Source organism: Phocoena sinus, chromosome 10, assembly GCF_008692025.1.
Source record: "Phocoena sinus isolate mPhoSin1 chromosome 10, mPhoSin1.pri, whole genome shotgun sequence".
In the NCBI taxonomy this organism is placed as follows: domain Eukaryota; kingdom Metazoa; phylum Chordata; class Mammalia; order Artiodactyla; family Phocoenidae; genus Phocoena; species Phocoena sinus.
Window position 1 is genome coordinate 94,619,659 of NC_045772.1, and position 60,948 is coordinate 94,680,606.

Consider the following 60,948-nt stretch of genomic DNA (forward strand, 5'->3'; position numbering starts at 1 on the left):
GCTTCACTGGTGGCACAGTGGTTGAGAGTCCATCTGCCGATGCAGGGGACACAGGTTCATGCCCCAGTCTGGGAAGATCCGGCGTGCTGCGGAGCGGCTGGGCCCGTGAGCCACGGCCGCTGGGCCTGCGTGTCCAGAGGCTGTGCTCCGCAACGGGAGAGGCCACAACAGTGAGAGGCCCGCGTACCGAAAAAAAAAAAAAAAATGTCACTACAGGAGGTCACAGTGACAGACTTTAAGGTAGGGCTAAAAGGTCTGAGGCTCCTGCTGGGGATGAAGACATACATCTTCCAGAGCAGAACACTTGAATGAAGGTCAAGGTGTCTAGAATTCCCTATTACAAATAATGGTACCCTGCTTAAAAAGTATTGTAGAAGAAAGACTCCATTTATTTGTCATGCTAGGAACATGGGGTTCAAAAAAAGAAAAGAAAATTTAGATGTTTCTCATAAACTAATGGGAAGAATTCCTTAAGTAAACTTCAGACAATGTTTATAACACTTTAGACAGAGAGTTTCACATTCCACCCTCTGACAGAATACATACATAAGGCATAAAATCACTATTAACTTCTTAAAGGAGATATTTCTTCTAGTTGAGTTTTTAGCTCACAATTTTGTGGACTATAGACATCTGGTAGAAGTTCACTGATAGTCTAAGTTGAAAACAATTTTCTCCTTGTTTTTGTTTTTCTTTTTCCATTTCCCTACCTCGGTGGCTTGCAATAGTAATGCAGGCACATTGCTTTTGCTCTTTAAATGTTATTGCTCCAGGCAAATTTTCTAAACTTATGTGTAGAGATATTTTTGTAATATTCTTTTACATGCAATTATCCTTTTCGTTCTTTGGAAAATGGGACATATAAGACACTGGTTGGAAAGCATGGGGATATTTTTTGACTTTGGAGAGTCAAGGACCTATAATTACTCAAGTGAAAAATGGCTTAAGCTCAGTTACAGCTAAAGGCAGATAGAATCTAACGAGGTATCTGAATGGCTTAAGTAAGGGGAACAGAAGATGAAATTGGAGGGCAGAGTATTTTGGAATTTAGTTTTTTTAGGATTTTAATTTGTAAAGGATAGGAATATTTCTTTAAAAAATTAATAATAGGAGGCATTTCCTTTGGTGGTGTTTTTCATTGTAACTTTTGGGTTCATTTTGTAACTATAGGACTGGATTTGCAATGGAGGACTTATGGGGAGAGAGGCATCTTTACCCTTCTCCATACACTTTCGACCTCCTTCCCATGTTTCCAATAAAAATTAATTTAAAAAAACAAAACAAAAAGGAAGTCTTCTTAGAAGGCAGAGTGAGATTTGGTGGCTTTGGATGTCCTTCAACAGTTATCCTTCAACAGTCCTTTCCCTCATCCTTTCTCCTTTCTTCCCACCTTCCTTTCTGCTTCCTCTCAAGAGAGGAGAATTTGCTAATCTGCTTGTTCAGAACCAAGGATATGAGGATATTAACTGTGCTCTATTTTAGGGCAGGTTTGTTTTGTCAGAATCCAGGAGAGGATGCTCTTGTCCATCCACCTCCTGGAGTAAACCCTAGCCGGGCTCACTCTCTTGAGGCAGCTGACTGCCCCTTCTCTCCCCACCATTTGGCTAGGCCACTAAGTCACTTGGTTAAGTCAGTAAGTAGGTAAGGGTCCCCTCTGTGCTCAGCCTTCTTGAGAGAGAAACAGAGTCAGAGGCCCCACTTTTGTACTTCCAATCCAGTTTATACCAAATAGTGCTACATAACCCTGTGCCTACCCAGATAATTTCAAATATTACAATGAAAACTTTCCATCCATTTAACTTACTGAAATATTGTGTATACATTGATCATCACTTATACTAAGTTTGGTTAAGCTGAAAAGAGTTGACGTGTGTAAGCAAACCTGAGGAAATAATACACAACGGATTCAAAGGATTTTTGAGATAGAAAGAAAGAGGAAAAGAAATGCACAGGGACTTCCCTGGTAGCACAGTAGTTAAGGATCCACCAGCCAATGCAGGGGACATGGGTTCGAGCCCTGGTCTGGGAAGATCCCACGTGCCACGGTACATGAGCCACAACTACTGAGCCTGTGTGCCACAACTACTGAAGCCCATGCGCCTAGAGCCCTTGCTCCATAACAAGAGAAGCCACTGCAATGAGAAGCCCACCCACTGCAGTGAAGAGTAGCCCCTGCTTGCTGCAACTAGAGAAAGCCTGTGCACAGCAATGAAGACCCAATGCAGTCAAAAATAAATAAATTAATTAATTTTTTAAAAATGCACAGTTCATGTGGCCAGACATGTGAATAGTGATGGATGTGTCAACAATTTTGAGGGAGAGATGGAAGAATTAACTAAGGGCACAAAAAAGCATAGACTAACAAAGGGTTATAGGATCTGATATCTAGTTGTAAAAACAAAAACAGGGGCCAAGCACTTTAACTTGGGCTGATTAGAGGATTTCCATGGGTAATTCTGGCAATACATGGTTTTTCACCTTGTGTTCCGACCTTGGTTCTTAACTTGGTGTCAGATGCCGCTCCACTGCAGTGTGCTTTTCTTTTTTCCACTGTTCCTTTCATGTAAACTCCTTAGTCAGGAACCCTGAGGCAAAAATCTGAGTGGCAGGGCTTCCCTGGTGGCGCAGTGGTTGAGAGTCCGCCTGCCGATGCAGGGGACACGGGTTCGTGCCCCGATCCGGGAGGATCCCACGTGCCGTGGAGCGGCTGGGCCGGTGAGCCATGGCCGCTGAGCCTGCACGTCCGGAGCCTGTGCTCCGCAATGGGAGAGGCCGCGATAGTGAGAGGCCCGCGTACCGCAAAAAAAAAAAAAAAAAATCTGAGTGGCAGGATCCAGGATAACTGTTGAAGGACATCCAAAGCCACCAAATCTCACTCTGCCTTCTAAGAAGACTTCTTTTTGTTTTGTTTTTTTTAAATTAATTTTTATTGGAGTATAGTTGATTTACAATGTTGTGTTAGTTTCTACTGCACAGCAAAATGAATCAGTTATACATGTACATATATCCACTCTTTCTTACATTCTTTTCCTATATAGATTATTACAGAGTATTGAGTAGAGTTCCTTGTGCTGTACACTAGGTTCTTATTAGTTATCTATTTTATATATAGTAGTGTGTATATGTCAATCCCAATCTTCCAATTTATCTTCCCCCTTCCCTCCTTGGTAACCATGTTTGTTTTCTATATCTGACTCTATTTCTGTTTTGTAAATAAGTTCATTTGTACCTTGTTTTAGATTCCACGTATAAAAAATATATGATATTTGTCTTTCTCTGTCTGACTTACTTCACTGAGTATGACAATCTCTAGGTCCATCCATGTTGCTGCAAATGGCATTATTTAAGAAGACTTCCTTAACAATCTTTCCCTTTTCAATCTATTGTACTGGCTTCGACTCCCATTACTCTACAGCATTACTCTGGATCCATCCTCTCCGCATGCCATGAATATTCTGCCTGGAAATAAAGATGGCCTGTGATGCTTGGGATGGATACTGACTGCCTGAACAAAACACCTAGCTGCAAATGAGCCCACAGGTGTAGTTGCTTGTGAGGGGTAAACTGTGAAGAGACCTGGGGTCAGCATGAAGACAAGCAAGAGCAGCATCTCAGCTGTCTCTTTCCTTGACTGGAGCTCAGTTATAGTTTGCCCTCGGTTCTGTTGTCAGAAGAAGGGTCCTGTCCTCCTTGTCTCCTCCCACAAAGACAGGGTAGGTGGATACTTTCTATTGAATTATTTAAAGGACCCCAAGGTCAGAGATCTCTACCTGTTTTGCGCACTAATATACCCCAAATGCCTGGAAATGTTCCTGGGACACGGTGAGCAGTCAGTATGTATCTGATAGTTTTATGTAGTGTTAATCATTAGAACCTGAAGGCTATTTCTTACTGGTTCGACTGGGAATAAAACATAGATTAACGGCAAAAGTAATGAAAGAATTTTTGTATTCAGTGATCTCTGATCAGTACAGAGGCAGTTTTTACTTTGGATTATTTATTTTGTCTTAGTTTGTTCAGGCTGCTCTAACAAAAAATCACAGACTGGGTAATTACAGGCAACAGAAATTTTTCACAGTTCCGGAGGGTGGTGCCAGCGTGGTTGGGTGAAGGCCCTCTTCCAGATTGCAGACTGCCAGTATCTCACTGTGTGCTCATGGGATGGAAGGGTCGAGGGATCTCTGACGGGTCTCTTTTATAACATTAATCCCATTCCTTAAGGCTCTACCCTCATGGCCCAAGCACCTCCCAAAGGACCCACCTCCTAATACCATCCTCTTTGGGATTAGAATTTTAACATATGAAATTTGGGGGGACACAAACATTCAGACCGTAGCAATGTCCTAACATACTACTTACAATTCAATGAACCCATTGATGCTTTTTTTTTCTGTTTTAGCCACCTCCCCAGAGAACCTTGTAACAACAGAAGATCTGTCCTTCTCTTCATAATAGAGTACATGTCTCCAAAGAACTGAATTATTCTGCCTGTCAGATTCTTTGTTTCCTGCACTTGAATAGTAAAAGATGAAAATGATTAAAGTTTTGTTTTAATTCTTTTAATAAAAGTCATGGATATTCTGCCACGACATTTTTTCAACAATTTAAAAAGCAGTTATTTTTCATTCATGTCTTCAGGGAGATAAAATTCCAGTCATTGTAGTTGAACTTGAGTATTTCTAAGTCTTTTGAGCTATAGGTTGCCAAGTGATTTCTTGCTTTAAAGCCCTTAGTACCGTTGAAATGACTTTGTTTTAGTATAATCACTTCTTTAACATCTGTCTCCTCTTCTGGTTTGTAAGCTCCATGAGAGAGGATTGTATCTGTTTTGTTCAACACTATTTCCTGACACATTTTGTATTCTCTAGAAAGCATCATGTGGAGTTGCCACTGCAAATGGTTAGACAATACTTATATATATGTATGAGCGTGTGTGTGTGTGTGTGCGCGCGTGCGTGCGTGTGTGTGTGTGTGTGCATTTTTGGAGACTTCTCTTCTTTTCTTTTTTTCTGAACTTATCCCTAAATTCAGTAGGACTTTTTAAAAATTGGTCTTACATATAATGATATACTATAGTGAAAGATGCTGGACACGAGTTCAAAATAGTAGCAATAATAACAATTACTATTTATTGAGTGCATATTATGTGACTGGAACAGTTCTAAGCTCTTTAAATGTAATCCTCACTATAATATTTTGAGAGCAGTACTGTAATTGATAACACTTGCAGATGAGAAACTAAAAGATGGGAAAAGTAAAAATTTTTCAAACGTGACACAACTAGTTGGTAATTGAGGTGAAATTTGCACCCAGTGTAGATTTTGTACCTTTAACAGCTATCCCTCCCTGGGCATTGAATCTTTCTCTGCTTCACGCTAATGGTGTGAATCTCAGTTAATCCTTGGACATAGTTTTCTCAACTTGAAATTATAATGATTATCTCAGACTTGTGGAGAGAATTTGGTGATATAATTTATAAACTTTTTGGAAAATGCAAAACGATGTCAGTTTATACAGGGTAGCCTATGATAATTATTCATGTTTACTCAGTTCAGTGCTTCACTGATCTATTGATCAGAAGTTGCTGAATACAAATATTCTTCCATTACTGGTATTGTTAATACATGTTTTACTAGCAGTCGAGCCAATAAGAAATAGCTTGAAATACGGAAAACAATTAATTAGTGGGCATAACTAACAGAATGGGCAAATGCAACAAACCTGACCTCCCAACAAATTTTTGAAAATGAGTTTAAAAATAAGGAATAAATCCTTAGCCATACTGGAGAAAAAGAATGTCATTAGGAAAACAGAAATGTTTAGATACGTCTAAAAGATAGAAATCTGACAGGATTGAATTGAGGAAGGAAAATTGGCTGAAAGGTAGACACTAGATATAATGGCTGATATGGTGAGATTAGTTCTGAAGGCTCTTCTAACTCATAATCAATGAAAATAACAAGGAATATGGAGCCAAGGATTAGGGTGACTGCTTAGAAATGGAATATAGAACAGTCAAGCAGGTTGGTCCTGCTTCCATCCCTCCCTACACAAACACAAACATTCACACACCCACATACCCACACACACACACAGCCAAGCAGTAAACGGTTTGGCATCTGCTTTCAGACTGAAGAAGCCAGTATGAATAACTGGGTCACAGAGGCAATACAGCCTTCCAGGTGGCTGGCAACACCCAAAATGAATGGAAAAATCCTAATAGAGACAGCTGGAAGGTTCTGTGCTAGCAGATTCCACCCCTCTCCACTGCAACAGTGGAGGCACTCAGGAATAAATTTAAAAAGTGTCCACAGACAGGGAAAGAGGAATTCGCAAATGCAAAGATAAGCCTGCAATCAAGACTAACAAAACACGCAGGGAAAGAACAATTTTGTTACAGAGAGGGTCCAAATAGGACAGCGATAAGAAAAAGCAAATAAAAAGCACAGATACTGAAAAGAAAGCAAGGAAAGGATCAATAACTATAGGTGATATGATTGCTTTTATTGAAAATTCAAGAGCAGTTAAGTGACAGACCAGTCGAGTTAATGAACAAGTTCACCAGATAAAAGATTACTCAAGGAGTTAAAATAACGCCCTGCACATGGTAAGTACTATGTAAATCTTACCTTTTTATACAGCAGTGACCAATAGAAAATGCAAGTTTAAAAAACTGTTTACAAAACCTCAGTGTAAGATCTTTAAAAGAAAAACATAAATGTTACTGAAGGACATAATGAAGATATAATAAATGGACTGATAAACCATGTTTAAAAATGAGAAGAATAAATATTGTAAAGATACTGTCTTCCTGAATTCTTCTATAAATTCGGTGAAATCTCAATCCAAAATCATACCAGAATTTTTCCTTGAAATTTACAAATTAATCCCAAAATGTATCTAAGAGATTAAGTGAGTGGCCATGGGGCCCATCAAGAACAGCCATCGCAGTTCAAAGAACTAAGAATTCTAGACAGGACAGGAAAAAATCTTTTTCAGTGCATTGCTGAGCTAGCAAAAAATCAAAGGATATGCTCAGAGGTTTAACCAAATAAAGTGAAAGCAGTACTCCATGGAGAGAAGTAAAGCCTGAAATTGGTGTCTGCCCTAAGGGGATCTGTCCAACCAGGAGAAACTTGAGCTTCCATTTTATAGCCCATGAGAGAAAAGGACTGACACAAAAGCAAGTACTCACTTAAGTTCACTAGTGAAAAATCAGGAGTCAAGTTGGAGATGAGTTAATGGAAACCAACCCCTCCACACATACATGCATCTGAAATACAAGAAGGCTACACTCTCATTATGAGGGTGAACTGCAAAAAACAAACAAAAAACAAGCAAACAAAACAAAAAAACTCCCCTCCTCAGAAAAAGGAATGATTTATTATAGGTTTCAACCTTGGAAATGAGGGGAGAGAGGGAAAATAATCTCCACTGAGAATTCATAACCATAAACCAGCTTTCAAACACATTTGCTACATTTAGTCCTCAAAACCTCAAACCAAGAATATGTTTTAAAGCGATAACATCAGTTGCCTCTAATAAACAAAAAAGAGAACCTCTGTGGAAGAAAGTAACTTGAACACAGATGCCAGAGAATACCCATAGATGAATTGCTCGGCACTGGAAGTTATGGGAGAAATCACGTACACACACACACACACACACACACACACACACACACACACCATGAACGTACAAATGAGGAACCTGGTTGCCACAAGTAAAACCCAGTGGAAACAAAAGGCAATAATCTGCTACTATGTAGTTTTTTTTGTTGTCGTTTTCCTGTGTTTGGAAATATGGAAACATGATAGAAAAGGGAAATGGAAGCAGGGACCCCTAGGATGGATCAAGAAATATGTATTACGTATCCGTTGGGAATTCAGGTGCACTGAGTAATACAATGAAGACATCTTTGCTTTCAAAGAGATCATAGTCGAGCTAAAGAAATAATAATGCACATGTTAAAATAACATATAAGTCAGAGATATGAGCCCCGAAAGATGTAGCATGGACCACTGTGGCCTGCAAGACTCAGAAGAAGCAGGTGGGACTTGAGTTGTGCCCGGACGAAATAGGATTTCCATAGTATCAGAGAAGTGGAGGGATTTTTCAAGAAGTAGGAGGAAACACAAAGATGGAAATTCTACAGCGAATACAGATAGGCTCTTAAACTATCACCAGATACTTCCACAGAAAAGAATGACAAGAAAATGCTTCTAAAGGAGGAAAATCGGCAGCACGCAGGAAATAGACTAGAAGAGAGGAAGAACACATGTATATACAGTGCTATAAAGCAAACTAATTAATTGATCAAGTAAAGCCTGCCTATAAAATAAGTAAATAATGAAAAAAAGACCAACAGCTAATTGTAAAAACAAGGCTCTGTTATCCAACTGTGTAAGTGGGAAGAACGGTCAGTTGGAAGTGAAGACCCAAAATTCTCTTCCTAGCTTTACCACTGCCCAGCCTTGAAATTCAAATTATTTGGGATTCAGCTTTAATATTTGAAAATTGGGGGAGGGGTGTGTGTCCATGGAGGAGGGCAGGTTAATGCACGATCTCATTCATGCTGCAGCACTACCTTCAACTGCAAACCTACAAACTCCACAACTCTACAAATGGAATGATGAGTGTGGTATTTCCTTCAATGCCCAGAAGAGGGCACTCACACTGGCAACAGAAATTTACTAAAGTAACTGTAATCTCCCCCTTTCACTGGCTCAGACTGAGCTTCATTACCCAAGAAATCCACGGGGTGGCAATAACACTGAGTGAAAAGTAAATTCACAGTTGAATTCTAACAGGCTTCTTCAGTGGCAAATGTTGACACTTTTCTCTTTCCCCGCCTTTATGATGTCACCAAGGCCAGAGAAGCTGGGAGAACAAAGCCTGTCCCAGTCCTGCGAAGGAGACTTTACCATCCTCATCCTCATTTTATATAAGAAACTAGAAAGAGAGAAATATTATCTAAGGTAGCAGAGATAGTAAGTGATCCAGACGGAATTCACAATTTTGTGTCTCTGGTCAAAGTCCATGGTCCCTTCGCCACACTTGCTGGGGGAGCTGAAGAAAACCGATTTGATTGACAAAGGGACCTTCCTTCCTAACCACGCTTCACTGATATAGAAATGAGATGTTTGCTCTTTTCTTTATAACTAAGGGGCACTTAAAAGATTTGATTCCGTACGAGCACAGGACAATACATATAACTTTCCCAGACACTATTAAATAGTGTAGTGATTGCTATAGCAATTTTCAACTTTAGGGTTTATTTGAATCACTTATGCTTCTTTCCTGTCACTTAGATGGAGCAGGAACAGTTTTTTTCATTGGCCATAAATTTCATCAAGGCACTTTGAGTTACAAATGACAGAATTTCATTCAAACTTGGCTAAAGGGGAAAAAAAGGATAATTTTTCAGTGGAATAAAGGTGCATTTCAAAGAATCCAAAGACGAGGAGTTTCTTTAGGTGACACAGAAGGTTTAGAGTCAAGAACCAGAAAACCATTAGGAATTATGGCAATTGCCCTCATACTCATTCTCTCTTTCTCTCCCGGTTCTCTAGCCCGTGGATTTCTTGGCATGTCTGGGCTATTGCCTCTTTGTAATGACTGGCTTTGTCTTCTTCTCTAGACGGCACAGCTCCTGGATTCACACACCCTCAGCTCCAGTGGCTAGCAGAGACTGGCCCACATCTTTCAATCCAGATTCCTAACCTCTGAGAGAAAGAATCCAACTTGGTTGGGCTATGACTATGGCATAAGTAATTAAGCACAAACAAGGGTGATGAATATCTAAGAGGGATGTTCTGAGCCAAGCAACCACCCTAAAAAATGTATGTTACCAGTGGCTAAGTAACTTTCTGGGGAATTTGAAAGAATATCAGGATGAAATTCTAAACCATTTGGCATTTCCACACTTCCCCCTATGCTAATGGTGATAACTATCAAACCATTATTTGGGATACAGATTTTGATAATTTTTCAGGATATTTAAAGTTAGATCAAAATTTGAAAATTTTCACTTACAATATCTATACCTCAGCCTGCCCATTTAAAAATGGATTGGAAAAATTGAGATGTACTTTGATGATAGATCAAGTAGCGATACACTTAAAATGACAAAAGAGTAATTTAAATTTGACATACAGAAAGACTTCTGACTAAGGGTGGAGTCACTGAAATAGGTTGTCATTTACAGCAAACACATCTTTTCTGGAGAATGATCCTCAAATAATAAAGTGGATCTAGCAAGGGTATTTAATATCCTGATTAGAACCAAGTCAGTGAAAACAAATTTTTAAGTGACAACCTTAAGTTTTAACAACGAACGTTTAGTGTATTTAGCAAAAGAGAATGTAAAAATTATCAATACGTTACAAAGGTGTGCTATTATCAAAAACTAATTTAAATGCTGTTTATACTCTACATCAGTGATTTTCAAACTGTAGTGCACTTCAGAATTGCCTGGAGGTCTTGTTAAAACAAGAATTGCTGCCTGTCCCTCCTCCTCCAGTTCCCTATTCTCTAGGTCTGTCTAGGGTCTGATCATTTATAATTTGCATTTCTAAAAGTTCCCAGATGGCATTTATGCTGCTGGTTTAGGGATTGCGCTTTGAAACCTCCTGCTCTAAACTCAGGACAGAAGAACCATTTCTTCTTCCTTCCTTCCTCCCTTCTTTTCTTTCTGTTTCTTTCTTTCTTTCCTTCTTTCTTTCTCCTTTCCTTCCTTCCTCCCTTTTCTTTGTTTCTTTCTTTCCTTCTTTTCTTTCTTTCTCCTTTCCTTCCTTCCTCCCTCCCTCCCTCCCTTCTTCCCTCCCTGCCTCCTTCCTCCTTCCTTGCTTCCTTCCTCCCTCCCTCCCTCCCTCCCTCCCTCCCTCCCTTCCTTCCTTTCTTTCTCACATAGTTTTTGGTGTATGTGAGAACATGTAAGTTTTCCTCCCTTAGCAAATTTCAACCATCCGACATAGGTGTTGTCACTATAGTCACCAAGTTATACATTAGGCCCTCAGACCCTATTCAGTTATAGCTGAAAGCTTGCACCCTTTTACCAACCTCTCCCTATTCCCCCCATGCCCAGCCCCTGTCAACCACTTTTCTACTCTGTTTTCTCTTCCGTAGGTTGCCTTTTCATTTTGATGGTTTCCTTTGCTGTGCAGAAGCTTTTTAGTTTGGTGTAATCCCACTGATTTATTTTTGCCTTTGCTTTTGGTGTCAAGTCCAAAAATTTATTGCCAAGACTGATGGCAAGAAGCTTTGAGAACTTTAAGAACTCTTGTTCTAAGCTCAGAACAGAAGACCCATCTCTAACTAATATTCTTCTGGGTTCATGCAGAGTTATACCAAACACAACCAAAGGCACCAAAAACTGTAAGCAAACAAAAAAAACCGCAAAATATTTTACTGGCTTACTTCTCAGGGTCCTGGTTTATCCCAATTGCAGATGTAGATAACGGTGGTTGGGAGAGTTAAATCTATAGACACGTTCACAAATGACACCTCATAAACTCTCAAAGATGAATGAAAGCTCAAAAGCTGTAGTCAAGGCTAGTACTAGACAAAATGAAAGACAAAGAAATATGTGTTCAGATTGTCACATGTTTGTGAAGGATCATGGTATAATGGAATCATTACAGATTTTGTTGTGAGGCTCTCCAGAGTTTAAGACCTAGATCTGCTATTTACCAAGTATGCAATCTGGTATACTGGTTTTCATAATACCTATTAAAAGTGATGTTGAGAACACTATCAGGTAACATATATTAAAATGTCTAGCACATAGTAGGCATTCAAAAATAATAGCCACCATATATTAGAGTCCTATTATGTGCAAGGCACTCAACTAGGTGCATTAGCTTGTCTAATCCTCATAAGAGGCCCTTGAGTTGTCATCATCATCATCACCATCACCATCATCATTCCCCACTTCGCAAACAAGAAAACAGAATCCCAAGTCACTTAGGCAAAAAGTCAAAGCAAACCCCCAACAGTCTGAGACCAAATGCTTCCCTTTTTTTTTTAATATCTCCACCTTTATTTCCCAGAGATGTCTTAAACTTTTTAAATTTTATTTTATTTTTTGGCTACGCGACATGTGAGATCTTCCCTGACCAGGGATCGAACCTGGGTCCCGTGCAGTGGAAGCGTGGAGTCTAAACCATTGGACCACCAGGGAAGTCCCAAATGCTTGCCTTTCTACAAAGATGAGTTGTCTAATCCCCCTTATCATTCTTTTCCCAAGTTCCCTGGCTGCAGTTATGAACCAGATGTTCTTATGTGAGAACAATTTCCTCATTTAGTTGATTTCACATACCTTGCCCTTAACTTTCCTCTCTCTAAGTCATGTTCACTACTTTTATATCTTAATTCATCAAGACCTTGTTGGCAGACCTAATTAGGGAAAACTAAGATGTGAGGAAATTTTATTTTTCATAATCTAGTCTCCAGCTTTTTCTGACATTGCTTGAGTAACTCTTTAGTCTATCTGCTATTAGAGTCTGCTCCCAGTGGGGAAAAATCTGACCCTGTACTTCTACAGCATAGCAGCTCTTCATCCTCTCTGACTATGCAGTGCAAAGGAGTCTGTTTTACGGCATAAACTAGTCTGTATGCTATTGTCAATGATATAAATGATAACAACCTTACTGGGCTATTTGATCACCTGCCTTTGAATAGCTGTTTTGATTTTTTTTGCATTATTCCTTTGATTCTGCTTAGATACATTGTACAGTTGCTCCAGCAATTATGTCCCTAAATAATAACAGTGACTTACATCTTTACTGTCACAATGTTCACGTACAATATTGCATAAAGCTCTTTATTGTCTCTGGTAGGTGGGTCTTCAGAACACCCCTTTACTCCACACTTGACATTCAGAGGCTGCCGTGTGGAGCAGAGACACCCTGTCATTATTAACTTAGTTTTATGAGGTACTCCTAAGTTATTGAAGTCTTTTACACTCGTTTACAAGCTGCTCTCGGAGCAATACTGAGAAATGGGTCAGCATTGTCATGGATTTTACAGATTGGAAGAAGAGGTCTCAGTTTACAGGTTATTTTCTGAAGGGCTGACAATGCAAAGTCTTTCTTTTTTTTTTTTTTGCTGTACGCGGGCCTCTCACTGTTGTGGCCTCTCCCGTGGCGGAGCACAGGCTCCGGACGTGCAGGCTCAGCGGCCATGGCTCACGGGCCCAGCCGCTCCGCGGCATGTGGGATCCTCCCGGACCAGGGCACAAACCTGCGTCCCCTGCATCAGCAGGCGGACTCTCAACCACTGCGCCACCAGGGAAGCCCGCAAAGTCTTTCTTATAAACAGAATCTAGAATCTCTTTTGCCTTTTGGTCATGAACATTGTAATCAGCCAGCAGGCATTAATAAAATAATGCTATTTTCTTAGTGATCTTGGAATTGCTTAAATCTCCACAATATGTGAGTTGTTACACAGATTACAACTCTGACACATAGTAAGATGGATAAGTGACACAATATGTCAAATGTATAATGGCCCATATATATTGTCTATAGTGTGTTGTAGATTTTAATTTGGGTGCTTAGGTGTGGTAAGATATTCATATCAGGCTCTTCTCTTCATCAATGTCACTTTGATCCCTTCCCCACCCTGCCCCATGACCGTAATAATCATAATCAATTTTAAAGGTGCCACAGGGTCTGCTTCTAGGCCTTCTCCTTCTGCTCCAAGCCCTCTTCAGTTGTGCCTATCTCTGTGATTTTCTTCCATAGCAGTTGATAGTTGAATAAGTTTTAAAATCTATATTTGATTTGTAATGACAGAAAAGTGTATTTGAGTGTATGGTATACATATACAAACATTGTAAATGTATATAAAAAGCCAGAAAGGATAAAAAGCATGTCTTAAAAATTATTTTAACTTTTTTTAAGTAGACAATTTCAAACATTCAGAAAAGCTGCAACTATAAGAATAATGCAAAAAGAATCCACATACCTTTACTCAGGTTTGCTTAATAACGTTTTACCCCATTTGCTTTGTCACTGTCTCTCTTTTTGCCTGAACCGTTAGAGGGTAAGTTACACCAATCATGGCCTTTTACCCCTAAACTTTTCAGTGTGTCTTTCCTAAGAATCACGACAGTCTCTTACATAACGACAGCCCAGTTTTCAACTTCAGGACATCTAACACTGACACAGTACTTATCTAACCTACTGTCCGAATTCCAATGTCGTGAATTAAACCAACAGTGTGTTTTACAGCATTTTTTGCCCCCTCTAGCACACATAACCAATCTGGTGCTGTATTTCATTGTCATGTCTCTTTAGCCTCCTTTTTTTTTTTTTAATTAGTTTATTTATTTATTTATTTTTGGCTGTCTTGGGTCTTCGTTGCTGTGCGTGGGCTTTCTATAGTAGCGGCAAGCAGGGGCTACTCTTTGTTGTGGTGCATGGGCTTCTTCTCATTGCGGTGGCTTCTCTTGTTGCGGAACACAGGCTCTAGGAGCCTGGGCTTCAGTACTTGTGGCACGCAGGCTCAGTAGCTGTGGCTCGTGGGCTCTAGAGCACAGGCTCAGTAGTTGTGGCGCATGGGCTTAGTTGCTCCACAGCATGTGGGATCTTCCCGGACCAGGGCTCGAACCCATGTCCCCTGCATTGGCGGTGGATTCTTAACCACTGCGCCACCAGGGAAGTCCCCAAAAGATTTCTAAACTGGCTATGGTTCAAGGTCTGATAAGAGTTCATTTGATAAGGAAATTCAGTTATTTTTGTGGCATACAACAATTTAAGATAATAATTGGATAATGAGGGTATTGATAAATTTCTCTGAACTTCAATTTCTGGAATACCTATATCAGTAAACTTATATCAATATATATATAACCTAAGAAGGTTTATTATCACTTCTTATTTGACAATGTTTCCCATGTAATTTAACATGCCAAATAAACCTAATTAGTTTAACATCTCCTTTATAAGGCGAGAGACAAATCTTTTGGGAATTTCCAGGGGCCCTCTGGGAAATCTCAAAGTTAGTTTGAGGTCAAAAAGACTCCATTTAGATTTGATCTGGGAAGTTGTAAAAAATGTCAAAAGGTTTGAACATTTGACTAAATAGGATCACAAGTCATTATGAAATAATGCTTATTTAGCAGGAGTGACAATAGAAGATATTAAAGGCAAATACGGAAGGTTACATTGTTGTGAACAAAATTTAGCTCTTTTAGTATTGAGAAGACTCAGTTCTCCAAGGTAATCAAAGATCTAATAAAGACAACGTGAAGCACAGGAAATTATTTTGGTAAGACACAAAATCTTTGCTTTCCCGGCAGATTACCCAGAAGGCAACAAAACAAAAACAAAAAGCTTTCGCTGTCTCCTATCAAGAGCAGACTAACAGTCCAATAAAACTCTCTTTTTAACAGAAACAAAAACATATTCTAATTCTGCACCCGTGTACTTTTGATATTAAGGCTCATTCTTTAAATATATAATTCCAATCATAGCCAGCTTGACCACACATAAAATTCATTTCCAGGATTCCTTTTCCACAAAACTTCTACCAGGTTTTTTTGTATCCCTTCAGGTTTTGTCTTAAATTTGTCCTTACTCATTCTTCATCAGCCAGTCATTCCACTTCTGGACAAAATTACTTTCTTTTCCTCTTAACAAAAGTATGTTCTTCATACCTTTCCTTATCCTAAAAACATATTCTTAGAACTACCATATGACTCAGCAATCCCACTACTGGGCATATACCCTGAGAGAACCATAATTCAAAAAGAGTTATGTACCACAATGTTCATTGCAGCTCTATTTACAATAGCCAGGACATGGAAGCAACCTAAGTGTCCACGGACAGATGAATGGATAAAGATGTGGCACATATATACAGTGGAATATTCCTCAGCCATACAAAGAAATGAAATTGAGTTATTTGTAGTGAGGTGGATGGACCTAGAGTCTGTCATACAGAGTGAAGTAAGTCAGAAAGAGAAAAACAAACACCGTATGCTAACACATATATATAGAATCTAAAAAAGAAATTAAAATGGTTCTGAAGAACCTAGGGGTAGGACAGGAATAAAGATGCAAACATAGAGAATGGACTTGAGGACATGGGGAGGGGGAAGGGTAAGCTGGGATGAAGTTAGAGAGTGGCATGGACATATATACACTACCAAATGTAAAATAGATAGCTAGTGGGAAGCAGCCGCATAGCACAGGGAGATCAGCTCAGTGCTTTGTGGCCACCTAGTGGGGTGGGATAGGAGGGCGGGAGGGAGACACAAGAGGGAGGAGTTATGGGATATATGTATACGTATAGCTGACTCAATTTGTTATACAGCAGAAACTAACACACCATTGTAAAGCAATTATATTCCAATAAAGATGTTAAAAAAAATAATAATTAATGACAGTAATGCAGTATAACTCCTTGAATAAAATAAGAATCTATAAAAAATTCTACTTTCCTTACCTACTTTTTATACACAGTTGTTTTCTTTCACTCTTATTACTTCTGGAGTTTTTAATTAAATGTATTGAATAGAATTCTTAACCCTTAGAAACTTTAGTTTCTAGTGAAAACTGAGACATAAGCAATTATGCACTGGTTGTTACACCAGCATTCTGTGCACTGGCAAATTTATAAATGCTCAGTAATTTCTAGAAGTACAGTCTTTCTCAGTCAGTTTTTTAATGTGGCAGAAGACATGTTTACTATTAGACTCAAACATCTTTAATTCCTCTGTAATAAGAATCCAAAAGTAGGGCTTCCCTGGTGGCACAGTAGTTGAGAGTACTCCTGCTGATGCAGGGGACACGGGTTCATGCCCCGGTCCGGGAAGATCCCACATGCCGCGTAGTGGCTGGGCCTATGAGCCATGGCCGCTGAGGCTGCATATCTGGAGCCTGTGCTCCGCAACGGGAGAGGCCACAACAGTGAGAGGCCCACGTACTGAAAAACAAAAAAAGAATCCAAAAGTAGATGAACTTATATTCAGTTATTAAAACTTCAGTGTTATATTTTATTTGGAAATGATCTAAATATTCAATGACTATCCATCATTTAACTTAACTTTAACGTTTCAAGCTAACAAAAAGTTTTGGAAACTTTTTAAACAATTATGTTTAGATTACTCATGAAAATTTCACAAGACATTAAACAACTAACCATCTTCTTAAGTTATTTTTCTTGCTGACAGATTCTGGAACAGTGATAACATGAGCTTATTTGACTTTTAGTAAACCTAGGTAGAATAAAAGTTGTATGTTTTCATTATATTTAATGTGAATAGCTTTGAAGACATGTTCGTTTTAACTAAACCAACAAAGCTTCAAGTAGCTTTTATTTATTGAAGATTATCCTATATCACTTGAACTTGAAACACTTTTGGGTTAGTTTCTATATTTCTGAGAGAATACTTGATTTGTATAGGCACTTATTTTTCATCAAGCTAATGAAATAGAGCTCTTTTACAAATTAATTTTGGTAATACCCTCTACAGGTAGAAAAATCACACATCTATCCATATGTATATAAATATACATAAACATACAGACAGATACAGAGATCTTATAGTTTTTTTTAATTAATTTATTATTTATTTTTGTCTGTATTAGGTCTTCATTGCTACGCACAGGCTTTCTGTCACTGCGGTGAGCGGGGGCTACTCTTCGTTGCAGTGCATAGACTTCTCATTGCGGTGGCTTCTCTTGTTGCAGATCATGGGCCCTAGGCACATGGCTTCAGCAGTTGTGGCTCGTGGGCTCAGTAGTTGTGGCTCGCGGGCTCTAGAGCACAGGCTCAGTAGTTGTGCACACAGGCTTAGTTGCTCCACAGCATGTGGGATCTTCCTGGACCAGGGCTCAAACCCATGTCCTCTGCATTGGCAGGTGGATTTTTTTTTTTTTTTTTTTGGCAGTATGCGGGCCTCTCCTGTTGTGACCTCTCCCATTGCGGAGCACAGGCTCTGGACGCGCAGGCTCAGCGGCCATGGCTCACGGGCCCAGCCGCTCCGCGGCATGTGGGATCTTCCTGGACTGGGGCACAAACCCGTGTCCCCTGCATTGGCAGGTGGACTCTCAACCACTGCGCCACCAGGGAAGCCCGGCAGGTTGATTCTTAACCACTGTGCCACCAGGGAAGTCCCAGAGATCTGCAATTTTTAAATTGCAGCCATGAGAGAGGATTGGTTCAAGATGGCAGAGTAGAAGGACGTGTGCTTACTCCCTTTTGTGAGAGCACCAGAATCACAACTGCTGAACAATCATCAACAGTAAGACTCTGGAACTCACCAAAAAAGATACCCCACATCCAAAGACAAAGGAGAAGCCACAATGGGACTGTAGGAGGGGTGCAATCACAATAAAATCAAATCCCATAACTGCTGGGTGGGTGACTCACAAACTGGAGAACACTTATACCACAGAAGTCCATCCACTGGAGTGAAGGTTCTGAGTCTCACATCAGGCTTCCCAACCTGTGGGTCCAGCAATGGGAGGAGGAATTCCTAGAGAATCAGACTTTGAAGGCTAGTGGGATTTGACTGCAGGACTTTGACGGGACTGGGGGAAACAGGGACTCCACTCTTGGATGGCACACACAATGTAGTGTGTGCATCGGGACCCAGGGGAGGGAGAAGTGACCCCATAGGAGACTGAACAGTCCCTAACTGCTAGTGTTGGAGGGTCTCCTGCAGGGGTGGGCCATGGCTGTGGCTCACCGTGGTGACAAGGACCATAGCAGCAGAAGTTCTGGGAAGTACTCCTTGGCATGAGCCCTCCCAGAGACCGCCATTAGCCCCACCAAAGAGCCGGGGAGGTACCAGTGCTGGGTCGCCTCAGACCAAAAAACCAACAGGGAGGGAACCCAGCCCCACCCATCAGCAGACAAGTGGATTAAAGTTTTACTGAGCTCTGCCCACCAGACCAACACCCAGCTCTACCTACCACCAGTCCCTCCCATCAGGAAGCTTGCACAAGCCTCTTAGATAGCCTTATCCACCAGAGGGCAGACAGGAGAAGCAAGAAGAACTACAATTCTGCAGCCTGTAGAAGGAAAACCACATTCACAGAAAGACAAAATGGAAAGGCAGAGGACTTTGTACCAGATGAAAGAACAAGATAAAGCCCCAGAAAAACAACTAAATGAAGTGGAGATAGGCAACCTTCCAGAAAAAGAATTCAGAATAATGATAATGAAGATGATCCAGGACCTCGGAAAAAGATTGGAGGCAAAGATCGAGAAGATGCAAGAAATGTTTAACAAAGACCTAGAAGAATTAAAGAACAAACAGAGATGAACAATACAATAACTGAAATGAAAAATACACCAAAAGGAATCAGTAGCAGAATAACTGAGGCAGAAGAACGGATAAGTGACCTGGAAGACAGAATGGTGGAACTCACTGCCACGGAACAGAATAAAGAAAAAAGAATGAAAAGAAATGAAGACAGCCTAAGAGACTTCTGGGACAATATTAAATACACCAGCATTCGCCTTATGGGGGTCCCAGAAGGAGAAGAGAGAGAGGAAGGACCTGAGGAAATATTTGAAGAGATTATAGTCAAAAACTTCCCTAACATGCGAAAGGAAATAGCCACCCAAGTCCAGGAAGCACAGAGAGTTCCAGGCAGGATAAACCCAAGGAGAAACATGCTGAGACACATAGTAATCAAATTGACAAAAATTAAAGACAAAGAAAATTTATTGAAAGCAACAAGGGAAAAACAACAAATAACATAAAAGGAAACTCCCATAAGGTTAACAGCTGAATTCTCAGCAGAAACTCTACAAGCCAGAAGGGAGTGGCACGAGATATTTAAAGTAATGAAAGGGAGGAACCTACAACCAACATTACTCTACCCTGCAAGGATCTCATTCAGATTTGACGGAGAAATCAAAAGCTTTACAGACAAGTAAAAGCTAAGAGAATTCAGCACCACCAAACCAGCTCTACAGCAAATGCTTAAGGAACTTCTCTTAGTGGGAGACACATGAGAAGAAAAGGACCTAAAAAACAAACCCATAACAATTAAGAAAATGGTAATAGGAACATACATAGCGATAATTACCTTAAATGTGAATGGATTAAATGCTCCAACCAAAAGACACAGGCTCACTGAATGGATATAAAAAACAAGACCCATATATATGCTGTCTACAAGAGACCCACTTTAGACCTAGGGACACATACAGACTGAAAGTGAGGGGATGGAAAAAGATAGTCCATGCAAATCAAAAGAAAGCCGGAGTAGCAATACTCATATCAGATAAAAGAATTTAAAATAAAGAATGTTACAAGAGACAAGGAAAGACACTACATAATAATAAAGGTATCAATCTGAGAAGAAGATATAGTAATTATAAATATATATGCCCCAAACGTAGGAACACCTCAATACATAAGGCAACTGCTAACAGCTCTAAAAGAGGAAATTGACAGTAACACAATAACAGTGGGGGACTTTAACACCCCACTTACACCAATGGACAGATCATCCAGACAGAAAATTAATAAGGAAACAAAAGTTTCAAGTGACACAATAGACCAGATAGATTTAACTGATATTTATAGGACATTCCATCCAAAAACAGCAGATTACACTTTCTTCTCAAGTGCACGTGGAATATTCTCCAGGATTGATGACATCTTGGATCACAAATCAAGCCTTGGTAAATTTAAGAAAATTGAAATCATGTCAAGCATCTTTTCCAACCACATTGCTATGAGATTAGAAATCAATTACAGGCGAAAAAAATGTAAAAAACACAAACACATGGATGCTAAACAATATGTTACTAAGTAACGAAGAGATCACTGAAGAAATCAAAGAGGAAATAAAAAAATACCTAGAGGGACTTCCCTGGTGGCACAGTGGTTAAGAATCCTCCTGCCAATGCAGGGGACATGGGTTCGAGCCCTGGTCTGGGAAGATCCCACATGCCGCGGAGCAGCTAAGCCCATGCGCCACAACTGAGCCCGCGTACCACAACTACTGAAGCCCACACGCCTAGAGCACGTGCTCCACAGCAGTAGAAGCCACCGCAATGAGAAGCCCGTGCACTGCAACGAAGAGTAGCCCCTGCTCGCAATAACTAGAGAAAGTCTGTGCACAGCAATGAAGACTCAAGGCAGCCAAAAATAAATAAATGTATTTATTTATTTTAAAAAAAATACCTAGACACAAATGACAATGAAAACAGGACAATCCAAAACCTATGGGATGCAGCAAAAGCAGTTCTAAGAGGGAAGTTTATAGCAATACAAGCCTACCTCAAGAAACAAGAAAAATCTCAAATAAACAATCTAACCTTACACCTAAAGGAACTAGAGAAAGAAGAACAAACAAAACCCAAAGTTAGCAGAAGGAAAGAAATCATAAAGATCAGAGCAGAAATAAATGAAATAGAAACAAAGAAAACAATAGCAAAGATCAATAAAACTAAAAGCTGGTTCTTTGAGAAGATAAAATTGATAAACCTTTAGCCAGACTCATCAAGAAAAAGAGGGAGAGGACTCAAATCAATAAAATTAGAAATGAAAAAGAAGATGTTACAATGGACATCGCAGAAATACAAAGCATCCTAAGAGACTACTACAAGCAACTCTATGCCAATAAAATGGACAACCTGGAAGAAATGGACAAATTCTTAGAAAGGTATAACCTTCCAAGACTGAATGAAGAAATAGAAAACATGAACAGACCAATCACAAGTAATGAAATTGAAACTGTGATTAAAAATCTTCCAAGAAACAAAAGTCCAGGACCAGATAGCTTCACAGGTGAATTCTATCAAACATTTAGAGAAGAGCTAAGACCCATCCTTCTCAGACTCTTCCAAAATTTGCAGAGGAAGGAACACTCCCAAACTCATTTTATGAGAGCACTGTCACCCTGATACCAAAACCAGACAGAGATACTACCAAAAAAAAAAAAAAAGAAAATTACAGACCAATATCACTGGTGAATATAGATGCAAAAATTCTCAACAAAATACTAGCAAACAGAATCCAACAACACCTTAAAAGGATCATACACCATGATCAAGTGGGATTTATCCTAGGGATGCAGGGGTTCTTCAATATATGCAAATCAATCAACATGATACACCATATTAACAAATTGAAGAATAAAAACCATATGATCATCTCAATAGATGCAGGAAAAGCTTTTGACAAAATTCAACACCCATCTATGATAAAAAATCTCCAGAAAGTGGGCATAGAGAGAACCTACCTCAACATAATAAAGGCCATATACGACAAACCCACAGCAAACATCATTCTCAATGGTGAAAAACTGAAAGCATTTCCACTAAGATCAGGAACAAGACAAGGATGTCCACTCCTACCACTATTATTCAACATAGTTTTGGAAGTCCTAGCCATGGCAATCAGAGAAGAAAAAGAAATAAAAGGAATCCAAATTGGAAAAGAAGAAGTAAAACTGTCACTGCAGATGACATGATACTACACATAGAGAATCTTAAAGATGCCACCAGGAAACCACTAGAGCTAATCAATGAATTTGGTAAAGTTGCAGGGTACAAAATTAATGCACAGAAATCTCTTGCATTCCTATACACTAACAACAAAAGATCCGAAAGAGAAATTAAGGAAACATTCCCATTCACCATTGCAACAAAAAGAATAAAATTCCTAGGAATAAACCGACCTAAGGAGGTAAGAGACCGGTACTCAGAAAACTATAAGACGCTGATGAAAGAAATCAAAGATGACACAAACAGATGTAGAGATATACCATGTTCTTGGATTGGAAGAATCAATATTGTGAAAATGGCTATATACCCAAAGCAATCTACAGATTCAATGCAATCCCTATCAAATTACCAATGGCATTTTTTAAAGAACTAGGACAAAAAATCTTAAAACTTGTATGGAGACACAAAGGACCCCAAATAGCCAAAGCAGTCTTGAGGGAAAAAAACGGAGCTGGAGGAATCAGGGTCCGTGTCTTCAGACTATACTACAAAGCTACAGTAATCAAGACAGTATGGTACTGGCACAAAAACAGAAATATAGATCAACGGAACAGGATAGAAAGCCCAGAGATAAACCCACGCACCTATGGTCAACTAATCTATGACAAAGGAGGCAAGGATATACAATGGAGAAAAGACAGTCTCTTCAGTAAATGGTGCTGGGAAAACTGGACAGCTACATGTGAAAGAGTGAAATTAGAACACTCCCTAACACCATACACAAAAATAAACTCAAAATGGATTAGAAACCTAAATGTAAGACCAGACACTATAAAACTCTTAGAGGAAAACTTAGGAAAGAACATTCTTTGACATAAATCACAGCAAGATCTTTTTTGATCCACCTCCTAGAGTAATGGAAATAAAAACAAAAATAAACAAATGGGATCTAATGAAACTTCAAAGCTTTTGCAAACCAAACTACAAACAAGACGAAAAGACAACCCTCAGACTGGGAGAAAATATTTGCAAATGAATCAAAGGACAAAGGATCAATCTCCAGAATATATAAACAGCTCATGCTGCTCAATATTAAAAAACAAACAACCCAATCAGAAAATGGGCAGAAGACCTAAATAGACATTTCTCCAAAGAAGACATACAGATGGCCAAGAGGCACATGAAAAGCTGATCAACATCACTAATTATTAGAGAAATGCAAATCAAAACTACAATGAGATATTATCTCACACCAGTTAGAATGGGCATCATCAGAAAATCTGCAAACAACAAATGCTGGAGAGGGTGTGGAGAAAAGGGAACCCTCTTGCACTGTTGGTGGGAATGTAAATTGCTATAGCCGCTATGAAGAACAGTATGGAGGTTCCTTAAAAAACAAAAAATAGAATCACCATATGACCCAGTAATCCTACTACTGGGCATATACCCAGAGAAAACCATAATTCAAAAAGACACATGCAGCCCAATGTTCATTTCAGCACTATTTACAATAACCAGGTCATGGAAGCACCCTAAATGCCAATTGACAGACAAATGATAAAGATGTGGTACATATATACAATGGAATATTACTCAGCCATAAAAAGGAACGAAATCGGGTCATTTGTAGAGATGTGGATGGATCTAGAGACTGTCATATAGAGTGAAATAAGAAAGAGAAAATCAAATATTGTATATTAACGCATATATGTGGAATCTAGAAAAGTTGTACAGATGCACCGGTTTGCAGGGCAGAAATAGAGATACAGGTGTAGAGAATAAATGTATGGACACCAAGGGGAGAAAGTGGCGGTGGAGGTGGGGGTGGTGGGATGAATTGGAAGATTGGGATTGACATGTATACACTAATATGTATAACATAAATAAATAATGAGAACCTGCTGTAAAAAAATAAAATTCAAAGAAATTAAAATTTAAAAATTTCAACCATGAGATAGATACTTTTATTTTTCTTCTGAAAAAGCTTATCTCCCTGAAGTTTGTATTTCAAAAAGATGGCTCTGGGTTCTTAGAGAAGAGAGGGTCAAAAATTTATACCTCAAAGGCACAGAGAATAGATGTTAAGTTTTTCTCCAAGGAGGAGTTTTGTCTCCAATGCCCTGATCTTTTACAATGTCTGCAAGCCTTTTGAGATGAAGGTTTGAGGATTGTTGTAAAGGATTGGTGGGCTTTGAATTGCTTCTAGTGCTGCATTTCTATTATTGTAAAACAAAATACAGTTGTTTCTAATTCCTCAAAGAATTGGGTTGCAACCTGAAAGATATCAAGGGGCTGATGCAGCCTTTTAACTTGTTGCTTTATATCAGGGAGAAGATTTCCAATAAAGATGGAAATCAAAAGAATCCTATGTTCTAGATGTGGAGCTGTGTGTCTTTGGACTGTTTTACTAAATCCTTCCACAATAGCTTCATGATGTCTTCTTTCCTTCTGAGTACATTGTTCCATTTTAGCTTAGAAAAGAAGGCCTTAAGAAAAGTTTCTATCAATCTCTGAATATCAGCTTCCATCATCTGATCATACAGCTCATTGTAAAAAGTCTGTCAATTTATTTTTCACATTATCTTTTCATTTTTTGATGTTCAGTGTTAGTAATACATATAACATCTCCCATGTTTTGTATCAGATAAGACAATACTGATATAGGTGCTGACAGATGATTCATCCTGTAAACAGATGATGTAAACTTATGGTATCCATAAATACAGTACAGTACTGTAAAAAATATGAAAAATAAAAAATGCTTTCAAATATCTTATTATCTGGTTTAACCAGGACAAACAGTAAATATTTCTGGCTGTATTGAACACCTTAAAATTTTTTTTCCTTTTTCCTTTTAAACCAAAGGCATACCCATAAAGTGACTCAAAACCAAAACCAATAAGCCTTTTATGGCTTAACCATGGACACAAGATGTGTCCCCAAAGAGGGTTCAAAAGATACCCCTCCCAAGATCCAGAACCACTCCCAAAGAAAACCAAAAGGAAGAAAGGTTTAGACAATTCCCATGAGACCTGGCAACAGTCAGTAGGATGCTACTGCAAATGGGGTGCAACCCACATTCCTATCCAGCCATATTGGGGTCCCAAACCTGATGGTTGAGCTGCCTGCACACATAAGAACTGACCACCTGCATGCCCTAATGGGAGGAAAGCCGGGACACAAAAGAAGATGAAGGCAATCGCGGTCCCTGGGAGGGAAAGAATTGATAATCAATAGGTACTCCAAAACTAAATTCACAAGAGTCTGAATTTGGAAAGGAAGAAACAATATGAGATTTTAAGTCTCTTTCTCGACCAAGCACTACAGACAGAGATCCAGAAAGCTGACTTTGGTAAGAATTCTTGCCCTTTGTCAGCTTCCACCAGTTTTCCCAGGATCCCATCTTCAGGCTCCAGAGTGAGAAGGGTGTCCCAGCAGGTCCCATCTGGATGATCAGAAACTGTAGGGGAAGAAAAATAATTTTCCCTCTGCCCTTTTGAGTTCTTGGCCGAGACTCCTTTTCCTCTAGGGCACCTCATAAATGGGTAAGCTTATCTAGGTTAAAAGTTTTCCACTCTGGCCACTGTAATTCAAGATTATCTTTCATAAGTTTAACCTACTTGTTCAAAAAAACGCAACTTCTGAGCCCATAATTTTCATACATATAGTTAGCCAGAGTCCCAGATGGAGGAGTCCCAGATTCTCTGGACTTGAAGGAACGCTTTTTCTCTTTTTATACCCTTTAAATTTTTCTTATTAACCTGAGACCTAAAACTGGACCCAGTCTGGTTTAAACTAGATCCAGTTCGACCCCAGACCCAGTCTGATTTAGGAGGGATGCAGTCCAACTCTGGACCCAGTCCAGTAAAAGAAATACTCTAAGTCTGAGAGCTCATAATGCAAAAGTTGCAGAGCTCATGTATCTGAGGGACCTGCCCACAACCTCCAGATACAGCGAGAAAGGATCTGCTGTCTTCAGTAAAGGGACCCAGTCAACCCACAGGGAAGGATCTTTGGAAATAAATATACCAATTTATTCTCCTCCCTTTCTCTGATCTCCTGCCAGTGCCTCTCAATGGCTGGACACAATTGGAATCCAGAGGTCAAAGAAGTCTGTCGAAACCATCCAGAAAGTTAACCCCCCTAGGCACAGAGCAGGGAAGAGAAAGGTGGAGACTAGCTGTAAGAGACAAACAAAAATATTCAGCCTATGTACATATTAGATAGAGCAAAGCGTATTCATGCTTGCTGCTGAGATGGGCATTGTCCAAGCTTGTGAGAACATCCAAGTCTGGTGGTCCCTTGGCTCTATGCCACAGTGTCCATGGGAATCTTTAGCAGAGTCAAAAATGCCAGGGAACGTGATGCAACTCCAATGTGCCCACCATGCAGACATCCCCACATGATGAAGTCCTTACGGGGGTGCCAGAGGGAGCAGGTCATGGTCCCGGTCACCCACAGTAACCTAACGTCCCTCTTCCAGGCTTCAGAATCTTCTTGTCTTGGCTTCTGCTTTTGCATATCTCCTGACAAAGACAGTAGCTCTTCTGCCCTTACCATTTGGGACACTCTAGAACATTATCTTTAGTCAGTTTGGATGTTCATGATAGAGAGGTCTTGGGTGAGCTTCTGCCTTTGGTCCTATAAGACCTAACAGCCAAATTCTTGGCTTTCTTTTTGGAATAAGGCAAAAGAAAATCCCAGAAACAAACCCAGTTGTTCAGAATTCTTCCTAATTCTTTTATTGCGATGTAAATAAATGCAACTTAATTTGCATAAGTCAAACTGGAAATTTAAATGGTGTTGGGGTACTATAGAAAAGGGGAAATTGAGATAAATTCTAGCATGTAAGATGGAAACAAGAAAAAATAGACTAAAAAAAGAAAACTAGTGTATAAAAAGACAGAAAACAGCCATAGCCTCACCATTTATTTTACTCGTATCTCTCCTTTCCTCTTCCTCACTTTGCTTCCATGCGTCTAAGCCTTTGAGTTTGATAGAAATGGAGGGGCTTGGGAGGATAAAGGTAAGCAAATAGTGATAAGACTTCCTCTATAATTTTCAAGCAAACTTAACTCTCTGAATAAATGGTAGATAACTTTATAGAGCTGGTAGCCTCACATACTGTGTATGGATAAGGGTGGGAGGAAGCATCAGGGTAGAGTTGAGGAGATGGTCCTGACTTTGGACCTTGAAAGACCTAAGTTTGAATCTCTGTTCTGTGATCTACCAGCTCTATGACCTTAGAAAAGTCACATAACCACTCTAAGTTTTGGTTTCTTCATCTGTAGTATTAGGGTCATGATACTAATCTTGCAGAGCTGGGGTAAGGGTTAGAAATAATAACAGTGAGGCCCCTGTTTAGTACCTAGACCATAAGAGATACCAGATAAATGATGCCTCCTATTAGTATTCAGGTAGCTGTGCCACCCTCAGTACTATAGAAAACAACAAATGAAAGAAAGATCTTAGAATCTGATGGATTCAAACGTGAACTGAACTAGAGTTAAGGACAAATGAAATTATAATAATGGCAACTGGAAAGGGTCAAGCGAAGAGAATAAGAAGTCTTTACCTAGGAGATATTTTTGTCTCTTTTTTCCTGTTTTGTTTGAGGAATCAGGGAATCCTCTGATTACAGAACTTGCTCTCAATATTAGTTTGGTCCCCATCTGGAGGAAAAGGCATCAGTAATCCCAATCCAGCACTTTCTTGACAGACTTCTATTTCAAACACCACTATGGCCTATTTCTGTAGGTATGTACAGCTTGATTAAGAGTTTCAGCCATAAAAGAGGTCAGGAAAGTATCAACTAGTCTTGAGGGACCAGAATACATTGAGATCAGAAACTAAGGCTAAAGTGTGCCCAGTTATACCTGTTGAACAGCCATAGTAAATCTTCCTCAGCTATAAAGAAGAGTTGAGTGATGAACTGAAGTGAGTGTCACCCTCCAGAGTAGACTCCTGCTCCTGTCAAGTCCAGGTACTAAAATACCAATTAAGACCATCTCTCTGGTGTGGAGAAAAGGGAACTGTCCTGCACTGTTGGTGGGAATGTAAAATTGTACAACCATTATGGAGAGTAGTATGGAAGTTCCCTAAAAAACTAAATTTAGAACTACCATATGATCCAGCAATCCCACTCTGGGCATATATCTGGAGAAAACCATAATTTGAAAAGATACATGCACCCCAATGTTCATTGCAGCACTATTTACAATAGCCAAGACTTGGAAGCAACCTAAATGTCCATCGACAGAGGAGTGGATAAAGAAGATGTGGTGCATATATACCATGGAATATTACTCAGCCATAAAAAAGAATGAAATAGGGCTTCCCTGGTGGTGCAGTGGTTGAGAATCTGCCTGCTGATGCATGGGACACGGGTTCGTGCCCCAATCCAGGAAGATCCCACATGCCGCGGAGCAGCTAGGCCCGTGAGCCATGGCCTCTGGGCCTGCGCATCTGGAGCCTGTGCTCCGCAATGGGAGAGGCCACAACAGTGAGAGGCCCGCGTACCAAAAAAAAAAAAAAAAAAAAAAACAACGAAATAATGCCATTTGCAGTAACATGGATGGACCTAGAGATTGTCATACTGAGTGAAGTAGTCAGACAGAGAAAGACATATCATATGATGTCATTTATATGTGGAATCTAAAAAAAATGGTACAAATGAACTTATTTACAAAACAGGAATGGAGTCACAGATATAGAAAACAAATTTATGGTTACCAGGTGGGAAGCGGGGGGAGGGATAATTTGGAAGATTGGGATTGACATATGCACACTACTATATATAAAATAGATAACTAATAAGGACCTACTGTATAGCACAGGGAACTCTACTCAATACTCTATAACGACCTATAATGGAAAAAGAACCTAAAAAAGAGTGGATATATGTACATGTGTAACTGATTCACTTTTCTCCACACCTGAAACTAACACAACATTGTAACTCAACTATACTCCAATAAAAATTATTAAAAAAATAAAAAGCCATCCCTCTGGGCTTTTCACAGTAAGTCATGACTACATCCAGACACCAAACAACCTCCTGCCTGCAAAGATTGACTTTAGAACCTTTCCAGTCAGGGCTGCTTCAAAGTCATTTTTCAAATGACTGAATTTCTCACCACCTCACTGTCAGATGTTATTAAACTGACATCCTTCTTGGTACAACTTAACGTGGGTTCTTTTAGTTTACTCTTGTTAAAGATAAAGAAATAGCTGGGTAGCATTATTATACATTAGTGAAATTCAAAGAAAATGGCATTCTTCTATTTTCTTAGGCCCTGACACACCTTTCAGGTCTTTTTAAATGTCAGGCTCCATAATTTAGCTTTAGGACAATATTTCATTTTATTATAGTTATAGATTATGGACCTTGAATCTGTATAGAAACTCATGAAATTGAGATACAGGAGAATAGGAGTAGCCACAGGGAAACAGTGTAATATATGTCTTTACTGTAAAATACTTCTTTATATGGTCCGTCATCCTGAAGACAGGATTTTAGCTTAGCTGTTTTTTTTTTTTTTTTACAGTGGCAAAATAATAATAGTAACACATACACAAAAAAAATCATCACCCCTAACCACCACCAAAATAAAGTAACCTTCTCAATAAACAAACAAAACCATTCCACTTGATTCTTGCAATCTGGTTTTTAAAAATTAGCCTATATCCAAATTTAAATTTCTCCGTTGATATTTTACAACTCCTAGATTTTTTCATTTTCCATCCATGTAAGCTCTCGCTGTAGGGACTCCTACTGTGGTAGAGCTTAAACTCTAAAAGTTCTGCTTTCATCTTTAAAAACTCTAAAATTGCTCCATCTTTATCAATGAAACCATTTTATTTATTACTCCTTTTCACCTGAAATGGCATAATAAGCCAAAGAGAAGAAAAAACTGGCTTGAGAGTCAAGATGTTGAAAATTACTCTAAATTGCCTAAGCAAGAACACAAATAAAGGAAAGACGATTTTACTAAAACTATTTTTGAAAATGTATTTCATGGCTTAATCCAAAACAGTATTAGGTGGATGTGTTTCTGGAAATTTGCAACAGGCTTATCTGTAATTACAAATTGCAGCACAGTACAACTTAGTAAGGACACAGGTGTCCTACTATTATACTTCTTTTTGCTCACACTCTGCTCTCCAGCATCCTATATGTATTAGAAGATCAAGGCCAATAGTGATGGACGCAAGGGATTCAGCAAAGGCAGAATAAAAGAAAGAGGACTAGAAAAATTTCCTCAGAGTGCAGTAAGATTTCTAGAGATCTAAGTACTTGGAAGAGGTAGATATTACTCTGTTTATATTTAGTTCATAATATCAAAATAAGTACACACTCAGAACTACGCTAGCAAATATTGCTAGTTTATGGTAATTTTTTGCATATATATATATATATATATATATATATATACACATACATATACACATTTTTTCCCCTTCAATATTATGCTTGTCATACAGAAGTCAAAACTCTGATGGGACTTGACTTATCCTTCTCTCTTGCAGTCTTATTAGGAGCTAGTTTCTTCCTTACCCTTCCAAATTTTCTTTCTCAGTTTCTACCCTAAAGTTCCCATGTTGGGGGGAGTATCAAAATCAAACTAAACAGATGTCTCCAAAAAATTAGTACTAAATGGATCATTATAGTGAGCAGTTAGGGATGCTAATAGAGGGAAAATGGAAGTCTGACTAAGAGGAAGATTTCAGATTAAAGAGGAGAGGGGAAAGAATGTTGAAGAGCCAAAATTGAAAAAGAGACCTTTGGGCAGCTTTTCCTTTTTTCCTTTGCTGGTTGAAGACTTATTTCCCAGAATTATCATATCCACCAAGAAACATAAGACATTAGATTTTCTAGACAAGAATTTAGACTAGATATCCCATGAGATTTAATTCCTAAACAAGTGAGGACATATAGGGAGGTAATGAAGAAGATGAAAACAAATAGAGAAAGCAGCTTAAAACAGGAAAAAAAAAAAGAAGTAACCTGCAGAAAGAGACAGAAGGAAGCTTTTTCAGGAAGAGGAGAATATATTTTATTCATGTTTCAGAGAGTTAGCTCCAAAATGCTATAAAATAAAATTGCACACAGCTGCTTGTTTTCCTACCCAGGGCTCCTAATTGGGAAGATATGAACATCTTCCAGTATCCAGAGAGCCTGCTCAGTTCAGTCCATTTCTGAAGTGAGTTCAGAGTGCTTACAGATTTCTCTGCATGTTTCTTACATTTTACCAGATTCCAATTATTATGTACTTAATCAAAGAGGAGAGTTGAAACACCACTAGACTTAGTGCCAGACCAGGAGGATTTTTTCAGCCAGTTATATATACAGTAGAAAGAGCACTGGATTGAGTGGAAGGAGACTCAGGTTCGGGTTCTAGCTTTGCCATTAAATAGATGAATGAGTTTGAGAAAGTTGGTTAATCTCTCTGAGTCTCATTTGTAAAATGAGTGGTGTTGAAATGGGTAATTTCTAAGATTTCTTTCCAGTTCTTATTTATCTATCAGAAAATCTTTTCAAGTTCTTCAACCAAGAGTACACCAATTTGCTAGTCTTTAGAGAAACATTAGCTAAGTAGTTCAGGAAAAACCAACGAAAGCAAAACCAATGCAACAAAGTCTTTTATTTTTTTGACTAGGTTTTTTTTTTTTTTTTTGCGGTACGCGGGCCTCTCACTGTTGTGGCCTCTCCCGTTGCGGAGCACAGGCTCCGGACGCGCAGGCCCAGTGGCCATGGCTCACGGGCCCAGCCCTCCGTGGCATGTGGGATCCTCCCGGACCGGGGAACGAACCCGCATCCCCTGAATCGGCAGGCAGACTCTCAACCACTGCGCCACCAGGGAAGCCCGACTAGCTTCTTTTTTAATTAAAGTATAATTGACATACAACATTATGTTAGTTCCACGTGTATGATATAATGATTCAATATTTGTATACATTGTAAAAGAATCACCACAATAAGTCTAGTTACATCTGTCACCATACAAAGTTACAATTCTTTTATTGTGATGAGAACTTCTAAAATTTATGAACAAAGTCTTTTAGAAGCTGGAATTTTTATATAAAATCAGCATATGCTGAAATAATCAGATTTTTTAAACTTGCTTTTTAAAGTTCTCAATAATTGCTTCTCCTCTCTCAATAATCTCAGATCTAGAAGTGCAACATTTTCCAAATCCTAAATCCAGTTCCCCATAGGAGAGAGTTAAGTCACAATCTTACACCTACTCTTAGTTCTCTTAATGAAAATGAAGAAAGCCCACAATATATCTTCACTTTGGTACCAATATATATTAAAGTTAAAGAAGGAGAGTGTATATTTGCAAAGGCAGTGATGACATGGAATGGATACTGTAAATTAACTTTATCAATACATACTCTACAGCTCTTCAGAATTATAGTTCATGTAAATTCTTTGGGTATTAAGGAAGCTCAAGCGTGTTATAGGTAGCATTACCCTGATGGGTTACCACAGACTGATGCATCGTCCAGATTGAAGGGCCAGGACGTTTTCCACGATGGGCTTCTGGAGAATTATTCAGGCTAAACTTCTAGTTGTCTAGAACACTTGTATAACTCTTCTAGTGGCAATACGGTAGCTACTAGCCACATTGAGCACTTTAAATGTGGCAAGTCCAAATTGAGACATGCTATAAGTTTAAAATACACGCCAGAGTTTAAAGGTGATACCAAAAGAGAAAAAAAGAATGTAAAATATATCGTTAATAATTTTCATATTGATTAAATGTTGAAATATGTATTTTGGATATATTGGGTTAAGTAAAATGTATTAAAATTAATTTCATCTGTTTATTTTTATGTGCTGTGGCTGCCAGAGATTTTAAAATTACACATGTGGATCATATTTGGGGCTCAAATTATATTTCATTTGGACAGTGCTGGTCTAGACCATAAGCTCCTTGAATACAGGGCCAGTCTGGTCTCGATTTGTATGATATTCTTGGTACCTAATGTGACTAATCAATATGCATTGAATGCATTATTAGTGAATGACAGAGACTTGTCAGGGTACCTTCTCCCATGAACATTGCTTGAGACCATGACAAACCTTTGATCTCTCATTCCTCTACTTTTTAAATTCCAAATTCTGTGTTGTTTTAGAATCAACCAGATGTAGATTAATATTTCGCTGTTTTCCAGTTTTAGATATGCTCATATAGCAATGCTTCCATACTTAAGCTTTAGTCTCTTGAATGGTTTAAACCCTCCTTAATCTCTTTAGTCAATTAATTACACTGTCTTCCTTAGGGTGATACGCTGGGTAGTTTCTTGTCAACTCAGCATCATCCTTAAGCCCCCTCAAAGGCAGGCACTACATTTCCCAGAATCTCCTTTCCTGTATGGTTCCAGGTTGGAAACTATCAATGGGAGTCAACAGTTCGAGATTTAGAAGGCAGAAGAGGACGGCATTTTTTTCCCAGTCAGTTACAGGAAGATGCATGGGCAGATGGAGGTTCAAAGCTGCTTCCAGATAAACTTCTTGAGGAACTCCAGCATCTTCATTGCCGACTTGGATAGCTGGTGCGGGTGGACTCAAGGTGAAGCTAATGAAGTTTAAACTTTGGGGCTCCTTTCTTACATGGGCTCTTTCTAAGAGTCTGGAAGTGGCTAGCAATTTTGTTTTCACACTTTTATTTATTCTCAAAGTCAGCTCTCTAAATCGTGTAAACTTTAAGTCTCATGAAACCTGGCTCTAGCCCTGAATAGTTGGGAGATTCCCAGGGACCCCGTGACTCTGGTGGTTTCAGGAAAGCTCTTGAGAAGTACCGCACTGGTGGGGCTGGACTCAGATCCTCAGTGTTGCTCTCTGACTGGCTCTCCCACAGCCCTTCCAACAGTTGCGGAAGCTCTAACTTCTTTCATACTAGGAACAGAGTGCCTTTTGTTTCCATGACCAAACCAGTCATAGCTTAAAAATGATAGCTGTCAACAATTAGATTATGATTCTTTTTCATTGTTGTTCCACCTAATCTCACATTTAAGACATGATGCTTTCCTTCAGTGTAAATGATGTGAAAAAAAATGATTTCACAGGGAAAAAACCTTAGCAGAAGCTTCATTTTGATCAACATCGGATACTCATAATGTAGCACTTTGACACACATAGTGTGTAGTTTAGTAAATATGTGCTAATGAGTGAGTGCATGAGTTAATGAGTGAGCGAAGGGATGGAAGACTTCGTGTGCATCTGTATCAAAGTTGTGTTTTGATTATGATTATTAAAACAACATAGATCATGTTTGGTCTAGTTAATTCTCTCTAGGTTTATTTAGCACAGTACCAAGAACTCCCAGCTGCTCACTGCTTTTTTTTTTTTTTTTTGGATGAAAATGATGACTAGTTTTGGGAGCCATTCCAGCACAAAAATCTAGGAAAACCCAGGATGCATCTGTAATTATTTTAGGGCCTTCCAGAGGTTGGAGACCACACCTGTTACTTATGAATTATTTTCCAAGGGTGGAGATATATATATATATATATATAAATATATATAAACATCTTTATTGGAGTATAATTGCTTTACAATGGTGTGTTAGTTTCTGCTTTATAACAAAGTGAATCAGCTATACATATACATATATCCCCACATCTCCTCCCTCTGGCGTCTGCCTCCCACTCTCCCTATCCCACCCCTCAAGGTGGTCACAAAGCACTGAGCTGATCTCCCTGTGCTATGTGGCTGCTTCCCACTAGCTATTCTATGTTTGGTAGTGTATATATGTCCATGTCACTCTCTCACTTTGTCCCAGCTTACCCTTCCCCCTCTCCGTGCCCTCAAGTCCATTCTCTACGTCTGTGTCTTTATTCCTGTCCTGCCCCTAGATTCTTCAGAACCATTTTTTTTTTAGATTCCATATATATGTGTTAGCATACGGTATTTGTTTTTCTCTTTCTGACTTACTCCACTCTGTATGACAGAGTCTAGGTCCATCCACCTCACTACAAATAACTCAATTTTGTTTCTTGTTATGGCTAAGGAATATTCCATTGTATATATGTGCCACACCTTCTTTATCCAGCAGTCATCTGTCGATGGACAGTTAGGTTGCTTCCATGTCCTGGCTATTGTAAATAGAGCTGCAATGAACATTGTGGTACATGACTCTCTTTGAATTATGGTTTTCTCAGGGTATATGCCCAGTAGTGGGATTTATACATATATTTTTTTAAGGGCTTGGCTATTAGATTGGAGTTTGAAGAGTTCAAGCCCTCTCATTTTTTCCCCTGCAATCCAGTTCTGCATAGCAATGATAACCATTTTGTTAGATAAGAAAGTCAATGGCCAGTCCTCACCAGAATAAATCATGCATATTATTTAATCATAATTAAGACTACACTTTAAAATTAAGACATGATTTAATCACACTTAGAACTGGACCAGCATTTTTAAATCAAAAAAAATTTTTTTACATACCTACATAATTTTCACTGTATGGTCCATATTGAAGTCAAACTAAAATATGAATCTAACATTTACCTCGTTGTAATTTTAAAAATATAGATGAGTTACATGGAAAAGTCAGATATTCCATATTTTGCTGTTTTTTCCTAAAAAAATTTTTTTAGGTTTTATTTTTCATGGATGGAGTAAGAAAGTAATAAGGCAGGATAGTTTTATAATTATTGATAATGAATTGTTGACAAGTAAGTGAGTTTGGAAAGTGTTGGAAACATTTACTGTGTTCTAGCTCTGTGATGGATACAGTGGTAACCAGTGTAGATACAGTGAGGAAATACACTTGGTAGATACCCTCCTGATGTAGCCACAGAACACATAATTACAGGGGGAAAAAAAGGGGGTAAATGGTTTAGGCGAATAGGGAATGAAAACAAGGAGCTTTTGTTGGATCAGACATTGGAGTTACATATGATAATCCCTTCTGCTGTGGTACCTTGGAGAAACTCTCATAAAGGAGGAAACTGACGCTGGGACGTTGAACACCTAGTCCAATTTGACTCCGTTAACTAAGAGCGGCGCTAGAGTGTATACCTAGGTCTGTCTGGACCCTGGCGGTGAAGAACACTTAACAGCCCTGTATCCCAATACTTCTTGAGTACAGGGCACAGTCCCTCTGGCCGGTGTTTAGCATAATCCAGTCCATTCTCTAAAGGCCAGTGGGCGCTTCAAACTCAGGATACCGTTTATTGGGTGATCTGTTTCTCGGTAGCTCTCCTTTCTGAGGCTCGGAGTGCTCAATTGCTTAAGTTTTCACCAGCTGGCAGAGGTAATTAGAGCAGAAGGTGGGATGTGGATTTATTCATTTTTCCCCCTAGTATTCTTATATGCATATTTACAGCTCGTTACTTGCAGCCGGTTACATTGCCGTAAACTGATATTGACATTAATTCTCAGAGGTTTGGACTTCAGTTTCCTCACCTGTGGCTCATAGACGAAATCACCCGTAACTTATCTTTCAGGAGGAAGTAGCCAAATAGCCTTAAGATTGTAGTATTCCAGCTCCTCATTACTGTATCAGAAACGGTTTCTGGTGCTTCATAAATGTTGAATGGGTAACTAGAAAGGATTTAAGAACGAGCGTTTGGGAGAGAGAAGGGCCCCGTCATTTGGGTGCCCTAGTTTGCCCCTCCTGGAAGATGTGGCGAGGAGGGAGAGCCCCGCTGCCCCGCTCCAACAAAGGGACGGCAGCGCGTGCTCCGCAGAAGACTCCAGAGCAGCCTGCCAAAGCTCAGATCCACCCTTGCCTTCCTTTCCCCGGCCCCTCGGCCCCGGCGCTTCCTCCCGCGCCGCTAGGCGGGCGGAAAGGGCAGCGGGCGCCTTTAAATGCTAATGAAGTCGATGCCCAACTCCGGAGCCAACTCTCCCCACCCTCTTCCCTCCCCGGCCCGTGCGCCGCCTAGAAAAACTTGTGCGGGGCCATTTTTGGGGCAGTAAGATCCAACGAGGAGCCCAAGAGCTAACGCGCAGCCCGACAGCTCGAGCCGCCTCCGCCGCCAGCGCCTCGAGATCCGCACCGGCCTCCCGGAGAGCGAGCCCCGGCCGCCGCGACCTCCAGCCGCGCTAACCGCCGACCAACCGCCAGCGAGGCGCCCCAGGGAGAGCGGAGGAGGCGGCATGAGCGAGGCGGGCGAGGCCACCACCACCACCACTACCACCCTGCCGCAGGCTCCGGCGGAGGCGGCCGCCGTGGCCCCCCAGGACCCCGCGCCGAAGAGCCCGGCGGGCGGCGGCGGCGCGCCCCAGGCCCCGGCCCCGGCGCCCGCCGCCCTGGTCGCAGGCAACCCCGGCGTGGACGCGGCCCCCGCGGACCCGGGCACCGCGGCCCCCGCCTCTTCGGCCGCCGCGGGCAGTGAAGACGCGGAGAAGAAAGTTCTCGGTGAGTCAGGCCCGGGAGGGTGGGGGCTGCCCGGGGCGGAGGCGGGATCGCTGACAGCACGAGGTCCCTGGGGACGTCGGGTCCCCGGCGCCGGTGGCCACGGGTCCCGCAGGCGCTGCCGAGCGAGCGCGCTGCGCCCTGCGCTCCCGGCCGCCCGAGCGCGTTCCTCCTGGTCCTGGGCCCGGAGATCGGGTTCTTAACTCGGGTCCCCTAGGCGGGCCCTGTCGCATCCCCTGGCGAAGCATCCGTCGGTGCAAAGGGGAAAGGAGCGGCAGTCGGGAGAGAGGACACGGGGTTGAGATGGATGTGGATGTAGGGATGGGACAGGCACCCACGTGGGACGGGGACTTTGGCGTCCTCGCATAGGATCTGGGTGAGGAGAGCATTTCCTTCGGGGAGAGGAAGGCGCTCAGAGGAGACGGGGGAGGGAAAAGTGGAAAGGCTTCTTGCTGGGAAGGCTCAGGTGTCTGTCCCTGACGCCCTTCCCACGGGGGCGCGGGAACGAGGCCATGCTTCTGTCGGCCACTTGCGGGCGGAGAGGTGTTGCAATCCTCTCCGGGAAACTTGGGTCTTAGTCCTGTGTCCTCCGCCCTCTCTGTGCCCGCTGCTGCCGTGAACCACTGAAGTGTTTACCAATCACTCTCTCTTCCTGGATTGTGGGAAAGCCTTTGGTGCAGCAGCTGAAAAAACTTCGTCGGAAGTAAGGGTATGACGTTAGTTCACAACAACGTTATCTTGGGACTCGTAACTTAGGAAGGGAGCTCGGATGATGTGTTCAGGTCGGGTGGGGGGCGCAGAGCATCACAAAGGATGGCGGTGGGCGTTGTTGGTTTTGTCGCGTATTTCAGCCTTCTCTCCTTAAGTAACGCCCTGTAGGAGGCCTTAAAACAGGCTCACAGAGGATGTGTGCTCTATCACTCCCTCTTTTTTTTTAAACGGGGAAGGTGAGAGATGGTGTAGGATGCTTCCGATAAATTTTCATTATTTTGGATGGGGCGTATTTGATCTCTCTGAGCCTTGCCTGCCCAGTTTTCTAGGAAGAAAATTGGGGGAATAACGTGAAGAAAGTTTAATAAGATTCCATGTTTCCAGCCTTGAGAGGCCTGTTTTCATGTTTTTTTTGTTTTTCCTCCTCCCCACAGGGCAGAATTTTACTCAGTTACTGTCAGACAAAGTGCTAAATGTAACATGTGCAGGTTGAGAAACAAAATAGCCCTCATTTCCCTGGGCTAAAAGTTGCTTCAGTCCAGTCCGTGTCATATTGTGATACTGTTTGCAACAAGTGTGTCTTGGAACACTTCCATGCAAAATGTCAGAGAGACAACCTTGGCTTATCCAAAGCAGTGTTAGTATATATTCTTAATTTGATTGATTTTCACATAAAGGAAATTTTTCAGTTTTTCGCTTGATCCTTGTACCTTTCTGGATCTAACTAAACTCCTGAGTTTTAAACTGAAGCAGATATTTTTAAAGATGAAGGAAACAGATCAATCAATTTCCTCAGCCACCAACTGCTCTTAAGGTACATCCCTGGTGATGATGAGTCTGGAGGTCTTGGATCTTTCCACTGTCATTCCAACTCTCAAAAGCAAGGACAGCCTTCTGCATGACATTTCAATACTGTCTCTGTCCAGTGTGTTCTGCCATCTCCTTTCTTCAGCCAAGCAAGCACATGGTGCCTAAAATGTGCCAGGCACAGTGCTGACTGAAATGGAATTCTGGTTTGGGACTCTCACATTCTAGTTTTTACAAATGGTTCTAAACTGCAGTGCATAGCCACAAGCCAGGGAAAGTAGTTGACAGGACTGAGGGAAAACTTTCCCCCCTAAATGAAGCCTGATGGTCTTCCTCCGTTCCCACCTCCCATTCTGTGTATATAAAGTGAGTTTATGGTTTTAAAGCAAGAAGAGTGCATGGATGTGTTTGGCCTTATGAAGTCATTAGAAATATTTGTGGAATTAGGAAATTTTTAAAAACTACAGTGGGAGTAAAAATAACCTGCAGCCTGGATTGAAGTTATACTTGAAAATCACTTTCATCTTTCTCGCTCTTAGTGTTGCTTTTCTAATCAAGATAATGCCTTTGACAGTACCTATAGACATTAACTATATGAAAATGAATCAAAAAGAGTTCCTAACTTTATATTTTCCTTATATTTTTCTAGGTCATTAATTTTGGGGCAAATGAAGGGAGACACAAAAAGCATATCATTTGAAATAATGTGCGATTTAAAAGCATATGATTTATCAAAACCAGTCATCTGTGTACATTTGGATCCAAAGCATAGAATGTTTTTTTCCTCTTTGCCCTGCTGCTCTAATTTAAATGGCCTAAAACTGAAGATTTTAATAGTTTAATCTCTTCATTAGAGAGATCTTCCTTACTTAGCCTAAGAGCCGGAGATTCCTCAGCAAATGGTGGGCTGAATGACTTTGAAGACATAAAGAGTTTTTTGTTTTTCTTTTTTTTTTTTACAAAGAGAGCTAAAATACTTCCCCAAGCATATCAATCTAGCAAAACTCAGAACTAACCCTGCCCACAGCAAAGTAAGTCCTAATTACCGTTTTAGTCTTGAATTTGAAAGCCAAATCTTTATTGTTTATCCTTGGAAATGAAACACTCTGTATCGCATAGAAAGGTAGCATGGATTAATGTTAATTGTTATTTTATTTTCTACTAAGCTTTTTTCTTTTTTAAAGGTACTCTATTGTCCCATTATCTGTTTCACTGAGTCTTGATAATTGCTTTACGCCTTTCCTGAATTTAGGCTTAGGCATTTCTAGAGGTACTGGATTTCGTATTCACAGTTGATTCAGGGGCGTCATCTAAAATAATAAATGGCTGAAACAAATATGAATCTACAAAGTATAAATCCTATGACCATACTATTTGTTTAGATTCCTTCTCTTGAGTTCTATTAAGATCTGGCGTTCTACAGAAATGGTCCTACTCATGAGGGAAAGTAGAGACAATAATCAAGTTAAAGGGGAGGAGGTGATAAGAAAGTGCTGAGGGTTTGATTCCTACCAAGTGGAGAGAGTAGGGTAAACAATGAAACAGAATCCCAAATTCATCACTGGTTTGAAGAGGCCTGTTACATCATGTCTCAGGGTGGTAAGTACAGAACTGGGCTGAGCCGGCCTCAGTTCTATTATTACTCTTGGCTTCTTTGCTAGGCCCCCGTCTGGCACCCAGACAAGTTTCTTCAGGTCCCTGTAGATGAGGTATTAACAGGGAGCTACTATTTCACTATGTAGTTTGCCGACTATTTCAAAGTGTGATGAAAGTGATGTGTTAGGTGGTCGGTACTTACCTTGTTCATGTGTCTACAGTTGTTTTCGTTGTGACCCTTCTTTTGCACTTAGAAAATTTTTCAGTTGTAAAGCTCTAAAGAGCATGTTTTGGTTTCGTTTCTCTTTAAGCAGTGTTTCTCAGTTTTAATTATGGCAGAATTGTATAGACTTACGACCACTCCTTATCTTAGGACTTTATTGAAAAGTTTCATGAGGAAGAAAGGTTTAGTCTTTCTGAAAAGTATTTCCCTGTGATAGCTTCACTTGCTCCATTTTCTTCTCCCAGTATACTTTGGAGTTAAGCTTTTAATGGTTTCCTCGGGTATGTTTAGGCTTTAAATAATGCTATCAAGACCTTAGTGGTATGAGCTTTATCTTTTTGTAGGTCAGATACTAATTTATCTGTTTGATCCTATTTTAGCCACCAAGGTCCTTGGCACTGTCAAATGGTTCAACGTCAGAAATGGATATGGATTTATAAATCGGTATGTGTGTGTACCTCTACGTGTTTTAAATATCTCCTCGTGCTGTGGCACCTGCTGTTGGTGTCTTTTCCCATACTTTATGAATGGCTTGTGTAAGTTTTCAGATTTCTGAGCACCGTAAATATTCTCATTTCTAAGCTACTGATCATTAAACATTAATTAAAATACCTTTCTAAAACATTGATAAGTACTTATACAATCTAGTCATTAAAACAAAAAAAAGGTGGTGGTGGGGAGGATAAATTGAGAAATGGGAAGGGCCTCAGGATAACTGAGTCGGTGTCCACAGTTTCACAGATGGAGAGGTGGAGTCTTAGACTGGTTATGCAACTTTCCTAAGGTCGCACAACTAGTGAGTAATTGAGCTGGATCTGCAACCCAGGTCTGGTCCAAGTCCGGTAGAAACCGTAGTGTTTTCTTTAAACCATAGTAGCTTCTAACCATATAGGAATGAGAACACAGCTGTAAGCTATGGGGGTATTCTGATGTTTTTATACGATACCATCATTTTCTCTATCCCCCCCTCCCAGGCCTCCCTTTTAAAAAAAATTCCTCCAGTTTCTTCCTTGTATGTTTTGGTGGGTGGTGGCAGTTTGGGGCGGGGGGGTGTTTTAGGTTTCAGTGTAAGGAGAGCCTAGTTCACAGCTGTGCCCTGTCCTTTTAGCTGTCTTGCTTTGCTTTTGCTGGGAGGGAAATCTAGGGCTCTGGTTACACACCATGTGATTTAGAGAGAGATGAGAGGAAAGGGATGTTTCTGTAGGTTGAATCTGTATGCTTGGGTCCAAGCACTGTTGTCGTATGGAGGAGTGAGGTGGATAGTTTTTGGGTTTAGAAGTTTTTAAGGAGGATTGATTTGAGGCATCTGAATTGAGTTTAGAGGAGGAACAAACATTTATGCTGTGTTTTGAGGTCTTAGGATCTAAACCGTTCTTTTAAGTTTTTCGGCATACCTTGTCCCTTTAATCGTGAGCTTTTTGTCTTCCAACAGAAATGATACCAAAGAAGATGTATTCGTACATCAGGTAAGAGTGATGATAAATGTGACATTTGCTCTGTGCGGAGAGGGGCGTCTGTAATGTGCTATTATCCCTTTCCCAAAGTGAAGTTTTACACATTATTGTGCTACTCGAAACTCTTTCTGGGACTTTATTTTGGCAAGAGAACCCAGTTCTACATTTTAAGATTTGCACATAAGCTCTTCTGTCCCATCATAGTAACTGTTTTCAGACAGTTTTTATTTTTGCAGTCTAATGAAGTAATAATCAGACCACTTTCTAATTTTTAATGCCTTTGAGTCTTTAGCTAAAGCCCTTCTGTTTCCATGTTAACATCCTCTGCTCCCTGACTGTGGTTCCTCCTTGTGTTGGGCTGGACTCCATCTTCCTCTTGCCTGGCTGTGTATTGGTTCAAGCTCCGCCATCAGAGCAGCTTGAACTTGGAGTAAATAGCACAGGGAAGCAGATGGTTAGGGTGTGTGTATCTAAGACATTAGGAAACTCCCAACTCCCAGCATAGTCCTCTCTCCTGTGAGAACGAGACACGCTTGGCTCAGGCCCGGGTCAGAAAGGCCCGCAGCTCCCTAGATTCAAAGGAAATGTAGAAAATGGGTAAACGATGGAAAACATGGGCCTCTCTGTACAGAAAGCTCAGTCTTCTTTACATTCTTAGCCTAGGATATTATTCTGTTGGTGTGTATCCTGGACTTGCTTGGCAAAATAGGTTAAAAGAAGCATTATGTGCGCTTACTGTTCTTTTTGTATATTTAGTGTTCAGTGAATTGTCTCGCGCATGTGTGCAGTTCTCAGTGTATAACAACAGAGAAGTACAGAGGCAGGTACCAATACCAGCACGTTCACCTCCAGGGCTCTGTCAAGCATCTGGTTTTCTGTGTTTTTGTTTCCTTCTGTTCAGGATCGTGTGCGTAATGGGGTGGGGTTTGGAGACTGGCGAGAGTGATAGCTAAGAAAAAGCTCTCTGGTTGTGGTTTCTATCAGTTATATTTCAGTAGCTCCTGGGTAACTGGAGTAGATTATTTGGTTCAGACACAATGACTTTTAAAGTCATAACAGACCGAAGGGGAGTGTTGCTTATAACACCTAGAGGTTAATAGACCTTTTGGGGTAAGAACGCTGCCTTTGGTGACTGCTGGAGTAAAAGGACCTCACAAGTTTCTGTGCCCACGGCCAGCTTCACTGACCTGATTCCAGCCCCCTGTGAAGTTGGGCGGTGAGTCACCTCAGTGTGTTGAGGCTTGCCCAGTTTAACAGGAAAAGGGGAACGAGCCCGCAGGGAGGGGCTGTTTTTGGACTGGCTGAGGGTTCAAGGCCTGCGAGTATATCCTGTCCTGAACTGCCTTTTTCCTCTCTGGGTGAGGTCTCTGCCCTATTGGCTCATTTTTTTTTTTTTTTTTTTTTCTCCCTCCTACTCAGAGTAAGGGAAGGGCTGGATTACACATGCCTAATCGCTTTATAAAATAAGGTTGACCTAGTTCCATAGAAACTCAGAGCCCCTTTAACTATTTAGAGATACCAGCTAAAGAAATGGGGAATTCGTTGTAGGAATTATTCTCTTCCCGCCACTGACTGAAGGAGAGAGGCCTAGTCATAGCAGATATTTAGGTGCAGATGTTCAATGCAGGATAACATCTTCATTAACTTTTAATGTATTATCAGGGAGTGTGTAGGGATAAGTTGACATACTAATGGTGTGATGAGAAAAATTTGAATAAATATCATAGAGTTACAATACAGGGGGTATAAATGTCCCCCATCTCCCCTCCTCTTCCCCCACCTTCTTCCCCCGGGCTGTATTTTTATAACTTCAGATAAATCCCTTATCAACCTCCAGTTGGTTTCCTCATCCGTAAAATGGGAGGGGAGAAGGTGATCAGCAATGTTTTGTTCTTGAGGTAATTTCATATATTCTGTCAGAAATATTTATCCCCTTGGCATTTTTAAAATTTCTTCGAGGTTAGCAGTTTCTCTTGTGTCTCCATGTTTTAATCTGTGTCTCCGTATTTTTGTGTTTATGTGTGTATATAAGATTTCATGAAGGCATCCCCCCACCAGCCCCCTGCACTGATGGAGATATAGTCTGAATCTAAGACACTTAGCAGAGTGAGGGAACTCATCTATCCAGCATCACGACTAGGTCATCAGGCTGCAGCTGTGCATTATGTTTAACCCACCTACCAAGATGAATTTTGAAGGCTAACATGAGTTAAGACAGTAATGTGGAACATAGTTTTATAGTGTTTTTTGTTTTGGTTGTGGTGTTGTTTTGGAGATCCAGGTTAGTTGGGAGAGTAATTTTTAAGAGTAATGTTAGATCAGCAGTTTCTTCAGTGTAGCCAGTAAACTTGAGAGCAACGAAACCTGTGGCCAGTTTTGGCACCTACTTCATTTAAAATGTTCTGTTCTCTTGACAGACTGCCATCAAGAAGAATAACCCACGGAAATATCTGCGCAGTGTAGGAGATGGAGAAACTGTGGAGTTTGATGTGGTTGAAGGAGAGAAGGTGAGAGGAATTGTGACTGGGTATCCAGGGTGCTGGCACAACTCGCTTGCATAGTAAATGGTCTCTCAGCCCTTTATGAATTTGTCATTATGTACCTTGTTTGATGTAGTACAAAAGAACATTTTAATTTCTATTTTAATAAACGATTAACCCTATTTAATCATGGAAGGAAAAGCTAATTTCTCAAGGTATAAAATGACATCTTTTATTTTGGTACCAAATGTATATTCAAGTGTAGTTTAAAATTAAACTGTTATATAGTATTAAAAATAGATAAAAGCTGCTTTGGGGCAAAAGATATCTCTTTTTAAGGTTTTTAAAATAACATTTCTTTCTTTAAAGTTAACGTGTGCATAATAGGAAACCAAAAAACACAAGAAGCAAAAAACAAGGTATCTTTTTCTAAGAGTAAAGTTTTTAGGCTGTGATTTGTAAGCACTTCACAAATAATACACAGTAAAGAATGTTTTAATCTCAATAAAAGAAGATTCAAATCAAATATGATCATTATGTTTTCCCTTTGGCTTGGGTTTTGGAAAGCCAGAGGCATCCCGAGAGACTGTGTAGCAACCATCTTCAGATGGAGAACAGCCCAGGAAGCTAATGGATCATCTTGATGTGCATCTACAGATTTTTTTTATGCTGTTATCTACTTAATTCCAATATTAGTAATGTCCTCTATGCTTTGTTTTTAATCAACAGCATATTCTAGGTATCAGGCAAACAATATAGGATAAGAATAAAAACATGTTAAAGCCACATATGGTACTGCTGCCATGGAGGCTGATCGTGGCAGCTGAATTACAAGCTGAGCGAGTGACTGCTTCACTCCCAAATGAGTGCTCTCTTCACATACACACCATTCATTCCATAGCCCATATTCTTCACAGCTCTCAAACTGTTTTGTGTTTTGAAAGAAAAACAACTTTATTCCACCTAATGTAGAAATTTAAATGATTTCTTTACCAGTGTGATCCCCAGGGTATCTTGCAAACCTCTTGGAGTTTCAAATTATCTACCTGCAAATGCTGGCCTGTAACGATCTCTAAGGTCTCACCCAACTCTTAAAATTTTGTTTTGCCAGGTTAATTTTACCTCTGTATATTTTCAGAATTTGAGGTTATACAAATTGATGTAGAGTGGGAAATGTGCTCTTCTGAATCTCCTTTGTCCGAACTTTTTATACTTTTGAAGCATTACTTTATCCATTTGTCCATATGAGAATCCGAACGCTAAGTCTGTTTCAAGGATGAGAAGAAGGTTTAGAGAGGGACTACATTTGTGGACACTGCGTATGTAAGCGGACGCTAAGTCAAGGACCCTTCATTCCTGCTGCCACCAAGCTGGGAGAAATTTCCCTCTCAGTAGCTCAGTGCTGGACAGAGCCGTGTGAGCCCACAAGTGCATTCTCTTAGTACCCCGCAGAGTAATGTAGGTTTCAACGTTTTCTAGGAAGAGGACATTATCTCAGTTATTTTCCAGTGAGGAATATTCCTCCTGGTCTAGCATTCCTTTGTTACAGTCGCATCATATTTACCCCTCTGTGTTCCTTAAACAGATACATACTGCTCTTGAATCAAGCAAGAAGGCAAAGGTTGTGGAAGCAGACAAGCTGTATCCATTTATTATTATTATTTCTTTAACTTTTTATTTTATATTAGAGTATAGTTGATTAGCAGTGTTGTGTTACTTTCAGGTGTCAAGCTGTATACATTTAAATCAGGACGTCAAGCACCTTGCTCACCTTATTAAAACATGGGTGTGTATTTTAGGTCACCAAAGGACTCTCTGGTACGTTCTGCCAGTGTTCAACCCTCTGGCTATCTAAGGCCGTGCTTTTGGCTTCTTTTTAACTCCGAGGCCGTCTTTGCTTCTTCCCTTTCTCAGGGTGCAGAAGCAGCCAACGTGACTGGCCCAGACGGCGTTCCTGTGGAAGGGAGCCGATACGCTGCAGATCGGCGCCGCTACAGACGCGGCTACTACGGCAGACGCCGTGGACCGCCCCGTAATGTACGTTGTCTCTCTCTCTAATCAGTGATTGAAGAAATGCACACATCTAAACTCAAGTGTGTATACTTGGAGCACATAAATGCTGTATCTTCTCCTGGAGACACACTGGTTTTTTTTTTGGCGGCGCGGGGGAGATGGGAAATTTTTCATGTCCAGAATTTATCTATAGCTACTGGTCTTACGGGAAACTTGCCATTCAGCAGTTGTATCAGTTTGTATGTATTTGGCTGCCAGGAAGAGTCATTTAATTATCTTGTACCAAGAAGGCTTAATGAAGGTCGCTGTGCCAAGGTTGTCAAAAAGGTTTTCTCTTGCTTTGGCTCTTTTACCAGCCAGAGCCGCGTCATGCGGCATTCACTGGGAAAGGGGACCGGGATTCCCGTGACCGGCTTGAATCTGTTGTTCCTCCCTTGTTAACATCTAAGAAAGTCAGCCTTTGGTTGGCAAGGAGGAATGGGGAACAGCTCAGGAATAAGTGATGAACAGTGCTGGCCACAGATATATCAAGTAATTTGCCTCAGTTACGTAGCTGTTTTATTTAGCGTAGCATTTCCCATCATTTCAAAGTAAAGAAGCAATAAATAATTCTCTGGATTTTTAGTTCTTTAGATTGGTACCAATCCAGGTAGAAGGGCTTACAACCAAGTCCGGCTGGAGTTTTCTTAGGAGGCTCAGTTTAAAGTATTCTCAAGGCACCCAGAAAGATTCCCGTCCAGTTTGTGGTCATGAGGATCCTGTTAGATGTGAGTCATTTTCTGATGTTTCTAGAGTTAGTACCTGGGATTGGTACTATGGAATAAAATCCGAACAGTAAGTCTGTTTCAAGGATAAGAAGAAGGTTTAGCATCACAAGATGCTTTGTGAGCACAGGGTTGCGGCTATGTATAACATCCAAGGAAAACTTTTGAAAAATCGCACCAGAAGAAAGGATTTGCAGATTGAGAATGATTTCTCTCTACACTTTGATAGATTAATATCTTTCTGCTTACCTAAATGCTTCCTCTCTTCATTCTGTCATCTTCACACGCAGCCCAAACTGATTTTTATCAGATTCCTTATGACATCTTGTTTTTCTATTTCTATATTTCTCTTACCCACGTTTTGCTTATCCTGTGTGATTTTTAAAAGTAAGCTGTGTAGGGGGTGGCAGAAATGAGCTACCATAGCATTTACTCTTTCAAGTTCACCAGATTCACGGAGTTCTAGTTGTAATTACTTTGATTTCTAGGTTAATTCAGAAGTAATAGTGGGCGAAAACCTTTAGTGAAAACTTCTCCTTTGAAGGCTTTTCTCCTCAGCTGGAAATTCTGAAGTCACACATGTGAAAGATATTTAGAAATAAAATTATCAAAATTCTGAAAGTAAACATAAATGATGGTTTTCTGTTGTGCTGTCTTTAAGTCCTAATAACTTATTGAGTATGTTTGGCAATGGTGGTGCCATTGTTCTTATTTTGTAGAACTCTTAACAAAAGATCTGGCTATAGAAGACTCAAGAGATACAGAGAACCTAAAGAGAAACCCTCCTTACTATTTTGGTGAACATTTTCTATGCTACTATGTCTTTACATAATTGGGGATTGTACCTGATACAGGCTTTAAAAAGTGTAGAATGGCTTGGTTTTTCTGAAATTAGACTAGTTGAGGCCATAGTTGAAGCTTTTCCTCTTTGGGAATTGAGTTGCCCACGTGAGCTTTGTTCTGGAGGGCTCTAAATCTTAACTATCCTCAACCCCAATGTCAGTCATTTTATTTTGTTCATTTTAAATTTGTTCATTTTCAAAAATTGTAGTTGCTTCCCTTAAGACTACCTTTGGCATAGCAATCCCCCTGTAAAGTAGGATTTGAAATAAAAAATTCTTTGAGGGATGTTTAGCTGTTTGCTTATTATTTTTCTTTTTGATATAAAATATTAGTATGTGATACGGTAGTTTAAATACAGGAAAAAATATAAAATGAGTCAGTACTTCCCTTTGTTAATAAGGTTTATTATATTCAGAAACTGTATTTATTACTTACTACTGTCTATTAAAGTGCAATTAAAACTTTATTCCTAAACATATAAAGAGAATCATGCCATAAGTCAGTGGTTCTCTTTTGGGTTTTGGACCCATTTATATGCTTAAATATGGGATCCCAGAGTTTTTGTTTACGTGTGTTTATACCTATTAATATTTATTGTATTAGAAAGTAAAACAGAAATTTAAAAGATTTAGTTTATTTAAAATAAGCTCATTACTTGTAAACATAAATAACATTTTTTTCATGAAAACTATATTTTTTAACTGAGAAGAGTGGTGTTGCTTTATGTGATTTTTTTGGTAAATCACTGATCTCCTCCGGTTTAATAGAAGACAGCTGGATTCTCACAGCTCCTGCGTTGGGGCTGCCAAGAGGCCACGTGTCACTGTAGTTTCTGGGTGATTCCCCTCCCCTCCCCCCCCAACTCATGAGAGAATGAGAGGGGAAAAAGACAGATGGCATCTTACCAGCATTATGAGAATAGTTTGATCTCAATAACCCCCGGGAAGGGTTTCAGAGACCCCCCGCCCCCGCCATCCCTACTTTGAGAACTGCTCCAGGAAGCAAACCACTTTGGACCAACCTGTTGATGACACCACAAAACATATTTTTCTCGCCTTTGCCCCAGTGGATGGCCAATGTTGAGGGAGACACATTTGGTGGAGCTAAATATTCTAAACTTGTATATGTTTTTTGGGTGTCTGGTCAACTGATATACACCAGTTCTAACTAGATGCGAGCTAAATTCGTTAGAGATTGATTGCACTTGCCTTTCTGCTTCTTGGTATTTTATGTGCGCAGATCTCCTGGAATCTAAATGTGGTTTATCCCAGGTAATCACCTGATAATCTGGGTTAAATGCATTTTTGTCCGTCTAATAGAGGGGATTGTTCCTCTGGGGGAGAGATTGTTCTCTTCCGTGGACATCCACCCTACATGTTACTCCTGGGGTCTCACCTTGCCGGAGCGTCTTCTGAATCTCTGTTTCCTTGCCTCGCTAGTGCGCTGGGGAGGAGGAGGAAGGGAGCGGCAGCGAAGGATTTGGCGCCTCAGTCGCTGACGGGCAGCTCGCTGGGGCCCTGAGTCAGCGGCGCCGCCCCCAGTACCGCCCCCAGTACCGTCCCCAGTACCCTCGGCGCTTCCCGCCTTACCACGTGGGACAGACCTCTGACCGCCGCTCCCGGGTCTTTCCCCAACCCAACGGAATGCAGGTAAACTTGCACCGGGGGCTCCTCTTCAGCGGTCCTCACCCCTCTGTCCGGCCTCCGCCTCCGCCTCCACCTCCTCCTCCAGCACCAGTGGCCGGAAATCAAACCTAGCTTTTGGCTTCCCGATGCTTCCAAAGCGGACTAGGCGGCCTTCTCAGAGCAGTCATTCCAGTCACACTTCTACAAGCACGACCACCTGGGCCGTGCCTATAATCGGGGACGCTGGGTGGACAGGGCACAGTTCTAGTGTATGGAAGAATGAGAGACGTAGAGTAGAGACAGCTGGTACGTGTAAGCACTGAACCCTGAAGCCAGGCGGGCCTGGATTTGAATCTTACCTCGTCTGTGAGCTTTTGAGGTTAACGTGGCCATCCATTGAATGGAGATAATTGCCTCACTGCGGGGTTGTGATGATTAAATCAAAGGTAAAGACCTTAGTGTGGTGCCTCAGGACGGAGAATGTCTATATAAAGTCCTTAATTTAGATGAAATAGTGTTGATTATTAAGAAAACCTAACACAGAGTGGAGATTGTTGATTCTCAATTGGTTCTCCTTTTTACTGCAAAATATTGATACAACTATCATGAACTTGACCTGTAATTAATAAGCCTTTTAACAGCTTTGCAGTTCCCAGGAAACTTGGTAATCTCGGGATAGGACATCATTTTTGTTACTACCAGCTACAACTTCTTCCCTTAGTATCCTTGGTTTTTGTTTTTTTACTAAGTGTTTTGACTGAACATTATGTTCAGTCTGTTCTTTGCTGCCCTTTTCCCTTCCTATCATGCATGACTGTGTTCTTTCTACATGGCTTCTTGTTATTTTTCCCCTTCTACTCTTTAACAGCTGTCCCTGACAAATGTGCTAAAAATAACAAGTAGCCTTACGTATATGGAGAGATTGGGTACATGAGGCATAGTAGGTTTCTTTAGAGGGCAGCACCCTGGGCCTCTAGGAAATGAGGACAGGAAGAGTCAGGGAGATTGTAATACACATTTATTTTTAGGGCATTAGTAGTACCTTCCTGAAATAATCCTTCTTAGTATTAGCATATACGTGTGTATCATACTTTCTTGAGACTATGATGATTATTTTCTAGATCGTTTGAAATAAAGTATATTTCACCTTAGGAATGGGAGGTTCAGAGCAAAGGGGTTCTTTGGTGCGATACAGAAGAGCAAGTTGAAAACTAATTTTGAAAATGTGCATGTTCTGGTAACCACATTTAGTTCTCTTAACTTGGGTTGAAATTCTTACCCATTTAATAGCTAACATGAAGTCTTCAACAGTCTTTCCTTAGAACCCTTCTAATACATACCATGTTTAACGTTCAGTGACAGAAGTCGGCTTAAGCCAACCAACAGCACCAAACGAAAATTCGTAAAACTTTCTTCTGTATAGCTTAGGCTACTTCCAGGTTGTCCATGTAATGGCTTAAAGCTATAGAGAGATCTCTGAGATGGTAAATATTGTTGAGGTCAAGTGGAAAAGTCTTTGCCAACAATTTATACTATTGTATATACAAAACTGTGAAATTTATTGGACACAACAGGAAAAAAAATGAAAATATGCAGGCCAATAGTATTTCCCTTCTGTACCGAGGACGTAATATAGCATGCTATATCAGTGTCCAGAGGACTTCCATTTTTTTTAAGATAATAATTCTAGATATTTGAAAAATAAGTCGAATTGGTTACTGAGCTAAATCAGCTGTTTGTAGTCTGTGAGAAAAGAATTATATGACAGAGGAAAAGGAGCAACATTGTTTGGCATCCACCAAGGGACAGATGTTTGAAATCAGTTCTTAGTTTTCCCTACAGCTTTATGGAGTTGGCAGTGGTATCCAGATTTTTGTTGTTGTTGTTACAAATGAAGGGATTTGAGTAGTTGAAAGAATTAGCAACTTTTACCTAAGGTTACATGGGCAAGAAGTGGTAGAGCTTGGTTTAAACTCAGTCTGTCTGTCCAGTCTCTTCCCATTCTATCATTCCAGTAAAGGCTTATCCTTTATACGTGTTCGTTGCTATTTCCGTGTGTGTGTGTGTGTGTGTGTGTATGTATCAGAGTTCCTGAGGAAACAGCAGCTTTGCTTGTTCAGAGAAGTAAGGGAGGCTCATGTGTTTGGGATGGTGTGAGTGAAGAGAGGGGTGAGGTGAGATTAAGGTGCTATCTTAGGGCAGGTCACGTATGCTGGGTAGACCAAGATAAGAACTATTGACCTACCCCAACTGTGATGAAAAGCCAGTTAAGGGATCTAAATAGGGAAGAAACGTATATGAGGAATCACTGGACAATTTAAGGGGGCTAGACCACGGTTGGCAGCAGCAGAAGTAAGGAGACCAGCTAACATACTTCCCCCATGGAGAGGGGATCAGGGGGGCATGGATTAGAGTGCTAGCAGTGGAGGTGTGAGGAGTGGTCAGATTTAGGAAATGTTTTCAGCATGGAAGGGGCAACCTGTGATGATGGAGTGAACGTGTGCTGTGAGGAGTAAAGGGTAGCTTTGTGAAGAAAGGCCAGGTTTGCGCGGAAACACAGGTCATTTGGAGATCTTCTCTTGGGCAGATCAAATATGCCACACACACAGCACGCACACACACACATACACATACACACATTTACGCATGTGTAACTTACAGTGTGTGTGTGTGCCTATGTATTTGTGTGTGCGTGTGTGTTCCTTATTTCTGCCTACTAAAATGGCCTGAGGTCAATGACATGTTAATAGCACTGAGCACGCCTGGCTCCCGGTTTTTCATTTATAAATACCATTCTCCAATAAAAAGAAGCCCCTCTGGAGAAACGGCTGATTTCGGAGCCAGGCCACAGAGAGTACAATATGAGCCTGGAACGTCTTGCTGAGCCAGAAACCAAGGAAGCACTCAGAGAATGCTGGAGACGCGTCCAGTAGGCCATGAGCCAGCTGGGAAGGGTTCCCATTGGCCACTAATGATAGTAACAGGTTATAACTCACTGAATAGCATAGAAGACCATGAGTCTTTACAGATATAGACAAATAAATATATTGAACTTGATAAGGAGTGAAATATTTACAGACTTTGAAAGTACTTCTTCACAGAATCCTCATAAATTACAAAGGGGGATAGAGTAAACTTACCATGGAGGAGCCGTACTGCTTCTTAAAGTGAACACTGTCAGTAACGGTACAGGTTGAAACCATATGCCGTCTGGCAGGATGCAGTGAGAAGAATCCAGTGCCACTTTCGTGGCTTCCCTTCCAAAGGTGCATAAGCTACATCATGAGAAGACACCAGACAGCCCCAACTGAGGGATATTTTACAAAATGACTGCTCCTGTAAACTTTAAAAGTGTCACGGTTGTGAAACCCAAGTGAAGATTGAAGAACTGTTCAGATAAAGAGACAACTAGATTCAAGGCATGGTTCCAAATGAGTCCCTTTGCTGTAAAGAACATTACTGGTGAAACTCAAGAAAATGGAGTCTGAGGATTAGAGTCTATACTTCCAGCTGTCCTGTAAGTTTGTGATTATTTAAGGAAAAAAGTTGGAGAAGATGGGTGCTATTTCAGCATGTTTATATGCCTGGAAGGAAATGATGGAGGAGAGAAGGGGGTGGGGGATTGAGAGTTCAAGTGCCCTAGCAGGCCAGAAAGAGGGGCTGGCTTTGGCTATGAGCGTGGACCAGTTAATCAGTCTAATGAGAGAAGAAAAAGCAAATGCAGTAGGTTGGTAGATTTGATGGTGAAAGAATGTGGAGATTCTTCTCTAATTGCTTCTCTTTTCTTAGTGAAATACGGAGAAGGAAGGGATATTACTTTTGAGGGGAAAAAGAAAAAGAGATTGAGATGTGGCTGTATTATAAAGAATTTCAGAGATTGTTGGTGGGTTTTTTTGTTTGTTTTTAGCTCTTTCTTCCCCTGGAAGTTCTGCAATATATTATTTCCCCAGCTTAAAATAAATTTCTCAAGGAAGGATATTTTATTTTTTTAATGCTATACTTCAATAAATAATGCAAACAGATGAAAGGAAAAAATGGTGAAAGGAAGAAATCAGAGGTGAAGGTGTGGTGGAACCTTTGAATGTAGAAACCATTACCGTATTGAAGGGATACCCAGTTTGTAGAATGAGTGGGTCTGAGTTTGAAAAGATTCTCTTTGCCCCAGTGTAGTACATCATTCCATTTCCTTTTGCAATAGAGGTTTTCTTTCAAGAGGTGAATGGAACACTTCAGAATTTTTAATATTGTAAAATAAATTTAGGTGTACTGGGATAAGGCAAAAGACTGTCTAGTGGGAATGAGTCTTTCTTTCTTTCCTGTCATTCACACAGATCTAATCAGTACATAGTTCACTGTTAGAATTGAGAGTTCCCAGCTCCGTAATGAAGCCTTTTATTTTCTCCTTTTAAAAAAATGTCTGAAGGCAACTGTGTGCCGTGTCTCATATCCTGTAGCCTGACACTCATGTTTGGCTCTCCATGCCTCCTCCTAGGGGGGTGAGATTGGAGAGATGAAGGATGGAGTCCCAGAGGGAGCACAACTTCAGGGACCAGTTCATCGAAATCCGACTTACCGCGCAAGGTACCGTAGGTAGGTAACGTTTTCTAAGAGCTAATGACCGATTGCAGGACTTGTGAGCCACGGTAGGATGGAAGAGGACGTTGCAGGTCTGTTTTGTGGATTTAGTATGTAATGAGAAGATGTGGCTGTTTGGACCGTATGTCCAAGTTGTGGGAGGGGCTCTGCGATCCATGTTTTCACACGGCTGTGTGGCATTCCCCCTGCTTAATGATTAGGATTTTTAGTCATCCCTGTACCAGAGCAGCATTTGCTTCTGAGAACTTTCCCGTGATGTAAAGTCATACTGGATTTTTATTATATTTAACGAGATACGCGGAAATGAATTGATGGGTCATTCATTCGGTGGTGGTGCTATGAATGGAGGGAGAGTTGGCTGCCAGCGAGTGTTTGGGACACTGAATATTCTGATAACCGGGGCAGTCTAATGCGGGGGTTAAATCAGCCTACAGATCATATCGTCTGTGTTTAAATCCCCACCCTACGATTAGCAGCCCCTGTGTAGCTGTATCTCCTCCAGCAAGTTTCAGGACTCCTCTTAGACTTAGTTGCCAGCTTACGCAGTGGACAGTAAGGGATATTCTACCGCTGTCAATAGGGTTAGATGTACTAAGGCGTTTCAGGTAATCAGTATGATGCCTGGTATAGTAAGCCCTCAATAAATTAATTGATTAGTACTACTACCAACATTGTTAAGGTTAGTGAAGGAGGGACTTCCCCGGTGGCGCAGTGGTTAAGAATCCGCCTGCCAGTGCAGGGGACACGGGTTCGAGCCCTGGTCTGGGAAGATCCCACATGCCGCGGAGCAACTAAACCTGTGTGCCACAACTACTGAGCCCGCTCTCTAGAGCCTGCGAGCCCCAGCTACAGGAGCCCACGAGCCACAGCTACTGAAGTCTGTGTGCCTAGAGCCTGTGCTCTGCAGCAGGAGAAGCCACCGCAATGAGAAGCCTGCGCACCACAACGAAGGGTAGCCCCCGCTCTCAGCAACTAGAGAAAACCCACGTACAGCAATGAAGACCCAACACAGCCAAAAATAAATACATAAAATAAATAAATTTATTAAAAAAAAAAGATTAGTACAGGAGTGTTATTTTATTTCTGCTTTATCCCTTGTGAAGACTGGATTGGGCTAGACTCCCTAAGATGCTTTTTAAGCTTTTTAAGCCTTCCTGTTCCTTTACCCTCTCCTTGAGGAGCTTCATTCCTGAATGACGTTCATACCACCCTGAAGTGTGGCAATATGGGTTTATTGAGAGGCGAGTAAGTATATTATTTGGGGAAGGATTTGTACCACTCTGCGTCTTTTCTCCCAAGATTCATTTCAGTGTTAGACATAGTCATTCTAATGATTCATTACAAAGGACTTTGGAAATAAAAGAGGCTTCATAGAAACGTCTTCAGGAAAACAGAAAAAAGACAGTAGTGTATGTGAACCCCAGCTCTGTCAATCTCTAGCTGTGTGATCAAAGTTGCATTTGACCTTTTTTGACCTATAAAAGCAGCAATCCTTTATGGTTCAACCAAATACTTACCCTCTTTAAACGTCTTGGTTTTCTTACTGTAAATCTTAAACTCACAGAATTAGCCCTGAAATTAAATTAGGTAATTAACGTGAAAACACACCAGCACAGGCTTTGGCACACAGTGAGCGATGTTCGTTTGTTTCCCACGTCGAATCCCCTTAGACTCCACTGCATGCTGTCCATGGAGGGCAGATACGGGAGCGCTTTTCTTTTTTAATTTTTCCATCCTCAGTGCCTGTCAAAGTGCCTGGTAGAATCATAGTGTATGTTCGGTGTATGTTTGTTCACAGTGTTCAGGTGAAGGGGGAAGATGACAGAAAGATGGGGCTTTTTACCACACCTTTGTTCCACTGGCCTGTGCATAATTCTAGCAGTAAGTCTTGATCCCTTGACTTTTTAATCTTTAAAAATAAAACCTGGGAATTCCCTGGCGGTCCAGTGGTTAGGACTCCGCCCTCTCACTGCTGAGGGCCCAGGTTCAGTCCCTGGTTGGGGAGCTGAGATCCCACAAGCTGCGCAGTGCAGCCAAATACATAAAACCTGATGTTCTTGAGGGCATCTGTTCTCTTTTCTCCTGTGTTCTCTGCTCTAGGGGCCCTCCTCGTCCACGACCTGCCCCAGCGGTTGGAGAGGCTGAAGATAAAGAGAATCAAGAAGCGGCCAATGGTCCAAACCAGCCACCTGCTCGCCGTGGATACCGGCGCCCCTATAACTATCGGCGTCGCCCCCGTCCTCCTAATGCTCCTGCACAAGATGGCAAAGAGGTGAGTCCAGCCAGCCGGAGGGGATGCTGCCAGATCATCCTGATTATGTCAAGCTTTAGTATTCCCTTCTAAGAGTGGTTTTATAACCTGAAAACCGAGACTTAAAATACGTATAATATGTATCATATATTTTTGTGTGTAACATTGTTCATTTATATGTGTGTGTGTGTGTGTATAAATATATATATATGGAGAGAGAGAGAGAGAGAGAGGGAGAGAGAATGCCCTGCACATATCACAAACCAAATATTTGAATTCAACCAGTTAACATTCTAGCTAAAACGTTTAGAGCTTTCCAAACAAAAGACAGCGTTTAGAGAGAGGAACCTGCTTCTCAGCACGTGTTGGAAGCAACTGTATATTTTTAATGGCTTTTTACTACGGAGAGTGGTGGTGTTTAGTTGCCATTTGGAGGCCATTCTTCTGCGGTTCTGATTTTTTCCTCATACTTTAATAAGAGTAGTTAAGATTTTGCACAGTGATTTACCTTCACAGATCCCGACTTGTGAGACCTTTCAGTCTTGAACTTTCCACTGCCGTATGAATCAGTTAATTTCTGGTTTGTGGTTTTGTTGTGTTTTCAGACCAAGGCAGGTGAAGCACCATCTGAGAACCCTGCTCCAGCCCCCGAGCAGAGCAGTGTCGAGTAACATCCGGCTCCCTAGGCACCTTCACCATCAGCAGGTAGGAGCTCGGGTGGCCGGCCCAGGAGCTGATATTCTCTTTAAGTAGCACTGATTTCTCAACAGTAGCACAGATCAGTCTCAACTAGTTGTGTAATTCATCTGGGCCAAGTTTCTGATCTCCATCAGGATTCTGGAGAAAGAGCAGCTTTGGTGGTAAAAATATCTCTGAGGCTGATCTTATTTTGCTAGGCATTGGGGACACAAATACACAGACAGAGTTAATGAGAGTCAAATTCATTTTTCTAGATAGACAGTTGTTAACTATTATCACCACCTCAGAAAACTTTAGAAAGTTTTACTTTTGTGACACCTCGTGGCCAATTTGATAATTTTAAAGTGCCTGACAAGGCCTCATTTTAATAACAGAGGACTGTGATCTGTAGAATAAACAAGAATGTGGTTTTTTTCTTCCCTTTTCCCTTTGATAACCCACATTATTTATTTTGAGGCAGTATGTGTAGTACGTGAGAGCCAGTGGCTTTATATATCCAGTGCAGGAGCCAGTAGTCATTTGCCTAATGATCTGGAGCAGTTTATTTATCCTCTGCAGCGGTACTGTCGGCTGCTGGTGAAATGATACTGACTAGATTCCCCGCTAGGGTTGCTGCAAAGACTTAGCGAGATAACACGTATGAGTGCCTAAGCAGGACGCGGCAAAGAGTAACCTCTCCATAAAAGTGAGCTTGTTTTGGGCTTCCCTGGTGGCGCCGTGGTTAAGAACCCGCCTGCCAATGCAGGGGACACGGGTTCGAGCCCTGGTCCTGGAAGATCCCACATACCGCGGAGCAACTAAGCCCGTGCGCCACCACTACTGAGCCTGTGCTCTAGAGCCCGCGAGCCACAACTACTGAGCCCGTGTGCCTAGAGCCCGCACACCGCAACGAAGAGTAGCCCCCCCCTCGCCGCAACTAGAGAAAGTCCGCGTGCAGCAACAAAGACCCAACGCAGCCAAAAGAAAAAAAAAGCTTGTTTTTCTTCATTGTTGCTTCCTGCTTTTTTTCTGTCTTCTTGTTAAAGATCCTGGACATTGTATTTATACAGGTGGAAATATACTAGAAAGACTGGCTCAGCGAGTCTTACAAGAATTTATAAGCCATAGTTGGTTTCATTCTGGGTTTTTCATCTAATAAGTCCTGAAAGTTTAAGTTTTTAGTATTTCTTGGTTGTTGCCCTTTTCATTACATAAATAAGGACTTCGCTTTTAGTTGAAAGGTTGTAAAGCTCATAGCAGCAGTGTTATTTTTCCAAAAATTGTTCAGATTTCATAAAATTTTGAGATCATTTTAAGTTTCTACTTTTTAAATGCCATCTGCTTTTATATGCAGAGGTTTGGGATTTCAATTATCCTTTCACTAGGTAGACAATTGCTATGCTGAGAATATTCTGTTTTATCTCTGGGTAGTATGGATAGTTTATTATAGAAATAAATTCTGTATTCACACTTGCTTGCATTAACTGACGGAATTATATGTTAATCATTTGGCCATAAACTTTTACTTGGTGACATTATTTTTAGGTATTGTTCCTAAGGAAATAATCCAAAATATAGGGGGAAAAAATTTCTACTATTTACAATCTAATGTTGGAGAAGTGGTTAAATACTGTGGTATATCCATATTAGGAGATATTGTATGGCCACTAAAATGAGTATGAAGAATTATCAATGCTATAGTACCATTTATTTGAAAAGGCTTCATGATGATAATTTTCTTTTCTAGAATTTTTACTATTATGTACTGACTGTTCTGGTTTGTAAAAATATTTTATTAAAAATTTTCCATTAAATTAATGTTTCAGTTTACAAATCTATGAAAGATACACGGTGTAAGATTTTGTTTAGAGCTTTCGAAAATTGATTTTTTGAACTACATAAAAAACATAATTTTTGCCTTTTTATTCTTTAACTCTTGATCATCTTGTCACTCTTCATAAGTTTGATTTGAATTTTTTCCAGGTGACCTGAAGAATTAATGACCATTCAAAAAATAAAGCAAAAAGCAGACCGCAACCCTACCAACACCAAAGAAACGTCCAAGCAATAAAGTGGAAGACTAATAACCAAAACGTGGACATTAGAATGCTCACTACTATTCTTTACGAAGCAAACAGCTACACGAGGAGAGTGTCAGCCAGTTTTTCCAGCAGCTGAGATCCTGGGAATGCCTGCACAGAACAAGAGAGCACCCTCCCCGGTTTCAGCAGCCATTAGGTTTATATTTTTTTCCTGGTTTTTACTGTTTTGGTAATATGAATTGAAAGAAGAAATATTAATACCACATGGGGAGAACCCCCCCTCCAACCAAAGAAATCTAAAATATGTAGTAAATGCTTTTTTTTTTCCTTTTTTGTTCATTTTGGATGCTGGTGCTAAACTTCCAAGTGTCATGAGTTAAAAAGAAATTTTATGCCCTTATTTATTTTGAGGATGAGGGGAGGATAACATTTTGCTTTCCTATGTGACTCTCTTTGAAAATGTGCAGTATGAAATTCCTCAAAAATAAAATTTTTACCCTTGAAAGGAAAAGATGTATAGCTGAAGTATGTTTTCCTATCTCAGCTGGAGTTGTTTTGTCTTTTTTGGTCTTTTTTCGTCACTTCGTTCGCTGAATAGTAAGCTCAAAGCCAGATGTATAGGTGGAATAGTGCTCTTTAATAAATGTAGGCATATGAGCTGAGAGCATAGGAAATGGGGTTATTTTTGGAATGAACAAGTTCACATCTGAGTTCAGCAGTAGGCATGTTTGGTTTGGTGCTCTTAGCTCTTGACTAATCCTCGTTGAGATGGTTGATGACATTTTGGTCAACGGCTTCCTTTAGATTAATGAAGGGGTTAGTAGTTCTAATATCCTTGAACTTCTAACCACAGAGGTTTTCAGCACCAACTGCTATGTCGTGCTTATATATATGTGTCTTTCAGAAAAGAGGAAGGGGGCCTCTTTGCAACCGCACTACAAATTTCTTTCCCCAGGTAGTAGATGGTGCCCCTAGGTTGAGAGACACTACAGTGTATGTCAATTCTGTTGAGTTAACTTCTCAGATCCACTGTACCTTTCAAATTATTTATTCCCTAAATCAAGTACAT

At 40.6% G+C, this 60,948-nt stretch overlaps 1 protein-coding gene across 2 annotated transcripts; it reads left to right on the forward strand.

Moving 5' to 3' along the window:
* The first annotated feature begins 37,302 nt into the window (after nucleotides 1-37,302).
* YBX3 (Y-box binding protein 3) lies at nucleotides 37,303-60,392 on the forward strand. 2 transcript variants are annotated; one of them, XM_032644441.1, is made up of 10 exons: nucleotides 37,303-37,799; nucleotides 41,514-41,577; nucleotides 42,566-42,599; nucleotides 45,005-45,094; nucleotides 46,982-47,104; nucleotides 50,127-50,336; nucleotides 54,805-54,902; nucleotides 57,009-57,180; nucleotides 57,765-57,864; nucleotides 59,821-60,392. In XM_032644441.1, exons 1-9 carry the CDS (start codon nucleotides 37,538-37,540, stop codon nucleotides 57,828-57,830), a joined length of 1,119 nt encoding a protein of 372 aa, XP_032500332.1. In that variant the 5' UTR covers nucleotides 37,303-37,537; the 3' UTR covers nucleotides 57,831-57,864; nucleotides 59,821-60,392. The 2 variants fall into 2 exon arrangements, with proteins under 2 accessions (XP_032500332.1, XP_032500334.1); XM_032644443.1 differs by lacking the exon at nucleotides 50,127-50,336 and having other exon boundaries at nucleotides 37,324-37,799.
* Nucleotides 60,393-60,948: the final 556 nt, after the last annotated feature.

Excerpts from the sequence above, each read along its gene's own strand:
- YBX3 (XM_032644441.1), top strand. The coding sequence starts at position 37,538 with ATGAGCGAGGCGGGCGAGGCCACCACCACCACCACTACCACCCTGCCG. Across the intron at positions 37,800-41,513 it reads CGCGGAGAAGAAAGTTCTCG|CCACCAAGGTCCTTGGCACT; the intron begins GTGAGTCAGGCC and ends ATCCTATTTTAG. Across the intron at positions 54,903-57,008 it reads TACCGCGCAAGGTACCGTAG|GGGCCCTCCTCGTCCACGAC; the intron begins GTAGGTAACGTT and ends TCTCTGCTCTAG.